Source organism: Pinus tabuliformis, chromosome 3_2 (assembly GCF_031772625.1).
Source record: "Pinus tabuliformis cultivar Carrire ecotype Pingquan chromosome 3_2, CPIR1, whole genome shotgun sequence".
Taxonomy (NCBI): Eukaryota; Viridiplantae; Streptophyta; class Pinopsida; order Pinales; family Pinaceae; genus Pinus; species Pinus tabuliformis.
The window spans coordinates 580,350,046-580,422,134 of NC_142302.1; positions in this window are offsets into that span (position 1 = coordinate 580,350,046).

Here is a 72,089-nt window from a genome sequence, read left to right on the forward strand (position 1 = left end):
AATGGCCGCAAGATGTCATCCATTAGCCTCATAAAGGTTGCAGGAGCATTCGTCAATCCGAAAGGCATGACCAACCATTCGAAGAGGCCCTCCTTGGATTTGAAGGCAGTCTTCCACACATCTGAGGGTTCAATTGGTACCTGGTGATATCCTGACTTCAGATCGATCTTGCTGAAATATTTCGCCCCCTTTAGTTGGTCTAGGAGGTCATCAATCCGCGGGATCGGGTACCTATTACGGACAGTGATCTTGTTCAGCGCCCGATAGTCAATACAGAGTCTCCACGTCCCATCCTTCTTCTGTACCAACACTATCGGGCTCCCACAGGGAGAAGAACTCGGACGGATGTGACCTTTCTGCAGGAGCTCCTGAATCTGCCTCTTGATTTCATTGTTCTCCAGAACGGAGCGCCGATAAATTGGTCCATTGGGTAGCGGCGCACCTGGGGTCAGATCGATGGAGTGCTTGACTTGACAGTGCAGAGGAACCCCTGCCGGGGAGGTGAAGATGTCTTCGTACTCCTCCACAATCTTGTCCATCTGTAGCTGCCGTGCAGAGGGACCCCGTTTGGAGGCCGCGGACACTGTCTTCTTCTTCCCTTGAGGGCGTATCATCAGGAAAACAAATTTCCTGGTTTTGGAAATGATCTTACTGCATTGTTTTGCAGTAATCAAAGAGATGGCGGCAGGTGGTGCTACCTCTGGTATCCTGAACAACTTATTTCCCAATGTAATAATAACAGCACGGGGCCTTGATTCATACACAGCATGTCGCTTCCACAAGTATGGTTGTCCTAGTAATACATCACAAACTTCAAGGGGAGCAATGTCACACAATACCTCATCCGTGAAGGGCTTGATGTTGTATGGAAGGCGACACTGCTGGCTCACGCGGAGATCTCGCCCTTGGTGAAGCCACCCAATGGTGTATGGTTGTGGATGTGCTGTGGTCGGTAAGCCCAACCGCTTCACGACCTCTGCCGAAATGAGGTTCTTTTGACTCCCGCTATCAACAATGAACTGTATCGGGGAGCCCTTTACCCACATCTGGGAGTGGAAGAGACGCTCCTCCTCCTCTGGATCTTCGGGTTCATTTTTCTGGATCTTTGCGGTAGCAACAGTGGCGCTGGGATCCACATCAATGATCTGCTTCCCTTTTTCATACCCCTTATCGGGTTCTGACTCAGAGTCGGAACATGCATCTGATTCTGAAACCTTTAGCTCAGCCACCAGTGACTGCTTGGCCCGACACTCACTTGTGTTGTGAGTGGAGCTCTTATGGAACTCGCACCATTTTCTAGTGTCCTTTCTCGGCTTCGCGGCGTTGCTCTTTGCTTGCAGCTTCGGCTGGTTGTCTTGGGCTGTCCCGCCTTGGCTTTGTCCTTTGTTCTATGGTTTAGGGGCACCTTTCCCTTGCTTTGGATTCGCAGATCCAAAGTCTCGCTTCTTTTGTTTAAACTTCTGCTCGACCTTGACGGCATACCGGTATGCTGCGCCGAGCGAGGGGATGTTTAGGAACTGTATTTCTTCCTGGATGTACTTGTGCAGGCAGCCACGGTATTTGAGTATCAAATGTTGCTCCGAATCCTTGATACCCAACTTTGTGCGAAGGGTATGGAAAAGATTGGTGAACTCCGGCACGTCTTGGTCCCTTCCCTGCCGCAGCGTGGTCCACTTTATGTATTCATCCTCATAGCTTCCGACAGGGTAGTACTGCTCCTTGATGGCATCCCAGAACGAATCCCAGGTGGGTGCGGCTGAAAATAGTGAGCCAGTACTTTCATCCTTCTGCTCGCAGTAGGTTTCCCACCAGTCCTTGACGTGGGGGGCTGCTTTGAGAAGAGCAAAAACAATCTTTTCCCGACTCGAAAATTCATGAACAGAAAAATAACCCTCTAGCAGATTTAACCATTTATCTACGGCATCGGCGTCTATATGACCCTCGAATATGGGGATTTCAAAATTAACTTGTACCTTAAAGGGTGTGGCGTTTCCAGAGGAGCTGATGGAAGCCGATGCGCCGCTTCTGGGTAGCCGCTGAAGGATCTGCGCAAAGCTGTCCATCATCGCGTTCCGTTGTCGCTCGAGCGCTTCTTCGAGCAAGATTTTGATGGGATCTCCTGCCCCCTCGTCTTTCTTCTCGTCCGCCATGGGAGGCCGTCGGGATTTGCGAGGCTGGTCTTGCAAAGGTTCAACCAGTTCAAGCCCTAACTCCTTATATCCCGACCTTGTTGGGGACATGCAAAGAAAAACAGAGAAAAAGCAGACCGCTCTGATACCACTGATCCGGATTTAAACAGGAACACAACAAATTACAGAGATAACCATATACACAAAGATGCAGCGGAAATAATACTTCGTTTCATTAATGGAAAATACTGAAATATGCTTACAAACAGAAATGGAAATGAACTAGCTAGGGCGATGGTAGCTTATCTCTGAGAAGAGATGTGATGGCTACATGCCTCTGAACTGTGTTACAATGAGGCTCGAAGGCCTTTTTATTGTTGAGAAACAATGGAAAAACCCTTAACATTCCAAAACCTAACCCTAGGAGATGAAACGCCAAACTGTGGGCCCCGTTTGGGGGTAAGTTGGTACATCAACTTCCCGGGGTCGTAACTTTGGCATATGATCTCCGTTTGATGCGTACAATAGCTCATTAGAAAGATCTATCCGAGCACTATCATTGTTAGAACGGGCAACACCAGTCCATTCCATGGACTCGTGTTGCCCCCGGATTCCCCAAAAAACGTCGTTTAGGGCCTCAAAATGGCTCCGGAAGTTCAGGACCCGAAAAACTGCTAAAAATAGTAAGTTGTGCTACAATTAAGGAAACTGAAAATGCTGAGAAAGACAATGGTGGGGGTCCAGGTGGATTTGGCAGGTGGCCACCAATATCCACCTGGATCACCTCTTTCCTTAACATCTCTTGCACTGAGCTTGCTTCTTTTTGAGGTATCATGGAGCCACCTTCTCTCCTCAATCTTGTGACAGGATCTAGGTCACCTTTCTTGCTCGTCAATTTCATCTTCAACATGAAGGAATTGCACTAAGCCTTCCTAAACTTGAAGCTGATCATAAATTCCTCTTGAAAGTGATCTCCTTTGACCTTTAGGTTATCTTCTTGTACTACTACCTACCAAGATGAACGCATCTTGACTTCATAGTTGTCAAGTGCCAGATATTGAGCTTCCCTCAATACTTTTTATCCATACAGTTGACTTTGCCTCAACTATCATCATGTATTCCTACAACATTATTCCAGGTAGCAAAATAATATGTTAACCAGATAACCAAATCATAAATGAAATAGACTTACCTCACCATAGTGACCTTCTTGTACCATCAACTTCCTTATTGATAATCTCCACTTGAAACTTCCTTCATGCATCAGAGTCCCCAAGGATCGAACTTGATTACCAAGTTACAACTTTTCTTTCGGAGATTATACTAGATGTTAATCACTATTTATATATTTTAGAGAAAGTCCCACTCTTTTATTCATCTTCAAAGTAGGTCAAATTTTATTCTTTTCAAGCATCATATATTCATATACTTAAGCATATTTTACGACCGACTTTCTTTCCACAGGATTCTGTATGAATCTTATCCAACACGCATTCCTATGCTTTCATCCAATCATATATCTCACAAAGAGCTTGCAATATGACCCATTGCATTTCTTCATCCCTTTACCAGTATTGATTCCACATTACATGGAATGTCTACTAACCTTTGTCATAATTCTTTTCCCAAGAACCTTTCATAATTATGGTTCTTCCAAGATCATGATGATCCACCTAAGCAAGATGACTTCCTATTATATGCAAAATGGTATGTCTATCCATCTATCTAGATGATATCCACAAAGCAACTAAATCATATAAATTCTAGACATGCTACTATCATATGCTTCCTTTTATGATGCTATGCAGAATATACTATTCTAACAGAAAGATTAATCTTCTCAGAGAACCTAACAGTTAGTGAACCTTCTTTAGTAGTAAAGATCCTTCACTTCTTCCTTCTTTGCCTTCTTTTTAGGTTCTCCCACTGCTTCGGCTACATAAGCTTCACTCATTTCCTTTCTCTTATTGTTATTCTTTTTTGGACAGTCCCTCTTAAAGTGTCCAAATTCATTGCATCCTAAACATTGCAATTTGGACATGTCTTTCTTCTTGGACTTGCCAAACTTTCCCTTCTTTAGCTTCTTGACTTGGGCTAGGAATGCTTGAGATTGCTCATTTGATCCAATGTTATCTTTGACCTTGATCCTTGATTCTTTCAATATGCATTGCGCCCACAACTCTTCAAAGGGAGTTGAATCCTTCTTGGAGTAAATGCTTGTTTCAAAGCTGCTCCATTCTGGTGGCAATGTGTTAAGTTTAGGTAAGTTCTATGCTTAGCATAAATTTACTTCAATTTTCCATATTAGCTCAATATCAATTCCATATTAGCAATAACATTTAGCATGATAGTAAAATGCAAATAGAACATAAACATAAATTGCAGAAAAACAAGCCAAGACAAGAGGACACAAGATCTGGCGCCAGCCATGGACAAACCCCAATGTGGGGAAACCCTTGATCAATTCTTCTTATGTTCTTCAATAGTTCAGCACAGAGAGAGAGATGGTACATATACATCATAAGTCAACATCTGGACTTCCCAAAATAAGAGCAAATATCTTCTCTAAGAAGATGACACATGAGGTAGCAGATCTGAACTCAGGTGATTCCATCACCATGCTGTACCTATCACTATGCTGCACCATGCTGCTCCCATCATCATTGTGCATCATCACCATGCTACACCATGCTTCTCCCATCATCATTGTGCATCATCAATGTGTTGCACCATTCTGCACCCATCATCATTTTTCATCATCACTGTGCTACACCATGCTGCACCCATCATCACTATTCATCATCACCGTGCTGCACCATGCTGCACCCATCATCAAGGAAAATTTTAAGGATGGAAAATTTTCTTGAAGTTTAAAACATTGGCGAATCTCACTAATCCCTAATATGCAAATTATAAATGTTTATTGATATATTTGTAAAATTAATCAAATTTATAATTATTTTATATATAGTCTCTCTATAATGTTGGCGATTTTTAAGGTAAAATAATTTTATATTCTAAAATTTGGGCGAATCGTCTTTTATAAAATTGGAAATTGGCGAATCTTTTTTGTGGAAAAATCATGGAAAATTAGCCCACTGGGCGAACATTAGCCCCTAAAATTTTCCATGCCCATCATCACTGTGCATCATCAATGTGCTACACCCATCATCATTGTTCATCATCAATGTGTTGCACCATGCCGCACCCATCATCATTGTTCATGATCACTGTGCTGCACCATGCCGCACCCATCATCACTGCTCATCATCAATGTGTTGCACCAAGCTGCACCCATCATCACTGTGCATCATCAATGTGTTGCACCAAGCTGCACCCATCATCACTGTGCATCATCAATGTGTTGCACCATGCTGCACCCATCATCACTTTTCATCATCAATTTGTTGCACCATACAACCCTCTAATAGTCTGAGATCTCAACAATATTACACACAACAACTCCATACATAATGCTAATGATACGAGTCCTTAAATATCTCACACAGTGACCCAATCAGACTTTACGTAATAGCCCTATTGTATACTTCTGCCTAGCATAACATACCCAAACAAAAATGCTGTTGTTTGGAGCCTCCGTTAGGTGCATATAAAAAACTTATTGATAGCATCCTAGTGCACCCTAAGTGCTGCAGTTAGGAGCCTCCTCTAGTTGTTGTGTGTTTCCTAATATAGCGAGACAGGATCGGTTAGGAGACTCCTCTAGCTGCTGTGTGTTTCCTAATATAGCGTGACAGGATCTCCCTTTACCGCGGATTAGATATCCCTTTGAGGACTGCAATTAAGGCTTTTATGGATCTTCCTTTAGCTGCGTATAGAGGCTCCCTTTGACAGTGAATGGAAGCCTCCATCATGACTGTGTTAAGTGCCTCTTCTTGCTGCATACACACCCCTAATAGGACATCGTATTAGGGCATCATTTACTAGTGGTTAGGGCTTCTCCAGACCAATGTTAAGGCTGGCTTCATGGACTGTAATTTAGGGCAACGTAGTTCTCTTTAGGACAACATTAAGCTTCTTCATGTTTAGGCAACGTAGAGCCTTCTTTCTCATGACAACATCTAGATCTAGGGCTTCTTAGAACATTGTATTCTCTTAGGATCTTCTTCCTTCCACCAAAACCCAAACGAGTGGAGAGGAAGAGATCACATGAGATGAGTGACTAAATGACTTGCAAGACACCTCTTTTTATAGTAATACATTGAGGATAGATGGGGGCAATTTCGTTGCCGTTCGACCTTGAAAAATTGTCCCATAACACAAATAAATTCATATCTCCATGAATACATGTCGGAATCGGATAATCTTTAGATCAATCCTACACCTCTCAATGAGAGGAATCCAAGAAAAATATCAGTTGCCATAAATAAGTAGAACCACATGGAGTTTGTCCCTAGTTGCCAATTTTAACACTCCCTCTCAACTAGGGAGAAATCCATCTTCTAATCCATCTGCCAAACTGTACTGTCTATGCCATCAGTGCCCTACACTGCTCTACTGAACTATGAAGAAGAAGTGATCAAGAATGTATCATACCATCCTCTACTAACCCAAAGTCAGTCCCATATAAATGAGAGTGTCTCATACCACTCTTACTAACCTGAAGTCAGTGCCAAATAAAGAGAGTGTCTCATACCACTCTTACTGATCCGAAATTAGCTCAAAGTAAAGAGAGTGTCTCATACCACTCTTACTGATCCGAAATTAGTTCCAAATAAAGAGAGTGTCTCATACCGCTCTTACTTACCCGAAGTAAGTTTCATTAATCCTAGATCAATATCATCCTAGCATGGGGAGTACGGTAGATACACGATGTGTCCATCGATACTACTATGGTCCCTATCCTCATTTTCCTACTCATTGGCTAGATGAGAGGTACTTCCCATGAGTCCCGGACTGCATGGGTAGGATGTCTCAGCAGGAGAAGGATGAACCACTCATCCTGCCTACATGTCACCATGGGGTATCCCAGGGGAAGGCTGAACCACTCATCTTGTACACAAAAAATCACTAGGGGAAGGCTGAACCACTCACCCTATAATTGTATCTCAGCAGGAGAAAGATGAACCATTCATCCTGCCTACATAGAAAACCACTAGGGGAAGGCTGAACCACTCACCCTATGGTTGCTCATCGCTCCACGATGTACCCCCAAGCCCCTCAGAGCTCCCAGAGCTCAATGTCCATATTATACAGGACCTTCAGGAGAGAGTCTCTCCACGACTCCTAGTTGTTCTCGGAAAGTCAAGAATTTGACCTTTCCCAGGGGCTTCATCTAAATATCGACAACCTGCACCTCAGACCCAATATGAAGGAGCCTCCTTGCTTCTTGTTGTACCATATCCCATATAAAATGGTACCTGATGTCTATATGCATAGAAAACGAGATTCCTCAACAATCGAATCCCCTTTTGGTTGTCACAGAAGATCACGGTGGTATCCAACACGTGTCCAAATAGCTCACTGAAGAGATTCCACAACCAGACAACTTCACACGAGGTCATATTCGTAGCTATGTATCCGGCCTCATCGGTGCTCAAAGCAACCAACTTTTTCTTCTTGCTCGTCCAGGATATTGAAGCAGAATACAAACAGAACCAACACCTAAGTGCCCTTGCGATCCTCCACAATGCCTGCCTAGTCAGCATTCGAATAATCATGCAACTTCATATTTACGACAATGTATCTCAATCCATGAGAGATTGTGCCCCGAAGATATCTCAAAAGATTCTTGGCACCATTCCAGTGAGGCTCAACCATATATGAGCTCAACATGCTAACTGCAAAACATATATCCAGACGGGAGTTCACCAAGAACATCAATGCTAGTATGAGTTTATGAAACTCAGAGGCATTTCCCAAATCAGGGCTGACATCACTACCACATAACTTCTTAAAGTTAGGCTTTATCGAGGTAGTCACGGGCTTGTAGTTCACCATTCCAAATCTGGAATCCAATTCCCTCTTACTTTTGCAAATGAGAGGGTCTGCACCTATTAGAAAGAGGTCGTCCTCATAAGGTGCCAGTATGAGAGGTCTATCATCCACAACCTTCAAGCAATGGTTTGGATCGGCTTCACTCCTAGTGAATCTCAGCTTCATCAGCTAGCTATCAATCCTCTCATATCAAGCCCGGGGTGTTTTCTCTAAAACATAGAGAGATTTCTTCAACCTGTATACATGAGTTTCCTGATCATGAATCTCAAACCCCTTGGGTTGTTCCAAATTTGTGGACTTGCTACATGAGGGGAATGGCCCTCTTGTAAGTTTTCCTTTGGTACATCTTGGACATGTACCTCCATGCTCTTCTTGAATTCAGGCATCCCTGTCACCATCTATCTCACATTAGGTAGGGCCCCATAATGAGCAGACCTCTGATGCTATAGAAGAGAAGTGTCAACTGACATGGTCCCCAATGGACTTCCTGCAAATTGATGCAAATTACCAACCCTGAACTCCAGAGCATCTTTAAAAATTCCTTATCCACACACATACCTTTCCATTGATGAATGCCACCTTTGTCTTCCATTGCCGAAATGGACTCCTGGTTCTTCTTGAGATCAAGTACATAAATAACTTCTTGTAAATGAATCGTGTTACACTCATTCAATTGAGGGGTAACATTCCCTGCACCCTTTCTGAGATAGGTGGCATTGACTCCAAGTATAATCTCCACGATTGTTTCCTTCTCTATCAAATTAGAGAGAGCTTCCTTCTATCTGATGAAGTGCCTTGAAGCACTACTATCAATAAGACAGATTCTCAAAGAGTCTGGAGGAGAAGTAGTGGAGAGGGCCAATATAAGATAATACTCCTATAGCTTATTAGAAACAACATTTGAATCTTCATACCTGGAGATCCTTGCTTTCTTGAAGAGTCGGCCATTTCTCTACTGACCTGCATTCCTTTTTCCTTTGCCATTGTACCTATCATTCCTTTGATCAATGAAGATGCCCCTGGAATGATTTTTATCATCATCAAGAGATGTGTCCCTTCTACTTGGATGCTTCCTCGCATAATGGCCAAGATTATTGCAAGCAAGGCATCTATCTTTCCTTCCATTCTTAGATCTAGACTTCCCCTTGAAGTGACCTATAGGTAGGCCACCAGATGTTTCCGCTGCGCCACTTTTATAATCTTCTTTGCTTCGACTTCACCCTTGGTGAATTTGAAGAGGGACAAGGAACCCATTGAGCCTTTTCATCCTTTCTAACTGTCTTTGTTGATTTCTCTTTCACTCTTGCTTGGGCTTTGTCTTTACCTCAGCTCTGATACCATGTTAAGTTTAGGTAAGTTCTATGCTTAGAGAAAATTTACTTCAATTTTCCATATTAGCTCAATATCAATTCCAAATTAGCAATCACATTTATCATGATAGTAAAATGCAGATAGAACATAAACATAAATTGCAAAAAAACAAGCCAAGACAAGAGGACACAAGATGTGGTGCCAACCAGGGACAAACCCCAATGTGGGGAAACACTTGATCAATTCTTCTTATGTTCTACAATAGTTCAATAGAGAGAGAGAGAGAGAGATAATACATATACATCAAAAGTCAACATTTTGACTTGACAAAATAAGAGCAGAGATATTCTCTAAGAAGATGACACATGAGGTAGCAGATCTGAACTCAGGGGATTCCATCACCATGTTTCACCTATCACTATGTTGCACCATGCTGCCCCCATCATCATTGTGCATCATCAATGTGCCGTACCATGCTGCACCCATCATCACTGTTCATCATCACTGTGCTGCACCATGCTGCACCCATCATCACTGTCCATCATCAATGTGCTACACCATGTTGCACCCATCATCACTGTGCATCATCAATGTGTTGCACCAAGTTGCACCCATCATCATTGTGCATCATCTATGTGTTGCACCATGCTGCACCCATCATCACTATGCATCATCAATGTGCTGCACCATGTTGCACCCATCATCATTGTTCATCATCAATGTACTGCACCATGCTGCACCCATCATCAATGTGTTGCACCAAGCTGCACCCATCATCATTGTGCATCATCAATGTGTTGCACCATGCTGCACCCATCATCACTGTGCATCATCAATGTGCTGCGCCATGCTGCACCCATCATCACTGTCCATCGTCAATGTGCTGCACCATGCTACACCCATCATCACTGTGCACATCAATGTGTTGCACCAAGCTGCACCCATCATCACTGTGCATCATCAATGTGTTGCACCATGCTGCACCCATCATCACTGTGCATTATCAATGTGCTGGGCCATGCTGCACCCATCATCACTGTTCATCATCAATGTGCTGCACCATACTGCACCCATCATCACTGTGCATCATCAATGTGTTGCACCAAGCTGCATCCATCATCACTGTGCATCATCAACGTGTTGCACCATACTACACCCATCATTACTGTGCATCATCAATGTGTTGCACCAAGTTGCACCCATCATCATTGTGCATCATCAATGCGCTACACAATGCTGCACCCATCATCACTGTTCATCATCAATGTGCTGCATCAATGTGTTGCACCATACAACCCTCTAATAGTCTAAGATCTCAGCAATATTACACACAACAACTCCATACATAATGCTAATGATATGGGTCCTTAAATATCTCACACAGTGACCCAATCAGACTTTACGCAACAACCCTATTGGATACTTCTGCCCAGCATAACATACCCAAACAAAAACGCTACTGTTTGGAGCCTCTGTTAGCTGCATATAAAACACTTATTGATAGCGTCCTAGTGCACCCTAAGTGCTATGGTTAGGAGCCTCCTCTAGCTATTGTGTGTTTCCTAATATAGCGTGACATGATCAGTTAGGAGCCTTCTCTAGCTGCTGTGTGTTTCCTAATATAACGTGATAGGATCTCCCTTTACTGTGGATTAGATCTCCCTTTGAGGACTACGGTTAGGGCTTTTATGGATCTTCTTTTAGCTGCGTATAGAGGCCCCCTTTGACAGTGAATGGAAGCCTCCATCATGACTGCGTTATGTGCCTCTTCTTGCTGCATACACACCCCTAATCGGACAACGTATTAGGGCATCATTTAGCAGTGGTTAGGGCTTCTCTAGACCGACGTTAAGGCTGGCTTCATGGACTGTAATTTAGGGCAGCGTAGGTCTCTTTAGGACAACGTTAAGCTTCTTCATGTTTAGGCAGCGTAGAGCCTTCTTTCTCATGACAACATCTAGATCTAGGGCTTCTTAGAACAACATATTCTCTTAGGATCTTCTTCCTTCCACCCCAAACGCATGGAGAGGAAGAGATCACATGAGATGAGTGACTAAATGACTTGCAAGCGACCTCTTTTTATAGTAAGACGTTGAGGATAGATGGGGGCAATTTCGTTGCTAGCCAACCTTAACGAATTGTCCCATAACACAAATAAATTCATATCTCCATGAATACATGTCGGAATCGTATGATCTTTAGATCAATTCTACACCTCTCGATGAGAGGAATCCAAGAAAAATATCAGCTGCCATAAATAAGTAGACCCACATGGAGTTTGGCCCTAGTTTCCAATTTTAACATAATGCATTCAATACACAGATGGTTACTTTTGAATCAGTAATAGGTTCCCCAAGTCCTTGTACGCGATCTCTTAGTTGAGAGACTCTTATGAGAAAGGATGCCACATCCTCATCCTTTGACTTCTTCATTCTATACAAATTTTTCCTCAATCACATCTTTTGTCCTGTTGTACTTATTGAGTACAAATTCACTAGCTTGTCATACATAGCCTCGGAAGTCTTTAAATTTGCAACGAATGGAACAAGAGAATCTTTAATGGATTCCACTATGATCCTTTGTGCCCTTACTTTCCCTTGCATTTTTCTAGTTCTTTTGTCTTATCTTTATCTGGTTCAATATTTTCTCCAGTGACATATCCCATTACTTCTTGTTCTGAGAGTATCAAGTTAATTCTTTTCTTCCATGCTAGATAGTTTGAAGCTCCGACGAGGTTATTTCTCTCCTTTTAGAAAGAACCCATATGACTTGAGGATTCAAACATAGTGTAATAATATAATACTTACTTGATAACCAAGGTTCTTCTTGATGATGTCTCCAATCTTCTTGATTCTTTCAAGACCTTTGGAGATTTCTTGATGATGTCCTTAAAGGATTGTTCCCTAGGATTCCTCCACCAACAAATTCCAAGCTTGATGCCTTGTAAACATACTTCCTTTTTGCGAGATTGATGTAGTCTTGATATTCTTCAATGTAGAAACCCTAGATTAGAAGGTCTTCTACCAATGATCTTTAACTAGATCCATTCAAGAGACAATTTTCCTTGTAGTCTTCTTCTTTCAGGATTTGAGATATTCCTATCTTTTGATTAGCATTTCTTTCTAGTGTCCTACTAGCTGCCTTCCTTTTTCACCTTGGCTATGGTACCATGTTGGAAAATGTAAACTGATAACTATTATATCTTATTTTCCTTAACCTTGATAATGCTTGTGAATCTTTAGTTAGATCTTTCATCAAACAATATCAAGAAAAATAACTGTAACAAAAAGACAACACAAATATAGGCTCTCAGTAAGGGAAAAACCCTCCAAGGGGAAAACCCAGAAACTCTTCTCTTCTTAGAATCTGATTCAGATGAGATACGAAGACCCAATCCCTAGACCAAGTCCTTCTCCTAGTACCAAGTTGGCCCTTTCTCAAGTCCTTCCTTTATTATGCACCAAATTGCTACACCCTGCAACTACGATCTGCCAGCTACAACACTGCTACTCGACCTACAACTTTGATCCAACAACTTCGTCCTTACAGCTTCTTGGAAATCCTAATACAACCTCCTCTTGAGACCTACTTAGAGAAAGACATCTTTCCCAAGGTCAACGAGGTCAAGATAAGGGTTTTCCCTCTTCCAACTACCAGATTCTGCACTTTTTCCTACTGCAACTCAGACCTGCAATTTCAACCTATTTCTACAATCCAAAACCCTAGAATTTCGCACGTGTGAGAGAGATAGAGCCCAAAAACAAGAAATTTCATCCTCCCAGCTTCTTCTAGACCTTCACTCTCCTTTTTTTTCCCTTCCAAGCTATAGATCAAACTCTTTCTTGTAGATCGAACTTGTGAGTGAGCATGTATCCAAATGAGGTCGAACTGCTTCCTTTTATTGCCTTCTCAAGGGGCCGAATTCCCTCCTTTAGGCGGACTTTATGTTCCCATGGCCGACTTGTACTTTGGAGCTTCTAGGACTTTCTAGACTTAAAATATATGTTTTTTACAAGTATATTTTTGTCCAGAAGGGTCTTATAAACATGATGTTGACTCCTTTGAGTCAAGACAATAAATTCGAAGACCTAACAAACCCTAGAAGCATGAAGAACATGATTTTACCTATAAGACCATCAATAATGAGCATGAAACCCATGCTTTAATAATAATAACTTTTCTTTTCTTTTCTTGTTTGTTACATACAATACATATTGAAATGAGTACAACAATTATGAAGACCAAAACTAGTTACATTTCTCAACAGTCTATTCTCATGCCAGTACTTGAACTCAACGTAATGTTTGAGTCGCCATTCTTCTTTGCATCAGATTTTTACTTGCATTCTTTGGAGAATACAACACCCACTTGGTATTGCCTTTCCACCAAACACCCTTCTTAATTGGGTCAACGATTTTGTACATCATTCTTCGCGGCTGAGTGACAAGGTAGGACGAAGTTATGTTGTGCACAATAAAGTTGTTGGTGTAATTAACAAATTTGAGGAACATGTCCACATTATGGCCTTATGCCTTCAAACAAAACAAGAAAGCCTTGCAACAAAACATCCACTTGGACAAAGCCACTATGGTCTTCAATTTAGCTGCAAATAAAAGAGAGACCACCCTTTCCATGGATCGAACCTTTTCCAACGGGCTCAAGTAGGCTTGCAAAAACAAAGAGATCTGAGATGTGAGAGAAAAATGAGATAAATGCAATCATTCTAGATTGATGTAGTTGTGTTGATAGGGAAAAATGTCCCGCCAACAGTTAGGGGGTCTCCTCGGTGTGAAGTCCCAATTAGACCTCACACTGTTTTGGGATAGGAGCTCCATTCGGTATGTGGGCCCAAATGCCACCTTGAATGTTTTTCTCTTGGCTGATAATTGCAGAGATGAGCGTGAGACCAAGTGTGTGATGCCTGAAGGATGAGGATGAAATCAACTCTTAATTGACAAGTTAGTAGAACAATTTATGAGAACCTAATAGAAAAACAATAAGAACATTATGCCTTAAGAGAAACCAGTTAGCTAACATCATCTTAGGAAACACAAGCAATAAGATACTAGAAACCAACTGCAAATTAGTTCATAGTTAAGCTTCTAGCATAACATGGAATAAGGAAAGCAAAGACTCCAAACAAACATATAAGCCATGTCATGAATTAGTTCATTGACATAAAGAGAACATGAAATTACACATGTAGACTTAATTGGAGTATCAGTTAGCTAGTACAACCAACAAAGCAATGCATGGGAATATGTGCCAAAATGAAGTAATTTTCATTGATAATGTTACCAATTCAAATACATGTGCCACAAACCCATCAAAACCCAATAGTGGGATGGGAGAAGTTCCTATCATCCTAAGACCAAACCATAGCCTCACCATAGCTTATCCTACTATCTGCCAAGCGCTGAGTGTTTCTAGCTCCTTAAGCACAAATCAACTATCTAATTCCTAACTTAGCTCAAGTGCTAAAAGTCCATTTGAATGACGTACGGAGACACATTTATACAAGTGAATGGGTAACCTTTCACCTCCCCTCATAACCTTTCGGTTCCCTCATGACCCATTCACTCTTAATGAGTTTACATGACTTTTCATTTATAAGAAAGTAACATTTACAACATTGGAAAAGAAAAACAATTGATTATAATGCTTCCGATCATATGGAAGGTGTTTTCTCAAAATCCACTTGTGTAGCCACAAGATGACTAGTTGTATCTCATCAAATAAGTGCAAGGTTTTCATGGAAACCCTCGTCTACTTAATTCCCTTTAGAGATGACACCATGCTTAATTCCCTTTAGAGATGACACCATGGATGGAGATTGTCATGAAAATATGGACGAACTGTTTATATGCAGGGACTACCTTCTCCTCCCACATAAACTTCTATCCCAAAATCGACTCGTATTCATCCAGTGACACAATGGTGCTTGGAATATAGTTTCGACTTGTGAATTACTATCTACCATTGAGTAATGGGATGTATCTTTAACGTAGGCAAAGATTTCACTGTTCTAGCCAATATCCAATGATTGTCAACACAATATCTAGATGGTGAATTATAATGTCCAAACTCATAACAATACCCTTTTGAATGTCACATGACATTACAGTGGTAGCAGATCTAGATGCTATTACAGGTCGTAGATTGGGATTAATGTTAGGGTTCAAGAGAAATAAATATAACAATCAAGAAACACACATTCAAACCATGTACACCATGATTGTCTGGAAAACCCCAATTGGGGAAAAAACCAACCAACAATAGAACTATTATTGTCCTTGGCTAAAACACAACCAATCCGCCAACAACCTGAGCTTTCACCGCTCAACCATGGCTACCTACAATGGAGAATACACAAGCCTTTTAAGGGCTTCAACTGCATGTAATACCATGAGCTCAATACCATGAGTCATCAATACTAGCTGCCCAAAACCACAACCGTCAACCATAACTGTTGACATAACCTCAACTCCACCATAGGGTCAAGTTTATCTAACAATCCCCCTTTAAACTTGACTTTGGGTTTTCCTTGGCCAAAACTAGCCAAATCTGCCAAGTGAGCCAGCCACCACTCACCTCCAGGCCCTACCCAGTCAATGTTAGGGTATTTGATAATCTCACACGCTGTCCTAGTTCAGCATGCTTCATCATACCACCACATGCATCCCCATATCACCCAAGTGGACATTCAAAATTTACCAGTGATTTACCAGGGTACGCATGCCTTACCAGGTCTTACAATCATATAACCATTTACATGAAAATTTTCACCTTCAACAAAGATTTGGTAGACTCTTCATGCTCTGCTCATGTATCACTTCATGCAGAGATGGGGTTTGGCCTTCCTTCATAGAATACACGGCACCTTCACGTAGCAAAGGATACTCCTCCTCAAATAGTCAACGCAGAGAAGAAGGAAAAAAAATCTGTGTGCTGTCTTGCTCTGTCACGCTCACGCTCTGACCCAACCCTTTAATATTTTTTTTCTCAGGCAGATTCACGGAACGTGCTCCTCCTGTTTCCTCTTCGCCTCAGTGGCATCTTCCTTAACTTTGGCCACCAACTCTTCGATCGAGAGGGAGTTGTATTGCTTGGGATCGATCCCGTATAACTCTTTGTACATTACCAGCCACACAAACCAACAAATGGACCAGCAGTGTAGGGCTCCTCCTCAACCATAAATTAGCAAACGGACCGAACCAGCAATGACATGCAGTGTTGCGGCTCTGGCTTCCTCTTACCAGCACTCAAACCAGCAACGACATGTAGTGTTGCGGCTCTGGCTTCCTCTTACCAGCACGTAGAGAATACACGCGCTCCTCCTCCCAGCACGCAACAACTCACAGCTTAACACGCAACACGAGGTTTTTATGTCCAGCAGTTCCACGCTTACACTCTCCTCCTCCCCAGCATGCTGCAACTCACGGCTTAACACACAACACGTCCTCCTCTTCTCATGCAGAGATGGACAGTATTGGCAGCACTTCACGCAATCGAATGGCAGAATTCACAAAGACGTTTTCCTTTTCGGCTCTGGCAGATTTAGACAAATCAAACAAAGCGTTCTTTCTTTCCAGTTCTCACTGATTTCCGCATTTTCTTTTAATGTCTCTGTGTTATTCCTCTTCTTCTCCATGGTTTCTTTTCACCCCCCGACCCTCTGCTGGCGCTTCCGCCTCCTCTTCATTTTCTTCTTGCTCCTCATCGAACTATGCCTTGGCAAAGCCTTCAGACTTCATTTTCTTCTTGCTCCTCATCGAACCATCACTCAACCAACATTGCTCGTTTGTACAATGAGCTATTTCTTCAACCAGTGCCACTACTTCGTCGATGGGAACATTTTGAACAACTAGCTAGGGCCCTTGCCAACCAGAGCTCTGATACCACTTGTTAGGGTTCAAGAGAAATAAATATAACAATCAAGAAACACACATTCAAACCATGTACACCATGATTGTCTGGAAAACCCCAATTGGGGAAAAAACCAACCAACAATAGATCTATTATTGTCCTTGGCTAAAACACAGCCAAGCCAGCCAACAACCTGAGCTTTCACCGCTCAACCATGGCTACCTACAATGGAGAATACACAAGACTTTTAAGGGCTTCAACTACATGTAATACCATGAGCTCAATACCATGATTCATCAATACTAGGTGCCCAAAACCACAATTGCTAACCATAATTGTTGACATAACCTCAACTCCACCATAGGGTCAAGTTTATCTAACAATTAAGTCACACTGAGAGTTAAAATTACGATTTGTGACTTAAAGGAGAGAGAATCCTCATGCTACAATGCAAGTCGTGGTTCAAAGCTCCAGTGTAATTTGCACTTTCAAGTGGCAGTCACACTGCAAACTAAAAGTTCAATTTGCAATTTGATGAAAGAAAGTGCAAGATTGGTTGCAAATTGAGTTCCTAGAGACATTGGCGGTTGCAAATGCGACCCGCGACTTAAGCAGAACAACCCCTTTGTAGGAGAAAATTTGATCTGTAGTGTCACTATACATTACGTGTGCAATTTGTGACTTGAAAGGGAGAGTGACCAATCGAATTGTTAATCACATTCCTCAATCATAGTGACTCTTGGTAACACTTAGAATGACAATTTGCAATGGGGAAGAGGACTTCTTTATTGAAAAATTGTACATTAAAAAGGAAAGCTTAGGGCTTGGAGAGTGTTATCATAATGGAGTGTGCATTTCAATAATGATTTTGACCAAGGAATTCAGTTGACAAACAAATACGACTTTATCCAATGGGGGATATGAGAATTTACCCTACCAATTCATGTAAATTCCAGTAATGGATGCATGTGATTGTATTAATACAATTTATATAAATTGCAAATCGAAATGCGGAATTGTGGGTTAAATTCAAGGCAGGATTTGCTGCGAAACAAGATAAAGGATGAAGGCTTGAAGTAAAAAAGGTTGGGTCTGAGAATTGAGAAAAGATTTAGGGGCTTCTACAAGGGCATGTTTAGATAGGGCATATGTCAATGTCATGCGCAGAGAGGGATATGATAAATGAATCTCTAATGGTATAAGTATTCAAGCACAGGGGTATATGAAACGACTAAATGTCTAGAGAATAATACAAGCGGTGATGATGGCGTGTGGGGGATCACAGTGAAAAAATATGACTGGGTGAAGTCGCATGCCATGGAGGCAGTCTTAGTCACAGTTTAGGAGTCTAGCGCAGGTCGCGATTTGAGATTCTAGTCTCGTTGCAAACTGCCAATGTGATTTGTCGAAAGGTTGCCTATGTTAGTCGCAGATTCAGTCCCTAGCTCCATTGAGGCCTGATGATGCAAAGTGCGACCTTCAGGATGGAGGTCTCAAGGCTAGTTGCTAATCGCATTTGTAGACTGTAGAGGTTCTACTAGTTTTCCATATATAATGCCAACATTTATCCACTGATTTTGGGATTTGAAATCACGTGGCAACTCATTGCTTTCCCACATTTCAATACTGTCATTCCAAAATTGATGAAGATTTTTCCTATTTCCCTTGAATCCTTCCTGTCATTTTTTTTCTTGAAGGGGTCATAATATGTGATGCTATCTTCCACTTATAGCTTGGCTATAAACATTCATGTTATGATTGTTTTCAATAGTTCCTGCTTTCAACAAGGGCATTTCGCATATTCCACATTCTGAATTTCAACACCCAGAACCTGTAGCTGTGAAAAGATTCCCATTGTGGAAGAGGATTTTGAATTGCAGTTCCAATGCCTCTTCCACTTATGGAATTTTATGTGACATGCTCCAATGAAGCAACTTCAAAAATTTCTCAAAGTTTTCAAACAAGGTGCACCATGGCTTGTGCAAATCATGCAAGTGCCAAAAGATTTATATGGATTTCTATTGTCGTTAATCCCATCTATCACTCTTACAGGATCTAGACCATAGTTTGCTTCTGTATTTTTATACTTCGGGACATTTTCAAGAAGAGTTCTACAATCATCGTGAATAAAAGAATATGGAAATATGCCTCGGAAATCAGGTGACAAACTTTGCCCACCCACTTCTCCTGGCGAACTGCTTCAACAAGTCTTACTTCTCCCACTAAAGGGCAACCAAATGTGATACAAAAAGGCAAGCTATTTCTCAACCTCTTTTCTAGCACCCATGGGTTGAGTTTATTTTGTTTGCGTTCTATATAAATTTGCAACCCTGCTTCGAAATCTGTGTTCTTCAAAATATGCAAGAATAACATAAGAACTCCTTGTTTAATGAGGGCTAGTATATCATTGCCCATGAGGAAATTAGAGAAAACTTTGTTGTCATTTTGTATATTGCCCTTTTCATTTTTTCTCTCCTTGATAATGAAACCTTCTATATCATGAAATGAAGGGAAGGAAACATATGCAATATCTTCAACCTCCTTTAGGGTAAAACTCTCTGTGTTGCTTCCAAGAAAGCCCCATGCCATGGACAATATTCCGTATGAAGCGGGAACGATGCAATTTCCTTTCAAATGAAGTACCAACAGTTAGTTAATGTAGTGAGCTGGAGGGAGAACAAATCACCTTCTTCAAGCTCCAAGCTCCAAAATCCTTACTACTACGTGGTACACAACCTTCAGACTTTCACTAGTTTTCCTTTGCAAGTTCAACGAGTCATTCCATCAAAATGTCAATAAATTTTCTAGGTGAATACTGCACTATCTTATTTGGCTTTGGTGGAACATATGTAATCTCAAATGGTACTTGGGTACACTTTTACTTTTCTTCCCTTTGTGGTTATCTTGGAGTCTTCATACAATTTGATTCTTGGAAATTTTACTTTGCTTCCATTCCAAAGTTAATATGAAAGCATCCTTTTAGAACTGCTTCTAATGGTGATCAACCCTCTAATCTATTTGCAACTTCATCCAAAATCATGGACATACAAAAGGCACACATAAGTACATAAACGGAATACTTTTCACCTAAATAAATAGACATGGAGGAACAATGCTGCGAGGTCCTTTGCAAAATGAATGAATGCAACATGCCATAAATTCTGATGTTGAGGAATAAGAAGGACATACAAGCATAGGTGATATGTCTCATAGACATACAAGCACTTGTAGCCTTGATGATAAGAGTTTTGGCCATTACATTACAATCAACAAGGATATTTGTTAAGAACTTGAAAAGCATAGGGGGACTCAAAATTTAGATATTCAGGCTACAATTTTTGGGTGGTGTTGTAGCGGCTACAACAATTGGTGAACCACTGGTAGAATCCAACATCTTTGCCTTAGTCCTTTCAATAGATATTCTTATTAATGATGCAAGAAAGTATTGAATTAAATACTGTGGGTGCCACTTGGGTTACTTGACCTTTTATGTATATCCCTTCATCCGTCTCCTTAGCTAGGCCATGTTAGTCTTTACACACTAAAACAAGAGCTCACACATATAAGTCTTTGATGATGACGCAAAGAACATGACAAAAGGTTTATTGACTTCATAAATTTAAAGTGAATTTTTGGTCTTTCTCTGCTGCTAGCAGGACTGTTTAGTACCTCGACGAAGTTTCTTGCATCACCTCCCTGCACATGAAGCCTTTCTCTTTCCTTTACCCTTTATTTAATTAATTTTCTTTTGAATGCAATTTAGCATAATTTATCAAGATGCTCATTCTGTGAGGGAGGAAGAGGGATCTCGACTTATTTACGGGAAAGAGAGGTTGTTTCTTGTTTTATAGACACTAAAATCTTTTTTGACATAGGTTTGCCCTCATGCCATACTTCTACATCATATCTTCAACTGACATGTGGAAAATGAAAACACATGATGAAATATCAAGACCACACCAGATAAAAAGTTCATGTTATAGATATAGGTCTCATGAACAACTTAGGGTTCCCCACAAATACTAATTGATATTTTCCTTTCCAAGAAAACAAACTCATGTACAAGGTATCAGGAACAAAGTTTCAATATTAGGGTCTACAAGAGGTTGCTTCTTGGCATGACCATCATGACCATGCACCACCATGGATGGGATTTCAATGTTTAGGCAAACAAATAATGGAGTTGTTCATGACATGATTTATGTGTAGGCTTGCAAAGAACATGCAGAGAACCATGCTTAAATGAAAGGGTAAAAGCTTATGTAGTGCCATACATCATAGAGAACAAATGCAATGCTAGGTAAACAATAAGTGAACGTGATGTAAGGAGAAGATAATGTTAAGTGTAAAATGATTGCATGACGTAATGTAGTAAAAAATTCTACATGCAATAAAAGAAAAGCAACATGAGAATATGATGTAAATGCAACTTAGAGAGCCACACAATGTTATGCAAACAATTCCTAGATGTAGTGCAATGAAGAGTAATGTAGGAAAATGAATACAAGATAAACGCATAAGGTTATGAAGCGAACAAGACTATCTCCAATAAAAGATAAATCGATGCTTGAAAACTAGCAAGAAAATATAACAAAAATCATGTATGCATATTGCTCTAACAAGCAAGCTCTAACTAGTCTAAACCTAAACCCTAATTTAACCCAAAAGGAGATCAGGTCATGTAAATTCAAAATTCCAATGTAGCCACCACAGTTGTTCCCGACCTACAAAAACAAATATGTCAACGATTAAATCCTGTATAAAGTATTGTACAAAAACAAAGACATTTATCTCTAAAATGTGCACAAGAGCAAGAAAGTCGTGCCTGCTAGCAAGAAAGCGTGCCATAAAATGTCGCTTTACCCAAGCCGCAACCCTATCTTGGTAGATAGAATGGAAACCTTGAAGACTCCTAAAAAATGTGCATTCATTTATATCAAGCACATGAGATAAGAGATGTTGCTTATTTGTAGAAGAATTTTCTAGATAGGACTCTTCCATCCAATCAACAATTCTATCATGATACTCAAAATGATCGGTATTGAAACCCTGGACATCTCTCGAAGATATGAACCCACTCATGTTTAACCCTAAATTAAAAAAAAGAGAGATGATAGGCCTCTTGATTGCAAAGGAATTAACCAGGTAAGATTTTCCAACCAATTAGCAATTATATCTTGGTATCTAAAATGACCAACCTGAAAACCCTGAACGTCTTTAAAAAATGGGCATTCATCCGGTGCAATTGTGGTATGACCATATTCTAACAAGGAAACCCTAATATGATCTTGTTCAGGGTTCTTATAAAGGATCTGAGGGTTTGACATAACAATCAATGAAAGCTAAAGTGCCTCGTTGTCCTGGCAAACCTTTGAACCTTCAAACAATGGATCATCAAATTTTAATGGCTTAGTGAAATCAACAACTATAGACAAATAACTGTCATTAAATGTATAAGTAAGATTGTGATTAACGGGATGAAAATTGTTAAAGCTAATTGTTCGATCAAATTGAACATTTAATACATAAGATCCCTTGTTTCTAAACAATGGAGATGAATCAATTGAAGAGATTTCACGGATAATTTGGATCGTAGAATTTCTCCCTTCACATGTTAAGAATAAGAAATCAACAAAAAGGTGGGTTGAGGAATCATTGGTTTCATCTTGCGAAAACAAGAGATTATTACCTTGTACCTAATTATAGGCTAACCTAGCGAAAACGGTGTCTAGGGGATTCAAAATGACTACTGGTATAGAAAATTTGACAAACATGTTAGGATACAAGGCATAGGGAGAGTAGTCTAAAAGATTAGAACTATCATGTGATTTAACCTGAAGAATTTTCTTAATTTAAAATCCATGTTAGCTTGATGAATCAATGCATCAACACACAAGTTATGCTTCACAAAATGATTTGAGCATACACCATTACCCGAGAGAATGTCTTGTGCAAAAATAAGAACCCTTGCCTTCATAACAAGGATGAGAGGAAGGTCATTTTTGCTGATAAGAGAGCTTGTCAGAAAAGCTTACTTAATCCAGGAAACCACATGAACATGAAAACCCTTGAAACCTCTCAAAGATGCATATCCCTTCACACTATTCCTCATATCGAGCACACAAAAGGAATATTTTGGCCTATGAATAATTTTATCTTGATAATCAAAATGATAAGCCTTGAAACCCGATACATCTCTTAGAGATATGTTTTCAAACCCTAAAGTTAGTACAAGAGAGATGAAAGGTTGTTTGCTTGCAAAGAAATTTGCCAAACTAGATTCTTTCATTTGATCATCCACTGTGTATTGATATTGAAAATGCTGATTTTTTTTCAAAAATGAGCTTACATCTAGTGATACAGTGTTGAGAGGAGAATCTTGTGAAGAAACCCTAATTTGACCTAGTTTTGGGATCTTATCAAGATCATGAGAACTTGACATAACCATCAACGAAGGCTAAAATGCCTCACTTTCTTGACAAGTCCCTAAACCTTCAAATGTTGGATGATCATATTTTAAGGGTTCAGTTAGATCAACAATGGTACACATCCAACCATCATTAGCAAGATCATTATTAATAGGATGGTAGCTATTGGGATCATTGGTCTGATCAGAAGTTTCAACATCGCTAAATAGATTATTGAAGACATAAGATTCTTCTTAGATCACAAATAGAAATGAATCAACTGGAGGGATTTAATGCATAACCTGAACAAAAGAATTAACTCCATCGAAACCTATAGATTGCAAATCACAAGAAAGATATGCAATTTTCCGTTATTTCCCTCTTTCGAAGATAAAGCCTTACTACCTTGTGCTTGTTTAAGGTCCAATTTTTCGAAAAGAAGGTCTGACAATTCAGGCATCAAAGAAAAATATGAATCTCTAAGACAAAGCTCCTAGAAGAAGGTGCGTGCAATTCTGGGCATTTTTGCAAGCCCTGATCACAATAACTAGGTCAGCCTATGTGTTGATATCTAGATCTCGAAGAGGGAGGGTGGCGTTGGTCATGGAGCTCTGGCCTTGGATACACACCTAGATCCTTGGGTTGATGGTTAGCAAGTAAGCCTACTGTTACCTAGAGTGGCTGAAAGTTTGAGTCCATCTTGTCCAATCTGGATAGAATACATTGGTCAGGTATCAGTCCATAGCACTGAGTGTGTTGAACTCTTCGTAGTTCATTTCATTTTGAGATCTTCCATGTACTCTATATGTATGTAATTATCAATACCTCTCTAGTTAAGAGGGAGTGTTGAAGAATGTAACTAGTTTTGGTCTTCATAATTGTCCTTGAGTCATGATGTAATATATTTGTCAAAATAAATCTTTATTATTATTAATTTTACTTAATAAAGCATGGGTTTCATGCTTGGGTCAATGGTCATATGTCAAGCCTCTGTTGCAGGCTTTTAGGACTTTTGTTTAAATCAAACTTAATTTTATTATGTAAAAATCCCTTCTTGGGCTCATGGTATCAAAGATAAGAATCTATTTTGTCATGTCAAAAGCCTCCTCCATCAAGTCACCTTGCAAGTCAGCCTCCAGACTGATCCTCTACAAGTCGGCTTCACAAATTACTCATGTTGGCTCATTTACAGTTAGAAACAACTATAAATACCCATGTGCACTCGACTGAACAGAGAGATGAAGTATCAAGTTCAGATAGATAACAAAGACAACAAAGAAGGAGGATTCAGATCATTTGCAAGGTCGAAGATTTGGGTTATTACAGGGCCGAGGTACTAAGCTATTACAGGACCAAATCAAGACACTATTTCAGGATTGAAGCATGACATAACTACAGGACCGAAGCATAGCACCGAAGCATGTCAAGACTATAGGATCTAAGCTCGGCATAATCACAGGAACGAACTGAGGCATCACAGTATTGAAGGACCAAAGGTATCACATCTTTCAGGAATGAAGTACATGACTGAGGAATTAAAGCATGATGTGTCACTTAGGAACAAGGCTAAATTTATGGATGGAAGGAGTCTTTGGTCTAGAGTCTTGGTCATCTCAACTTATTTTGAACCTACCAAAGGAAGATTTCTTGACTGGGTTTTCCCCTTGTTAGGGGTTTTGGCCTTGGCTATGTGCTATCTTTGGTGTCCTATTTTGTGATCCTTTTGTTTGGAATTCATCTTGTAGAAATTTTGATTAATATAGCACTTATTCACAGAGATTATCCTGATTATACACTGTTGCGGAATGCATGCATAATTAAAAACAATGAAACATCAATCGCATGCGCACATTAACACAGTATGTAACCGGGGAAAGCATACAGCTGAAAACCCCCAACTATCTGTATATTATATTGATTGAGAGCATGTAACAATACATAGTACAATACTCCTCACAAGTACTCAGTACTATCTCCACCTGTTACACAAAAACTAGCTCAAATCTGAATCAATCACAGGTTCAAATCTCCTCTACTGCTTGCCTGCCTCCACTGCGCAATCCTGCATGAGAATAGATGAATGGCTGATACAAACTCGTATTTCCATTAGCTAAACCATGCAATCCTCATTGGCAATACTCAATCCATTGATTGTGCAAATCTCATGCACAACTATAGTCACAACTGACAACTGTCTTGCCCTTTCACTCACCTCTAACACCTGTCTCCACTGAACTGTCCATGCACTGAGTTAACTGATGTATTCTTTAGTTGCTTTATGAGTTAATAATTAGTGAATTAATTAATAATTAATTCACACAACTCATCACTAGTGTATTCTGCAGTTAGACTAAATACAACTAGTTCAACTGAACACAACTCCATCAACTCCTCAATCAACTCCACCAAACTCAATCACTTGAGTTCTAACTGAAGTCCACCATGCAATAGCTCAACTGACCCATAGGAAAAGCGTATTTCCTTCTGACAGTTGCATGTGCCACATCCGTAGCTCGAACTGAAGTGCTCCAAGAGGATAAGATAATGTTTATAGTCCAAATATTATTAAGAGCTAATAATATTCTACTATTTCTATTTTTAGCCTAGCAGTCTAAAAATAGACTCCGCCCATATGTCTAAAAATATATGTCCATATATTTTTACCAACATGACCAATCATCCACAAATAACATCCTGCAACTCATAGACCATGATCCATATGTCTAAAAATAGACATAGTCTAAAAATAGACTTTGCGCCAAAAATAGCCTGCGGGCTCACTTAGTGAAGGCGACTCCTTTTCACTAAGCTCCATCATCTTGTTGCATTTTCAACACTCCCTCTCGACAAGATATGGATTATCTGCAACCCCTATCCTACCTCGGTGGTATTCGAATTTGCTCCTGGTGAGTGCCTTCATCAAGATATCAGCATCCTGATCCTCCATTGGAATGTATGAAAGTAACATGATTCTCCGCTGCACACAATCTCTGATATGATGGTACTTGATGTCGATGTGCTTGGATCTATCATGAAATACTGGATTAGCCGAGAGTTTAATGCAACTCTGGTTATCACAATAAATCACTGTAGGCTCCAAGTGTGACCTAAACAACTTGACCAGAATCTTCCTCATCCATATAGCCTTGCATGCAACCAAACTTGTTGCCATATACTCGGCCTCTGCTGAGCTGAGTGCCACGGATCTCTGCTTCCTGCTGTACCAAGAAACTGCTGTCGACCCGATACTAAAGATCCCTCCAGATGTGCTCTTTCTGTCCGTTGGGATCTCTGCCCAATCTGCATCCGTGAAGCCACATAGCTTCACCTCATCCTCCTGTCTATACCACAATCCATATCCCGATGTGCCTCTGAGATAACGAAATACATGCTTGCCTGCTTTCCAGAAGAGCTTGGTTGGCTTAACCATAGCTTGTGAAAGCTGGTTAACAGCATAGCATATATCGGGTCGTGTATTGACCAGATACATAAGCGACCCCACCAACTGTCGATAAACAGTGGCATCCACTACTTCTGCTGAAGTAGCATCGTCCTTCCTCCAACCTCCAGGAAGAGGATTATCAACAGGCTTGCAGCCATGCATGTTGAACTTCTCTAGTATCTCCCGAGCATACTTACCCTGAGAAACAAATAGTCCATCACTACGCTATCAAATTTCCAATCCCAGGAAATAATGAAGGAGGCCCAAGTCCTTCATCTCAAACTCTCTAGCAAGATCATCCTTGCATGAAAGTATCAACATCTCATCTCCTGTCAAAATCAAATCACATAAAGTACAATGATAAGCAACTTACCCTCCACCACAATCTAGTATAGATTAGGATCCGCCTCACTCTTGGAGAATCCAAGTTCGGTGAAATGACTGTCTATCCGTGTGTACCAAGCACGAGGTGCTTGTTTCAACCCATACAGCGCTCTCTTGAGCCTACACACATGCGACTCGCTGCTGAGGATCTTGAAACCTTCGAGCTGCTCTATGTACACCTCCTCCTCAATGACTTCATTGAGGAACGCAGTCTTCACATCCATCTGATGAATGTGCCACCCCATCTGCACTGAGAGAGCAAGAATCATCTGTATGGAAGAATACCTTGTGACAGGTGCAAAGGTCTCCTCATAATCGATCCCCTCTATCTGTGAAGCCTCAGGCAACAAATCTTTCCTTATACTTCTCCACACTCCCGTCAGCTGCCTGCTTGACTTTGTAGATCCATCTCGAACCCACCACTGATTTCCCTTCCGGTCTTGGGACAATCTCCCATGCACTGTTTCTGACAATCGAATCATACTCTTCCACCATGGCATTTACCCATGCGGGATCCTCCACAGCTTCCTCGAAAGAGGATGGCTCAGTCACGACACATTTGCTCCCAAGAGCCATGTATCCAGTGTACCGATCAAGTGACTGTCTCTATTTGCGTTGAGCTGTAGGTGGTCCTACAACCTTCTCTGCATCTTGAGCCAGTCGCTCAGCTTCTGTAATGCGCTTTCACCCTCTGATGGTTGGTGCTGCATGAGTGGTCTCTTCCACTCCATGAACTTCGTCCTTTGGCTGACCCACGTCCTAAAGCTCATCCTTAGGAACTAATAGCTCCTCATCTGCATGCAAGTGTGGCTCCCTCTCAAGCAAACACTTCATGGCTTTCTCCTCCTGAAATTTTATATCCCGTCGCACAACAGTCTTGCGACTGTCTGGAAAATACACACGATAGTTGTGGGGCGTATCAGTGTACCCCACAAATATCCCAACCTCTGTGGTCAGCTCCAGCTTCTTCCTGGCATCCTTCGTCACATGCATGTAAACGTTAGAACCAAAAATCCTCAAATGAGAAAGATCAGGCCTCTTACCAGAATAAGCCTCCTCGGGTGTACTCATGCCAAGTATCCTGTGAGGACAACGGTTCTGCACATATACTGCAGTATTGCATGCCTCCGCCCACAAGTGAAGGGGTAGGCCCTGATCATGCAACATTGCCCGTGCAGCACCCATGATCGTTCTGTTCTTCCGCTCAGCAACCCCGTTCTGCTGTGGGTTATGGGGAGCTATGAGCTCTCTTTGAATCCCTTCTGCACTGCAGAAGTCCTTGAACTCGCCAGAGATGAATTCACCACCATTGTCGCTCCTAAGAGCCTTCACCTTATTCCCCAATTCCTTCTCGACCAGTGCTTTGAACTCACAGAAATTTGAGTATGTCTCGCTCTTCTTCTGCATGAAGAAGATCCAGCACTTTCGAGAGAAATCATCAACAAAGATCACATAGTACCTGTGCTTTGTTGTCGAAGCTACTAAGAAAGGTCCACACACGTCTGTGTGAATTCTCTCAAGGATCGTCGTGGCGTGACTATCCTTCTTATGAAAGGTGGCTTTCACAAATTTTCCCAAAGTACACCCCTTGCACTGATCTGACTGTGCAAGAGTGCCTTTAGGAAGCCCAGTAGAAATCTGCTGCAGTATCTTCAAGGCTCCATGGCGAAGGTGGCCCAATCTCCTGTGCCATGGCTCGCCATCATCTCGGCTCACCAATCCTTCTGCCTTGCATGCCATTGCTGCGCAGCCATCTACATGCAATTGATAAAGGTTCCTGACTCGAACCCCTATCTTCCGGGTTTCTCCAGTTGTCTTACTGCGCAGGAAAGCCTTTCCCTCGCTGAAAACAACATCATATCCCTTTTCTTCTAACATTGCCACAGAGATAAGATTCTTCTTCAATCCTGGAACATGCATCACTTCCTTCAATACGAAGGGTTTACCAGACTCCCTCTCAAAGGAAATGGTACCGATACCGGTCGCACTGTATCTACCATCATCGCCCATCTCGATGTGCACTCCAAGATCTTTCTCATCCAGATCAGAAAACAAATCTCGATCTCCTGTCATGTGAAAAGACACACCACTGTCCAAGAACCATACCGATCCCATCACACTTGATACCAAGCATGCGATCAACGAAAAATCAAGCTCAAACTGCGAGGCTAAGGCCTCTCCCGCTGCAGATCCAGCAGCTTGCTTATTTTTCTTCTTCTGCAGACAATTTGTGGCATAATGTCCGTGCTGGTGACAGTGAAAGCACTTCACCTTGGACATGTCCTGCTTCTTGCCTTTCGCACTAGAATGAGAAGCTTTCTTGTTCTTCCCCTTCTTTTCTTTGGCAGCCAAAGTGCAATTTTCTTCATCAGTTGCCTTTGATGAAGATCCGTCCCTGGTATTCCGCCTGATCTCCTCTTGCACAATATCAAACCAAAGTCTCTCCCATCCTGGCAGTTTCTCCCGACCATTGACAGAGTCCTGATAGGAATGCCAACTCTTCGGAAGACCAAGAAGAGCCAAGCTCACCAAGTCCTCATCATCGACAGTCACCCCCACACTTCCCAGCTCATCCCGACATTGGGTGAACTTCGTGAGATACTTGGGTATACTGTTGCCTTTCTCACACTTAATGTTTCTGAGTTTATCCTTGAGCGTCAACTTCCTCTGGTCACTCTTGCTTTGGAATAATTCTGTCAATGCTTTCCACATCAAGTATGGAGAAGCCTTTCCTTGCAGGTTGGACACAATGTGATCCTTCACGCCCTCCAACAAAATCCTTCGACACTTTGCTGTCTTCTTTTGCCAAGCATCAACGTGAGCAGCATCAGTAGGCTTTGGGACATCAGCATTGATGAACTCCTTCAACCCATTGTCATCTAACACTGCCTCCATCCTGTCTTTCCATGTAATATAATTCGAGCTGCTCTCAAGGGCATACTCCAATCGCAATCCGTTGAAAGACATTTCAACTTCGACACCAAGAACACACTACTGCAAATTCGAATTCCACCAGCTCAAAACTCAACCGCTTCTGATCTAAAATTCGTGAGAACAAAGTATTTCTCGTACAGAGATTGACTGTATGGGCATTCACCAGATATCTCACCTTCCAAAAGAAGGATGAATCCAGAGGCTACCTGGCCCAATTACAGACTCTTCCTGAAGAAATAAAATGTAATCACTTTCTGAATAATAGATCTGATGATCAACTCTGCTATGATACCATGTAGAAATTTTGAATAATATAGCACTTAGTCACAGAGATTATCCTGATTATACACTGTTGCAGAATTCATGCATAATACATAACCTCCTCTACGTTGATCATCAATTTTGCAGAATTAAAAACAATGAAACATCAATCGCATGCGCACATTAACACAATATGTAACTGGGGAAAGAATACAGCTGAAAACCCCCAACTATTTGTATATTATATTGATTGGGAGCATGTAACAATACATAGTACAATACTCCTCACAAGTACTCAGTACTATCTCCACTTGTTACACACAAACTAGCTCAGATCTAAATCAATCACAGGTTCAAATCTCCTTTGCTGCTTACCTGCCTCCACTGCGCAATCCTGCATGAGAATAGATGAATGGCTGATCCAAACTCGTATTTCCCTTGGCTGAACCATGCAATCCTCATTGGCAATACTCAATCCATTGATTGTGAAAATCTCATGCACAACTATAGTCACAACTGATAGCTGTCTTGCCCTTTCACTCACCTCTAACACCTGTCTCCACTGAACTGTCCATGCACTGAGTTAACTGATGTATTCTTTAGTTTCTTTATGAGTTAATAATTAGCGAATTAATTAATAATTAATTCACACAACTCATCACTAGTGTATTCTGCAGTTAGACTAAATACAACTAGTTCAACTGAACACAACTCCATCAACTCCTCAATCAACTCGACCAAACTCAATCACTTGAGTTCTAACTGAAGTCCACCATGCAATAGCTCAACTGACCCATAGGAAAAGCGTATTTCCTTCTGAAAGTTGCATGTGCCACATCCGTAGCTCGAACTGAAGTGCGCCAAGAGGATAAGATAATGTTTATAGTCCAAATATCATTAAGAGCTAATAATATTCGACTGTTTCTATTTTTAGCCTGGCAGTCTAAAAATAGACTCCGCCCATATGTCTAAAAATATAAGTCCATCAATTTTTACCAACATGACCAATCATCCACAAATAGCATCTTGCAACTCATAGACCATGATCCATATGTCTAAAAATAGACATAGTCTAAAAATAGACTTTGCGCCAAAAATAGCCTGCGGGCTCACTTAGTGAAGGCAACTCCTTTTCACTAAGCTCCATCATCTTGTTGCATTTTCAACACATCTTGATGATAAGGACCTAGTTTAATGAAGAAGAGCTAAAATAAACTTACATGAACTTGCCATTGTAAGAGAAATCAATTTAAAAGAAGGAGCGCCAATTCCCATAAGAAATTATTCTATAATCAAATAAGACTCCAGATCTAAATTTTGTACACTTACATCTTCTTGAAAAGTAAACAAATCAACATGTGTATGAAAATCCATCATGAGGTATATTAGCGAAGTCATTGTCAACATGATGATGATTACCAAAGCCACTGGTTTGATTAAGCATGCTCGGTTGATCACTCAAATCAGGTGATTCTTCATTGACCGTGAGTGGAGACTCATTAACCGAAATGTTTTCATGAATAACTTGAGTGGGGGAAATTATCATCTCGACCTATTGGTATTTGGGACCCATAAGATATATGAAATGCATTTCCATTCTTCCCTTCCTCTAGATGTAAGACATTACTACCCTGTACTTGATCACTTCTTGGCCCAACCTAATGAGAATGAAGATCATTTGAAGCGACTGTTGGTGTTGTAGATTCAAGGGGATCATGATACAAGGATTTCTGGGTCACAAATGAAGGAGAATGCAAAGAATTGCTTGAAGAAACATAACTTTCAACCAAATCTAATTCAAGATTTCGATTTTGCATCAACAGATCAATCTTCATATTATGCTTCGTGGAATTGATTGCACAATCAATATTATCTGATATAGGGCCTCGATCATTGCAAACATGTGAAGGGGGGAGCATCTTATGAGGAGATTCATTAATAGATTTTGAAAGATGTTCAGCGAGAATAAGTTGGATCTCATCAATAAGAAGAGGTGTTTTATCAACTTGATTTTCAGATTATCCTATTTTAGTGGGATTTATGGGAGCTTCGAAAGCAAGACAACTTGGTTCATTTTCCCGAAAATTCTCTTCATTACTTAAATTTTTAATGAAAAAAATTCAATAGGTAATGAAGGTGAACGAGGATGAGGAATTTCATAGGAGGTAATTTCCTCCTTAGAGGCTTGAGACCTTTCCCGACTCACGAAAGTTGACATGAAAAAATTAGGGATACGATCTGGTTGATTTGTAACTTGCAGATAACTAGAATTACCGCCAGAATCAACAATCATTTTAGATTCAAATTGTTGCAAAGAAAGGACAACTATTCGCCAAAATTTTTCATCCAAATAAATCCAATCCATGTCTTTCTCAAGAAATTGATAACAAATATGGACAAACCTATCACCAAAATATTTCAATGATTCATGTGGTTTCCAAGCTCATTGATCCTTTTAAACAAACTTTGACAATCATACCTGTCAAAAGCATAATGAAGTTTCTTGACGAACTGCTTGAAAGAATGGATAGATGTAGCTGGTAAGGTTTTGCACCATTCCTTGAAGCAACCTCCAAGATCAAGGGTGAAAAGTCCGCAAGAAACATCTTCACAATGTACCTCATTAGAATCACAAAACTGAAGAAATTGATGTGTACTCGCACAAGTATTTCACCGTCAACATTAAACTTATACTGTGACAAGTGATGAACTATTTTCGCGGGGATTGAAAGATTTATACTTTCAGAAAAGAAAACCAAGATAAAGATTTGGGACAGAGCCATTTAAAGATATGAATAGGGCCTCCATGTGCTCAGCTTGTCATTTGTCCCTCCTTCTAGTGCCAAATATGTTGATGGGGAAAAATGTCCCACCAACAATTAAGGGGTCTCCTCGATGTTAAGTCCCAATTAGACCTCACACCGTTTGGGATAGGAGCCCCATCCTGTATGTGGGCTCAACTGCCATCATGAATGCTTTTCTCTTGACTGTAAAATGTAGAGATGAATGTGATACCAAGTGTGTGATGCCTGAAGAATGAGGATGAAATCAACTCTCAATTAATAGGTTAGTAGAACAATGTATAAGAACCTAATACAAAAACAATAGGAAAAATATACTTTATGAGAAACCTGTTAGCTAACATCATCTTAAGATGTACAAGCAAGAAGATACTAGAAACCAACTACAAATTAGTTCACTGTTAGTTTCTAGCATAACTCAAAATAAGGAAAGCAAAGAATCTAAAAAAACATATAAGCCAAGTCACGAATTAGTTCATCAACATAAATCCAACATGAAAGTAACACGCAGACTTAATTGGAGTATCAATTAGCTAGTACAACCAACAAAGGAATGCATGGGAATCTGTGACAAAATGAAGTAATTATCATTGATAATGCTGCCAACTCAAATACATATGACACACGCCCGTAAAAATGCTGTTGTAGCGGCTACAACCACCCTCCAAAATTTTGCCTTAGCTTCGTTTTGGAGCCTCCCTTCCAACCTTCACAACAACTTGTCTTGCTTCATCAGGTTCACAAGCTTCAATGTTTTGCTTGCACAAAGGCAGCCTGTCGATCACAGCTTGATGCATTCCCCTCATAGGTTGTTCACCCAGACTTGGTCTAGCTGCAAGCTAAGCAGCTTCCCCAAGAAAATTGCGCATTTCTGGAGGGAAACTAGCCTTCCCTCCAGAAATTGCGCAATCCTGTCTGGCAGCCTGCTGGGCTCCAAGATTGCGCAATTTTTCCAATCAACACTCCCAGCAGGAATTGCGCAATTTTCCCCAGCAGGGCTGCTTAGCCCAGAATTTGTGCAAATCTGGGCAGTAGTCAGCTGCTCTGCCCAGAAATTGTGCAAATCTCTTGGGCAACTAGCCTAGCTCCCAGCCAGAAATGCGCATTTTCTCCCAGCAGTTGAGCTGTCTCTCTCATGTGCAACTGAGTTGACCGGTTCCCTCTGGAACCGAGAAAAACTGACTTGCATGCATGGGCTTCTTATCCCAAGGCAGCATGCAAAGGCATCCCTTGTTTCAGGGATCTATGTTTAGCAGTTGGAGGTTACATGCAAGGATCATTTTAGAAACCTCCCACTAAGTATCGCTTTCCCTAGATTTGTGGCATGCACGTCACAACATCGATGTTATCAAAACTCATCAACCGGACACTATAGAGCTCATTCCTCACATCAACCTTGCATCTCTGACATCCCACATCACATCTAGGAGCAACCAACACATTCATCTCAGTTGTTTTGGGGTAAGCCCGCTTCCCATGCATGGTGTTGCATTTCTGTTGCCTTTTGTGTTTTTTCCTGTATGAGTATTGTTTTCTTGATTTCTTTGAACACTTGCTATTGTTTACTTATATATTAGCTTGTCCTAGCATTGTTTTAGTTTTTGTCAACATCTCATTGCTGTCGCATGCATGAAATTGGTTTTCGCAAACAGTCGCTGATTCGGCGACTCGCCTCACACACATGCATGTTGTTCCATTTTTTGAATCTGTCATTCACCATTTTCATGCATGATCATTCACTTATGCTTACACTCAGTATCAGCATTCATTCGCACTCACAATCACTTTTAGTTGCCCATCGGCGAGTCTGGCCAACCTCGGCCCAAAATCTACCTCACCAAGACAACATTGCGCAATCCTGAGAGGGAAGGATTTGCCTTCCTCCCCAGAAATGCACATTTATGCCCAACAACTATTCCCCAGGCTTGCTTTGCGCAATCATGAGGGACAATGACTGCTGGCCAAGAAAATTGTGCAATGCAGTCACTAAGCCTGCAACCATTGCCAGCAGAGATTGTGCATTGCGCAATCCCAACAGTCAGTAGCTAGACTGGACAGTGCATTGCCTAGTTCCACAGTCAGTCAGTCTCCCAGTAGCCCAGACTATGCCTTATGTAGTTAGTCTCCTGACCTCCCGGCCGAAATTGTGCAACCTTCATGATCAGTCACACAGGTATGTTGCAAGTCAGTTCTCAAGTTCATTTTGGTTTTCGACTGAAAAATTTCTTGCCATGAGTGTTGTCATGTCTCCAGGTATTGCAGGTGTTCATGTGCCTCTTAGCAGTGTAGGTACAATGGTTTCCAATAGAGCAGAGTCGAAGACACCATTCAGAGCACACCTGGAGATGTAGCCGATCAAATGTCTATGAGCTTGCCTACTCATGAAGATATTAAGTTGTTCGTAGACAAGAACATCAAGATGTCATAGTAAGCAGCATCATGAATAGCACCTGAAGGCAGCATACCAAATGAAACGAATGCAATGAATGCAAGAGGAAGGTTTTTGACAACATAGAGGCAGAACAAAGTTGCGAGCTCAAGGAGATCCACTGATGATGAAAGAAACTTTGGAGACTTAGGCTATGAGGTGACGACGCGACATGAAGATCGCGTGAATACAAAGAATGGAACAAAGAAGGAATTGCATGTGCTGAAGCAACAACTCAAGGAAGGACATAAAGCTGCACAGAGAAATTATTGAATTGCATCAGGAATAGGAACAATAGTGGACGCAACATGCACTCACGGATGAAACTGTGCCCGTGCAAGTTAAAGATCCATACCAGCAGTTGACACGGAGCAGACATGGTGAGTAGTGTTGTTGATTGCATGCAAGGGATTCAACAGCATGCATGTCATTGTGCGTACACATGCAAACCAACCCATTCAACACACTCACCAAGGTGAAGACAAGAAGAAAGTCCAACTGGAGTTGAACATGTACTTCGGCAAGTTGATGCACATGACCACCAACACACACTTGAAGATCAACATGGACACTATGCATTAGTGTGTTGCCGGTTCAGCTGCACCCAAGAAGACCATGCACATGTTAGCAGACAAGTTGGATGAAGGGGCCGAGTCAATGCATCGGTTGCAACGGAGGCAAGAGTTCACTTCAACAAGATGTCACCATGAGGTGCATGCACACCATCACGGACGACCAACCTTGGCATCAAATCACCAGCTTCACCATCACAAGCATGTCAAAGAGTTGGTCTCATCACAACGGACCGAGTGTCAGTGATGTCTTGTATGGCTTGCTCAAGCCATGTTGTCTCACATGAGTACATGTGCATTGTAATGTTGAGTCATGTCAAGTGTAAGTCAAGTGTCAATAGTTGGATGTAACAGTCATATAGTAGGTGAAGAGTCATGAGGGTAGTTGAATTGTTACAAAGGGGAATGTCAAGGGTCACCCCACCCTTTGCTATAAATAGTCCCTCATAACTCATTGTAGAGGATTTTGGTCAGCCAAGCTTCTGATAAGACTATCTTGGAAAGATCTTGGACAGTACTGTAGCGCGCCTTGGCTTCTCCACTACACGAAACTAGTTCATCTCTTTGGAGGAGAAGGCGGATGTGGCTGTAATGTTCCACTGTTGGGGCTAGCAGGTTTACATGGATGTATTGTATGATTGGAACTTACACTTCTTTATATAATAAGATCCAACATGTTTTGACACATGTATTGTATCTGTTGTAATATTGATCTTTAACACTTGTAATGCATGTTGCTTTAACCTATGTTCTACATCTGAACTGTTTTATTTGTTGTAATGCATAATCTATTAATGGAAATGTGCTGTATATGTTGTTAATGCTGTCCTGTCCATGTCGACTGCTTTGCCGGACATCAAACATACCTTTCATATGAAGCTCACTGTAAGAACCGTTGAACTCGTTCGGAATAATCCGTGAGTGATGTATGTGTTATCTTACCTTGTATGTTGTGACTGCTACATCCATGTGGATTGCTCCGCTGGAAGCTGTGTATGTCTTGTGCGTTGTGTGTTCCTAACTGAGTTGGGACTGATCCCTTTCAACTTGGAACTCACCTTTACCCTCATCTCAACCCACCTGTGTTAGAACCTCTCATACACCTTCCTTGACTCACTGCAGTGGTCACACCCTTGCTACAGAAAGAGTTATCTTACTTGTATACGTGTGACATCGCGGTCAAGGCATTACCATATGACCCACTGTTGGGACTCCTACACCAAATGGTCTGAGGTTTGATTGGGGCTTCTTACCGAGGAGATCCCCTTACATGTTGGCGGGTCCATCATCGTCAACATTTTGGTACTAGAAGGAGGGCCAGATGACAAGCTAAGTCCTCACATATGTTATGAATCTCTACACATCTATCATGGTTAACTACTAAGTTGCTCTTTTGGAATGTATGTCTTATGAAAACGATTTCATCATCCCAAAAAGGCTCTCGGATAACTTGTCTCATAAAACATTTAATGGTGGAGGCTACGTAGCCTTGGTTAGGCACATAGTTGGCATCGTAGGCTCATGCTAAAGACATGGAATTATTTGAAGAATACATGAGCTGCGAATTGTTCATCTACACGCTTCGAGGGCACCCAATGCACTGGTGTGCCACGTTGACTGAAAAATCTATTCGTTCTCTTGCTCATCTGGTTGCAGAGATAGACCGTGCTTTCAATCACTATGACCGTAAAGCACTCAATAAAGATATTCTGAAATTACGAAAAGCACTCGATGAATCCGTTGAACAGTTTCACACACACTTTTGTAATCTTGCATACCGATTCCCAGAAGATGATATTGATTGGGAATTTCTTGATGGAAGATTTGAGTATCTTATGCACATATCCGAACTCCGCTTAGCACACTTCGTGATGGAGCTGCGCAATCACAGGCATACACAGTTGCTGTCACAAGTGACTATCCGCCTTCACCTCATCAAACAACTCCACCACCGCGGAGTGATGTGGGAGATCATGCACACACCTTGGTTGAACTGTCACATCCTCCCACCCCACCTGCTCTTGAGATTTGCGCAGATTTGGCTTGCAAGCCTGTTGGTTGTCACGTGGACTCGTTCCCTCGACCTCCGTCCTCACGTTCTGTTGATCCTTCAGATTGTACTGTCTTGTGTTCTCCCATTCCAAACTCCTCACCTGTTGTGAACGAGGATCAAGCTATTGACGGAGTTGGTGTTATGCAGCCAAACTGCACCATCATTCATGATGAGTGTGTGCGGGAATCTATAAAAGATCCCGCGGTGAAGGATGACTCCCTTCCAACTGTGCCTCATCCGCTTCATCCTAACATCCCTTGTGATTCTGCCACTGCTGATTTCTCCTATGAAAAATCATTTTCAGATGCTTCTACTTCCGATCATTCACAGGGCACCTTAGATGTCAGTCTGTCATTACAGTGCGGAGAGGACACGTCTTCCTCAAAAAATCTGTTCAATTTGTCATCTATCTTTCTTGAACACACAAAGGGTGAAAATCTTTGCTTCTCATCTATCCCTCTGCCCGATTCATCAAATCATGAGGATGCTGACGAACATCTTGAATTTTCTAATCTTGGTTGTCGTGATCTATTCACTTCCTCATCCAATCACAATGTTGATTTAACCACTGTTAATCTATCCAAGACACTGGTCTATGATGATCTATCTGTCCATGAGGTCAAAACCCCCCAGACTGTCGAGGCATTTTAGCCCGAGCTGATGGTTATGTCAGGCCCTCGCTATCCTGACATAACCTCAGGCTGAGTTCAGGATGAATGAGCTGTAATTTGGGTTTGTTTTCCCTCGGTATTGTCAATATTTGACACCTTAGGATAATTTGCATGGTGGTTGAATTAGTTTTGCACCAAAATACAATTTTGAACCCACATTCATCCTTATAATAGCATAGAATCATTGGCAGTTTGTTGACCGACGGAGGAGGGTGACAACCAGCATGTGACTGCCGCGGTCTACCTGCAGGTTGCCACCTCTGCAGTCATTATCCAACGGTCTCGGCTTACGGTGCGATGATGTCAATGCATGTGGCTGACTCCCGACGGTTACGGTTTCGGTGCTGTGATCCTAGCAGTTTCAACGGTGAACTATTCACATGCCAGGTTACGGTTTACTCCCGCGATGGTTAATTACTAACCCGACACCTGCTACCCATTACGGCTACCTCTAATCCGCTCACATGTTGTGCTACGGTTAGCACCCTGCATGGTTTAGGCCAACGATCAGGGGACTGTTTTAACATATTTGTAATGTTTTGTTTATAAACAAGGTTGAGAGGGTTATTTGACCTAGGTTTATGCATTGCAATGTTTATAAAAAGGGTTTAGACTTAGGTTTTAGGTATTATGTGTTGTAATGGTTTTAGAACTTAGGTTTAGGTGTTTTAATGCATGGATTTAGGTGTAGGACTTAGGTTAATGTATTAGGTTCTAGGACTTAGGGTAATGGGTTTTAGACTTAGGTTTTTGACATATTAATGCATGGTGTAGTTTGCATTAGGTTTATTTTTAAAAATAACCCATTCACAACTAAATGTCACAAATTGACATTCGCAACAAACGTCACATGGCGAAAAACCCGTCGACAACCAAATCCTGCAAGGCGGACGACAAGCACATATCGACGACCAAATCCTGGTGGAACTGATGACAACCACATGTCGACAACTAGGTTCCAAACCATATCACCATGAAAACCATATACATTACCGGACAACCTGAACCATAAACATCACTGTCGAAGTTGACAACACCGGACACTGAATGCTGACGACGAAACTGACCTGTGTAACTGATCTGACGAGATCCTCCTGGATCAATCCTCTCCACTTGAAAGCTTTTGGACCACAAAAGTTTGACTAGACAGATAGTAAATGAGGGTAGAGCTCCCTCACTCTCCACCTTGTTCGGAAGATGTACCAATACATTCGATCAACCACCTGAAAGTGATGACCTTGATGATGCTGACCATGGCACATTTTGAATCGGTGACCTGTTCCATCCATCTGCAGTATGAACAACTTGCGAAGATGGTTAAGCAACCTATTATGAACATGGAACTTGACGTCTTTCCTCAAAATACCATGAATTAGTGATTCATACACATCTTTGAAAATAGTCTCTACAGGATATTGTTCAATACTATTGACATGTATTAACAATCTATATTGCGGAATGATAGAGACAATCAAAGAAATTTTTGACATCAAACCAACTACTTGATTTGATATACTTTCCTGCTTCCTGATTACTAAGTGAACTTGTTGCAATAAACCCATCAAACTGTAAGGTGACAATTGCTGCAACTTAGTTTGATTTTGAAAGTATTGAAGTGGTTGTTGATTTGTTTGAATCACTATTTCCTTATTTATTAAATGATGTTTCCATTGATTAGCACTTTCCCCTGATGCATAAGTTTTCCTTAGATGTATTGGATACTTTGACACTGCTTTAGAAAAGGCTTTGATATGAAAACAAAAGGGCTTCCTCTCCACTTGAAAAGAGGCTTCCAAATTGTTTGAAACATGAAATGGTGACACAATAGAAGAGAAATTTAACACTGACTTTCCCAATACTGACCTGCATCCCTATAACTTTTAACTTCCAAACTTGGACTGAATTGATTCATTCTAACATTAGGAAGAGGAGCTTTAGGCATCAACTGTAATTCATGTTGTATTCCATGCTTATCAGTAAGATGTTTGGTTTCTTTAATTAGAACTGGAAAAGTTTCTACCTCTTTGACCAAACTATCTTTAAGCTGAGACTCATAACTTGAACAAACATCCTGTCGATTCTTATGTTGTTCCTTTACACACATGATTACAAATTTCTTATTGGAACTTATTAATCGCTTCATCTAATTAGAAACAATTAAATTCAAGTGATTTTTACTTTGATGTGCCCTGACAATAAATTCAACCCCATCTTTCTTAAGGTGATATTTATGCTCTCTCCTGTAAAACATTGCATCACGATCATAAAGATAAGGACTTTCTAAGACAACTCCACATATGTGTACTGGAACCACATCTAATTCCACTTCATCAATGTAATTAGTTGTAATGGAAAATCTTAATCGACACTATTTTGTGACTTTTATCTGAGTTGATTTAATTAGCCATCCTAAGGGGTAAGGTCTTTGATGATTCTGTGTCTCCAAACCCAAATTCTTAACTAAATATTCATGTTTTAAATTCGCCCGTGATCCACTGTCGAACATTGTATCTATCTTTGTGAGCTTAGAAGTTATCCTTATGTTAAACAATTCAACTCTTTTATCCTCATTTGAAGGATTTATGTTTGATGAAGATGCAATAGTATTCAAACTTGAACCAGTGTCAGAAGTTTTACCTATCAAAACTATGGCAGTTATCCTCCTTTCATCACCTGAATCTGAACCTAGATCTTGCTGGACTGCTGCAGTTGCCTTCTTTTCATCCTTCTCCTTAAGGAGCTTTTTGGGCTTAAGTTCTAGATGAATTTTCCAACACTTAGATTCATCATGACCAATTCTCTGGCCATGAGAACAAGTAGGTCTTTCCTTTTGAGATGTCGCTGATTTCTTTCTCTTCGAATTGTTCTTCCCCTTACTGTCATTGGAATCTTTGATTTCCAACTCTTTGGATGATTGCGGTGAAAACTTGAATGCTTTTCCACCTAATTCAATATGTATGGCTTGAACACACACTTCATCAAAATCATCAGGATTAAACATCAATAATGTATGTTGCAAATATGAATGTAAACTGCTGATGTATTTTAATAAAGTTTCACGTGTATCCAATGAAATACCAAGCGCTAATGCTTTCTTTCTGAACTCCTGAGTAAACTCCTGAACACTCTGCCCTTTACCTTGCCTCAAGCGCTTCCAATCAATAATAACTTGCTGACTGTATCCTAAAGGATATAATTGTTTCCTAAGAGCTTTTAAAAACTTAGACCATGAAGAGATGGCTTTTCCTTTTCGCTTTACATCTATTTGAGTTTTACTTTCCCACCAGATTAAAGCTGTTCCCCCCATTCTAAGTGTAGCTAACTGAATTTTTGTTTTATCGTCAGAAATGTTCTGAATACGATAATACACTTCTAACTGCTTAATCCAGTTATCTAGCTTTTCAGTATTCATTTCACCATCATAAATTGGTAACTCAAATTTTACATCAAGTTTCAAAAGAGATGTTTTCTCAGGTTTCTTTTTTGTTTCAAATTCTGTACTAGAATAAGAAGAAGAAGATGATGATCGAGGTGAAGGTGGTTTATCAGCCTTTCCTTTACCTTTTTCCTTCTTCGATGTCTTTGAAGAAGAAGCTGCATCTCTCACCTTCTTGTCTTTGTAGAGTTCTCCCAACATCTGCTGCATAGTCAAGAATGCTTGCTGAAACTATTCATCGCTCATCTTAGCTTCTAGATTTTCACCTGCATCAGATCCTGTCATGGTCGACTTATGAATGAATCTTCATTTTCCAATCTTTGGATTAATCTGCTCGAGGATTCCTTCTCCACGTTGCGAATTAGACCTGGTTAACATTCAATGGCATATTCTACAAATGAAACCTACTATGATACCAAATTATATGATCTGAAAAGATCATATGTTAAAACTGAAATAGAGTTGATTATGCCAACAATGAATTGAATGTTAACTTAAAGTGCTGAAATCGTGAGAATTACTTGAGAAGAATGACTTTACGACAGTTGATAAAACATAAGTAAGATGCAAAATAGAAGTGAAAAAAAAAAAATACACAGCAATACCAGACAACAAGATTGAGTACGGAGTTCGTCCCTAATGGACTACGTCTCCGGGTTTGCTTTCAAGATGAGCGACCGCTTTATTAGGATTGAAACCGAAGAGTTTGATTACACAGAAAATTGACCGAACTGAATGTGCACGCAGGTACTTCTGGTCACTATCATAAGAAATCTCTTTGAACCAACTTTCCAACGCCTATCATGGTTCCCAATTCCGACTCCTGATGCCCCTGTTACACTGAAAACAAAAACAACCTCTAACCTCTAGAATCTGCACACAAAACTTCAAAACCACTCCATTTATCTTCAATGAGCAAAACATCCTTTTAAAACCCTCCAAGTACACTCTAACCTCCTCAGGCTGAGTTCGGGATGAATGAGCTGCAATTTGGGTTTGTTTTCCCTTGGTCTTGTCAATATTTGACACCTTAGGATAATTTGCATGGTGGTTGAATTAGTTTTGCACCAAAATACAATTCGGAACCCACATTCGACCTTATAATAGCATAAAACTGTTGGCGGTTTGCTGACCAGGCGGAGGAGGGTGATAGCCAGCATGTGACTACTGCGGTCTAACCGCAGGCTGCCACCTCCATGTCATTATCTAGCGGTCTCGGCTTATGGTGTGGTGATGTCAATGCATGTGACTAACTCCCGACAGTTATGGTTTCGGTGCGGTGATCCTGGCGGTTCGGACGCTGAACTGTTCACATGCCAGGTTATGGTTTACTCCCGCGATGGTTAATGGCTAACACGACACTTGCTACCCGTTGTAGCTACCTCTAATCCGCTCACATGCTGTGCTACAGTTAGCACCCTGCGTGGTTTAGGCCAGCGGTTAGGGGACTGTTTTAACATATTTGTAATGTTTTGTTTATAAAAAAGGCTGAGAGGGTTATTAGACCTAGGTTTATGCATTTCAATGTTTATAAAAAGGGTTTAGACTTAGGTTTTAGGTATTTAATGTATTGTAATGGTTTTAGAACTTAGGTTTAGGTGTTTTAATGCATGGATTTAGGTGTAGGACTTAGGTTAATGTATTAGGTTCTAGGACTTAGGGTAATGGGTTTTAGACTTCGGTTTTTGACATATTAATGCATGGTGTAGTTTGCATTAGGTTTGTATTAGGTTTATTTTTAAAGATAACCCATTTACAACTAAATGTCACAGAGCGACATTAGCAACAAACGTCACATGATGACAAACCCGTCGACAATCAAATCCTGCAAGGTGGATGACAAGCACATATCGACGACCAAATCCTGGTGGAACTGACTACAACCACATGTCGACAACCAGGTTCCAAACCATATCACCATGAAAAGCATATACATTACTGGACAACTTCAACCATAAACATCAATGTCGAGGCTGACGGCATCGGACACTGAATGCTGACAAAGAAACTGAACCTGTGTAACTGATCTAACGAGATCCTCCTGGATCACCTAACTAGTGTCACCTACTCTAGATAGTTATTTTTGGGTTAACCTTTGTCAGATCAGTCAAGTAGAGTAAGGTGAGGGGGAAAACCTTAACAAGCATGTCAAAGGTATAATAAAATACTTCTCTACAGGAACAACCTTTTCTGCTTTCAATAAGTCGGGATCCCTCTTCCGCCTCTGAAATCAATAAGTGCTATACACAGTTACAAAGATGAAAATGAAAAAAATTAAAAAGTGAAAAAAATTTGAAAAAAATGAAAATGAATAAGGTGAAAGAAGAGAAAGGCTTCTAGCACAGAGAGATGATGCAAGTAACTCCACCGGGGTACTGACCAAGTTCGCTGGCAGTGGAGCCATGCTTGTGTTCCTATGTGACTCCACCGGGGTACTATCCAGGCCTGCTAGCAGCGGAGCAACACCAAAGATGAAACCAAGACTCTGACGACTATAATGCTTGTGCATCAATATACCCCTCAGCCCTAATCGAAACAACTGTGTTGACTTGGCTTGGAATGTGTGTCAATCAACCAAGAGTTTGGCAGATGCTACATATTAAAATCAAGCTAGTGTGAAACCAAGAGGAGCTGAGAATTGAGCAATACTTCCGGAGGTGTTAGACTCGCTTTTCATGAACAAGGTCCATTCAGAGAGTTGGAGTTCTACCAGTGTGTCGCCAAGTGTTGTAGCAGCTACAACCACCGTCCAAAATTTTGCCTTAGCTTTGTTTTGGAGCCTCGCTTCCAACCTTCACAACAGTTTGCCTTGCTTCATCAGGTTCACAAGCTTCAATGTTTTGCTTCCACAAAGGCAGCCTGTCGATCAAAACTTGATGCATTCCCTTCATGGGTTTTTCACACGGACTTGGTTCAGTTGCAGGCTGAGCAACTTCCCCCAAGAAATTTGCATATTTCTGGAGGGCAACCAGCCTTCCCTCCAGAAATTGCGCAAGCCTGTCTGGCAACTTGCTGGGCTCCAATATTGCACAATTCTTCCAGTGAACACTTCTAGCAGGAATTGTGCAATTTTCCCCAGTAGGGTTGCTCAACCCAAAAATTGCACAAATCACCTAGGCAGCCAGCCCAACTCCTAGCTAGAAATGCGCATTTTCTCCTAGCAATCGAGCAGTCTCTCGCATGTGCAGTTGAGTTGACCAGTTCACTCTGGGACCGAGAAAAATTGACTTGCATGCATGGGCTTCTTATCCCAAGGCAGCATGCAAAGGCATCCCTTGTTTCAGGGATCTATGTTTAGTAGTTGGAGGTTACATGAAAGGATCATTTCAGAAACCTCCCACCAAGTGTCGCTTTCCCTAGATTTGTGGCATGCATGTCACAACATTGATGTTATCAAAACTCATCAATCGGATGCTACAAAGCTCATTCCTCACATCAACCTTGCAGCTCTGACATCCCACATCACATCTAGGAGTAGCCGACACATTCAACTCAACTGTTTTGGGGTAAGGCCGCTTCCCATGCCTGGTGTTGCATTTCTATCGCTTTTTGTGTTTTCACCTGTATGAGTAATGTTTGCTTGATTTCTTTGAATGCTTGCTGTCGTTTACATGTATATTATCTTATACTAGCATCATTTCAATTTTCGTCAACATTTCACTGCTGTCACATGCATGAAATTGGTTTTCTTGAACAGTTGCCGATTTGGCGACTCACCTCACCCACATGCATGTTGTTCAATTTTATGAATCCGTCATTCACCATTTGCATGCATGATCATTCACTTATGCTTACACTCAGTATCAACATGCATTCACACTCACAGTCACTTTCAGTTTCCCGTCGGCAAGTCTGGCCAACCTTGGCTGGGACTTTGCCTCACCAAGACAACATTGCACAATCTTGAGAGGGAAGGCTTTTCCTTCCTCCCCAGAAATGCACATTTATGCCCAGCAGTTGTTCCCCAGGCCTGCTTTGCGCAATCCTGAGGGACAGTGACTGTTGGCCAAGAAAATTGCATAATGCAGTCACTGAGCCTACAGCCATTGCCATCTGTGATTACGCATTGTGTAATCCCACCAGTCAGTAGCCAGACTGGACTGTGCATTGCACTGTTCTAGCAGTTAGTCTGTCTCCCAGCACCCCATATTGTGCCTTGTGCAGTCCGTCTCCCAACCTCCCAGCCGAAATTGCGCAACCTTCATGATCAGTCACACAGGTATGTTGCAAGTCAGTTCTAAAGTTCATTTTGGTTTTCGACTGACCTGACAAATTTCTTGCCATGTCTCCAGCTATTGCAGATGTTCATCTAGCTCTCAGCAATGCAGGTACAATGGTTTCCAAGAGAGCAGAGTGGAAGACACCATTCAGAGCACACCTGAAGATGCAGTCGATCAAATGTCTATGAGCTTGCCTACTCATGAAGATATCAAGTTGTTCATAGACAAGAACATCAAGATGTCACAGTGAGCATCATTATGAATAGCAGCTGAAGGCAACATACCGAATGAAAAGAATGCAATTAATGCAAGAGGAAGGTTGTTGACAACACAGAGGTGGAACAAAGTTGTGAGCTCAGGCAGATCCACTGAGGATGAAAGCAACTTTGGAGACTTAGGCTATGAGGTGAAGCGTGACATGAAGATCACGTGAAGACAGAGAATGGAACAAAGAAGGAGTTGCATGTGCTGAAGCAGCAACTCAAGGAATAACATGAAGCTACAACTCAAGGAAGAACATGAAGCTGCACATACAAATGAATGAGTTGTAGTAGGAACATGAACAACAGTGGGTGCATCATGCACTCACAGATGAAATTGCGATCGTACAAGTTAAAGATCCATCCCAGTAGCTGACATGGAGCAGACATGGTGAGTAGTGTTGTTGATCACATGCAAGGGATTCAACAGCATGCATGTCATTGTGCGCATGCATGCAATCCAACCCAATCAACACACTCACCAAGGCCAAGAAAAGAAGCAAGTCCAAATGGAGTTGAACATGTACTTCAACAAGTTGATGCGCATGGCCACCAACACACACTTAAAGATCAGCACAGACACTATGCATCCGTGTGTTGCCAGTTCAGCTGCACCCAAGAAGACCATGCACATGTTAGTAGACGAGTTGGATGAAGGGGCCGAACCAATGCATCGGTTGCAATGGAGGCAAGAGTTCGCTTCAGCATGATGTCACTATGAGGTGCATGCACACCATCACGGACGACCAACCTTGGCATGAGCTCACCACCTTCACCATCACAAGCATGTCAAAGATTTGGTCTGATCACAGCAGACTGAGTGTCAGTGATGTCTTGCATGGCTTCCTTAAGCCATGTTGTCTCACATGAGTACATGTGCATTATAATGTTGAGTCATGTCAAGTGTAAGTCAAGTGTCAATAGTTGGATGTAACAATCATAAAGTAGGTGAAGAGTCATGAGGGTAGTTGAACTGTCACAAAGGGGAATGTTAAGGGTCACCCCACCCTTTGCTATAAATAGTCACTCATAACTCATTGTAGAGGCTTTTGGTCAACCAAGCTTCTGATAAGACTATCTTGGAAAGAGCTTGGACAATATTGTAACACGCCTTGGCTTCTCCACTACACGGAGCTAGTTCATCTCTTTGGAGGAGCAGGCAGATGTGGCTGTAACATTCCACTGTTGGGGCTAGCAGGTTTACATGGATGTATTGTATGATTGGAACTTACACTTCTTTATATAATAAGAGCCAACACGTTTTCACACATGTATTGTATCTGTTATAACACTGATCTTTAACACTTGTAATGCATGTTGCTTTAACCTGTGCTTTACATTTGAACTGTTTCATTTGTTGTAATGCATAATCTATTAATGGAAATGTGTTGTATATGTTGTTAATGTTGCCCCTTCCATGTCGACTGCTTTGTTGGACATCAGACAAACCTTTCATATGAAGCTCACTATAACAACCGTTGCACTTGTTCGGACTGATCTATGAGTGTTGTACGTGTTATCTTACCTTGTATGTTGTGACTATCGCATCTGCGTGGACTGCTCCACCGAAGTTGTGTGTGTCCTGTGTGTTGTGTGTTCCTAGCCGAGTTGGGACTAATCCCTTTCAACCTAGAACTCACCTTCACCCTTATCTCAACTCACCTGTGTTAGAACCTTTCATACACTTTCCTTGACTCACTGCAACAGTCACACCCTTGCTTCTGACAGAGTTATCTTACTTAACTCTGTACGACATCGCGGTCAAGGCATTACCATACAACCCACTGCTGGGACTCCTACACCAAACCGTCTGAGGTCTGATTGGGACTTCTTACGGGGAGATCCCCTTACATGTTGGCAGGTTCAACACCGTAAACAAAACCCAATAATGGGATTTGAGTAGTTCATATCATCCCAAGACCAAACCCTAGCCTCACCACAACTTATCCTACTATCTGCTAAGAGTTGAGTGCTTCTAGATCCTTAAGTACAAGTCAACTATCTAATTATTAGCCTAGCTCAAGTGCTAAAAGTCCATTTGAATGAGGTATGAGGGTACATTTATCGAAGTGAGTGGGTGACCTTTAACCTCCCCTCATAACCCTTCGGTTCCCCAATGACCTTTCAGTGCCCTCATGACCTATTCATTCTTCATGAATTTATATGACTTTTCATTTATATTAAAGTAACATTTACAACATTGGAAAATAAGTACAGTTGATTATAATGCTACAACTCGTATGGAAGGTGTTGCATTTTGGAAGAGATCCTTAAGTATCTTTTCTCCTTTAAGTAGGATACCAAACATATTTGGTCCAGGCTGAATTGTACATATACAAATTCAATTCTACGTTCTAAGACAACACAAATTTTGGCATACTTTTGTTACCATGCAATACTCTGGACATATAAGCTCTCCAAAAGATTTTAGGCAACCTTTTTTTCTTTTTTTTTTCTTCTTCTTCTAGAATTTAAGTCATATTTGGTCCATCAACACTTTTGTTGGTGCCTCTATGGATGTCATGGTGTCTCCCAAGGGTTTTTCCAACTACGCAACTCTAATGCTATAAAGGTTTCAACACCAGCAATCTAACTTTATTTTCTCCAAGTCCACTTGTGTATCCATAAGATGACTAGTTGTATCTCATCAAATAAGTGCAAGGTTGTCAGGGAAACCCTTGTCTCCCTAATTCCATTTAGATCTCACACCACAAATGGAGGTTGGCATGAAAATATGGCTGAACTATATATATGTAGGTTGGGGACTACCTTCTCCTCCCACATAAACTCCTGTCCCAAAATCAGCTCGTATTGATCCAGTGACACAATGGTGCTTGGAATATAGTTTCGACCTGCAGATTACTATCTACCGTTGAGTAATGGGATGTATCTCTAACCTGAGCAAAGATTTCACTGTTCCAGCCAATATCAAATGATTGTCAACACATTATCTTAATGGTGAATTATAATGTCCGAACTTAGTTCAATATCCTTTTGAATGCCACATGCCATTACATTAGTCACAGATCCATATTATAATGTAATCACAAGTCTAGGTGCTAACGCAGGTTGGAGATTGGGATTACAGTCCCACTGAGAGTTAAAATTGCAATCTGCGACTTAAGGGAGAGAGAATCCTCATGCTACAGTGCAAGTCATAGTTCAGAGCTCCAATGTAAGTCACACTTTCAAGTGCAGTCACATTGCAAACTAAAAGGGTGATTTGCGATTTGATAAAGAAGGTGCAAGATTGGTCGAAAATTGAGTTCATAGAGACACCGGAGGTTGCAAATGCGACCTGCGACTTAAGTAGAACAACTCCCCTTTGTAGTCGCAAATTTGATCTGCATTGTCACTATACATTGCGTGTGTGATTTTCCACTGTTGGAGTTAATGCTCACATTCCATATTTGAGGAGTTGGTTTGTGATGGTTGAGAAATTCCCTCAACCACTCTCTCTAAATTAAGAATAAGTTGGATCTGAAAAACTCTATTTAATAGAGTGATCTAAATGTAATATGTGTGTGGGTGTGTTTGCACATACACCATTTGTGCATAATATATAATTGTATTTCTGTGATTGTGTGAATTTAACTGTTTTTATCATGGTATCAGAGCACAGGATCAGAGGCCTGTGTATTGTGAGTACATTTGAGGGTAGAAGATCTGAACCTGTGTTGTGATAGCTGTTGCAACCTGCGTATGGACGAAATATCATGTGGAGCGTGTTAACACCATAGCAGATTGCGCATTGGGAAATCGATGGCATAAGTACCATAGCACAATATCAAGATAGAACGTAGAAGCATCTGAACAATCAATGGAAATCGAGTTGAATTGTGGAGAGATCGATTAGCGCTGAAGAAATTTTAGACTGTGTCTATTCTGAGTTAATGAAACAGTAATCTCAGAAATCGATTTTTGTTATAGCAAGACGTGGTCTGTGATTTAATTTGAAGCTAATTTAGATCCGCTTGTAATTTGCACTTGTCGGTGATAATTCAGGGCTGGTTCATTTTGGATGGACGCCTCCTTTGGATTTGTGATCGCTTCTGTTTCTAAGGGTCCGTGACTTGGGACTTTGAATTAGACAGTCTTGTGACAAGACCACAATTCAGTGCAATCCAGATGTGAACTGTTTTTTGTTACAATTAATTATTCTAAAGGGGAATCTGCGAAATCAAGTGGGCGCAAGCATTCTACCAAATTGTGAGCAGAGCTTCCAGGAGAATATGGTTGCCCAGGGCATCACGTTGTCTCTTCTGATTAAAGAATAAATCTAATCGACATTAACTGGGTTATTGGCGTTCAAATCTGTAGGGATTTCGGCTAAAAATGGCGCCATTTTGGAGCGATTCGACTTCCAGAACCTCCATTTCTCCGTTGAGGTCCTGCGGGAGCGGCAGCATTTCGGTGGTGGTTTCAGATGATGAATCAGACGAACCTTCCAGAATGAGATTCAGGGTTACGAAGAAGATCAAGAGGAGGAAAGACAGGAGGCCGAATTTCTACTTCCGGATGCTCAGAAACATCTCCAAGTGGTGGTTTATATTTCTGCCTCTATGGATTTTTCATATCATTGTGGCTATTTCTATGGTGTTCTACATTGCAGCTATAATATTCACCCTTTTGAAATAACTAGCAGTTCAACTATGTGTCTGATGCAAGTACTTAGAGATCAAGTAGCAGTATGGCTCAATATGGATGGTTGTCCAGATAGTATGGCAGTTGCGGATCTAGGGAAGGATCCCTCATTAGTGGTAGACATGGAAGTGGTTTCCTAATGAGGTTATGCGACAGATTGGGATGCTGTCCAGTAATTGACTTCGGGAGGTCCTTGATTAGGGAGTTGAGGAAGGGAACTCGGGAATCCAACTTGCCAACTACACCTTTCCGAGGGTTACGAGGCAACTTGATGGAGCATCTACTGTTAAGTTTGATTATTTTGTTATTTTTATGTAATGTAATCATTAAGGGGGGATGTTGGAGTTAATGCTCACATTCCATATTTGAGGAGTTGGTTTGTGATGGTTGAGAAATTCCCTCAACCACTCTCTCTAAATTAAGAATAAGTTGGATCTGAAAAACTCTATTTAATAGTGATCTAAATGTAATATGTGTGTGGGTGTGTTTGCACATACACCATTTGTGCATAATATATAATTGTATTTCTGTGATTGTGTGAATTTAACTGTTTTTATCATCCACTTGAAAGGGAGAGTGACTAATCGAATTTCTAGTCACATTCCTCAATCAGAATGATTCTAGGTAACTCTTAAAATGGCGATTTGCGATGGGGAAGGGGGTTTCTTTATTAGCAAATCGTAAGTTCAAAAGGAAAGCTTAGGGCTTGGAGAGCGTTATCATAATGGAGTTGGCATTTCACCAATGATTTTGACCAAGGACTTCAGCTGACAAACAAATACGACTTTATCCAAACGGAGTTATGTGAATTTACCCAACAAATTTGTGTAAATTCCAGTAAAGGATGCATGCAATTGTATTAATATAATTTATACAAATTGGAAATCGAAATGAAACACTGAGGGTTAAATTCAAGGAAGGAGTTGTTGCAAAAGGAGATGAAGGACGAATGATTGAAGAAAAAGACCTTGGGCCTGACAATTGAGAAAAGATTTAGGCACTTCTGCAAGGGCACATTTCAGATAGGGCATATGTCAATGTTGTGCACAGAGAGGGATAGGATAAATGCGTCCTTAATGGTATAAGTACTCAAGCAAAAGGGTAGATGGAATGGTTATATGCCTGGTGGATAATACAAGAGGTAATGATGGTGTGTGGGGGGGTCGCAATGAAAATGTGACTGGGTGAAGTCGAATGCGATAGAGGCAGTCTTAGTCGTAGTTTAGGAGTATAACAAAGGTCACAATTTGAGATTCTAGTCTCATTGCAAACTGCAAATGCGATTTGTGGGAGGTTTCCTATGTTTGTCACATATTTAGTCCCTAGCTCCATTGGGGCCTGATGATGCGATTGCAACCTGTAGGATGGAGTTCTCAAGACTAGTTGCTAACCGCATTTGTAGACTGTAGAGGTTCTATGATTTTTCCATATGTAATTCCATCATTTATCTACTAATTTTGGGATTGGAAATCACGTGGCAGCTCATTGCTTTCCCACATTTCAATACTGCCATTCCAAAACCAGCGAAGCATTTTCCTATTTACATTTGCCCTTGAATCCTTCCTGTCGTTTTGGTTCTTGAAGGGGTCATAATATCTGACACTATTCCCATTCACAGTACCTTTTATATGACCCATTTTCTTCCATCTACCATGTTCCACACTTAAATCAATATCTAGCCTAGAAATGTTCATGTTATGATGTTTTTAACAGTTCCTACTTTTAGCAGGGAATTTTTCATATTCCACATTATGAATCTCAACACCCCTAACCTGTAGGTGCAAAAAGATTCCCATCGTGGAAGAGGATCATAATCCTACTTTCTACTGGAATTTTATGCCACGATGATCATATCCTACTTTCTACTGGAATTTTATGCCACGATGATCATAATCCTACTTTCTACTGGAATTTTATTTGACATGCTCCATGACAGAATCATAATCCGACTGCTCTAAAATGCAAGTCCGTGCAATGGCAACATAAGATTTTTCTTGGGATTTGCATTGTTCAATGAAGTAACTATAAAATTTCCTTAGAGTTTTCAACGCAAGGTGCACCATGGCTTGAGCAAGTGCCAAAAGGTCGATATGGATTTCTATTGTCATTAATCCCATCTATCATCCTTATAGGATCTAGCACATAGTTCGCTTTCGTATACTTCAGGACATTCTCAAGAAGAGTTCTAAAATCATCTTGAATAAAACAATATGGCAATATGCCTTGGAAATCAGGTGACAATAGTTGCCTTCCCACTTTTTCTGGCGAACTGCTTCAACAAGTCTGTCTTCTCCCGCTGAAAGGCAACCAAATGTGATACAAAAAAGTGAGCTATTTCTCAACCTCTTTTGCCATCAAACTGTTAAAACTTATTCTTCTCTATTCTCTAGTCTCAATATCTAGCCTAAAAGCTAACCAAATGACTGAAGATTCATATATAGAGACCCTAGAAGAGATAGATTCTAGTATTAAAATGATTTATGGTTACCTTTGGATTCCTCTCTTCAACTCAGAAGAATTAGGAAGTGCTAAAAAAATACTTACACGTGACATGATGCATGCCTTCTCTTTTTCCACGTTCCTATCGAGTCATACACATATCTATTCAAATATATTGAATACATGACGGTATAGTGTGAGTGACTATTGTGTCCACACGTACAGAGCCTTGTTGTTGTGGTGAACCCAAGAATGACCAGGCTGCCAACTATGTGCTTTGATTCATCTTATATTTGTTGGCCTTTATGCTTGATATGCTAAAGCAATTGAAATATTCTAAAACATAGACTAGCCAAACTCTATGGTCACTGATAAGATCTATTGGCGAGTTCCATTTTTTTTGAACATTCAAAATAACTCTGTTTTATATAAGGTCGTTACGAACATGAAATATCCTTTATGTAATACATATCATCATTGCATGATTTGATATTCATTTGAATCCTTCTCCGTCTGCGTCTTATTGTGATTGGTAATATTAATTTATCACTTTTTATTAGGTATTGAAGTTTCACAAATTAGGAGGCTAAGAAATATTCATATGGGTCGAATGTTAATGATACACATCTCTAATTGTATGGTAAGCTAAAATGTGGTGTGAACAATTCAATAGTATTTGAAACAACTAAATATCCTAAAACCGAATCTCAACCCTTCCAGGGTTGAAAGCTGCAGATATCTTATACAAGATTTTGGATTCCAGGGCACCCATACTCAGGGAAGAACATAAAATAAGAAAGTAGATTATGAAAAAATGAATTCTTAGGGAACGGAAGATAAGTGAGTTACATGGCCGTCCTGAAACACTAGAAGAAGATTGGGAGCCAAGTTTCCCTCTCCCAACCATCATGTCTCGACTCTCAACAAAGAATAATAGAGTGAGTTTTGGAAGAATTGTCTATTGAAATGGAGAGCAGACCATATTTAATTTTTATTTGTGAAAACATTCAATTTAGTTTTTAGCTTGTATATTGAAAGAGCAATTTAATTTGTTTCTCACAATAGAGTTATGATGGGGTTGTAGATTTATATTACTTAAACATTGAACATTTGATTAGGTTTCACATTATATGAGTAAATTATTGAATATCTCAAATATGATAGGGTGAAATCTATAATAATAAAATTTAATATTTATATTTATAAAATAAAATAAAATAAGGTAATCATATAATGCATTTTTAATTTTATGTAAAAATATTATTAATTAATGATGTTTATATGATTGGAAAAGTTTTGGATGTAACTTAATTGGCAATGGTTGCATTATGAAATATTATATAAATTAAATGTTGAAGTGATTGCTATGAATACACAAAAAAAAATAGCTTAATTAATTAATTTAATTGAAAGGAAAAAAAAAGGATAGCTATTTTGGAGGTAAATCACAACTTTTTTTTTGTCCACACTACTAATAATATTCTACATTATTCTATGGAGGTTAAATCCCTACCATCCACCTAATAATTCTTGATAGTAAACTAAAATTATGAAATCCCTATTGAAAAAAAAATATATTTATTAACATAATTATTAATAGTTTTGAGTTTATTTAATGATGTATTTTCAAATAATTAATTGAACTAATTAGATTTACAAAGTAGAAGCTTTATCTATTATATTATTATATGATTTTCTGTGTAGCCATCAAAGTCATATCAAAACTTTAAATAACAACCATGATTACACCATTAATTAAAATTTGAAAAATGAAAATAACCTTTTTCTTTTAATATTTTCTTTTAAATTAATTTTTGAGTTATCATATCTAATTAAAGGGTTTTGGGAGATAGTAATACTATACAATTACTCTCATTTTTGCTATACAATCCTCTGGTATGCTGTAGAAACCATAACTTTCTTTCACGATGGCTTCTCTGAAGGGGAAGCCTCCCCCTCCCCTCAATGAGGGTACAACCTTCTAGGCTCTCATGGTCGCTCTCTCTTTGAAACCCAAGAGAAAGGATGTGCAATCGAAGTTCGTGAAGAATTCTGAAACCATACCCTTGGTTTCTCTTCCCTCGGGGGTTGGTAGAACAAGTATGGATTTTTCTGATCGTGCCCTTGCGGGAAAGTTCACAGGGATGTAACCCTCTCCTCGATTAATGGATGTGTGGATAGATAAGACCATGATAAGTCAATGGTGAAGGGTAATATCAATCTGTACTCTTTTTTTTTTTTGTAAAGTTAGGCATTCTTCATTCCGGAAAACAACAAAATTACATCATACTAGAGTTTGGGTGGCAGGTCTGCCCGAAGGAAACCAGACCGCCACCTTTTGGCCTTAAAGCCTGACCAAAATTTAAAAATGTTTAGTTCCTTCTTCCTATCGTAACCATTGTTCTGCTTATTAAAATCGAGGCTAACTACAGTAACATAAAATGGTGCCCAGCAACAGTTCAGATTCATCACAAAATAAACTAGAGAAGACACACACCACTAATCTTCATCCAACAAATTAACCGGGGCAGGCTTAGAGTCGTTAGCACCCGGCTTCAGGATCTTCTGCTCAATGGCCCATTTGAGTTCCAGCATCATTTGCTCCATGTCCTTTAGCAGCAGATGGTTTCTGGAGACCTGGACTTGGATCGCCGCAAGCTCTTTCAGGAGAATGTTCTTTATGGAGGCCGATTCTTCCGTCAGATGGCGTTTGAGGAGTTCTTCAGCCTGTTTGCGCTCTTCATCCTCCTCTTCGCAAACAGCCTGGTTAACCTCCATAGCCCTGCCGACCACATGCTTCATGATCCAATAGAATTGTAATGTTTTATTGAATAACGTGTTCCTGCCTCTGGAGGTGCCAGGGTCCGTGATTATTTTCCAGTCCTCACGGGGGATCTCTTGGTTCGCGCTGATTTCCCTCAGCTCGCGCTCCCTTTCATGGATTAGAGAGCGGACCTCAGGAGAAATTCCAGTCATGTAACCATCGATCAGGTGAAGGAGTTTGTCGAAGTCGGGCTTCCTGCCCCTTTTGTTCGATTGACTATTGGTGCCAACATCCCTCTTCTTATCAGCACTGGTCTTTCTTGGAGCCATCTTACCTCTGGCCTGGGGCTTGGGAATTGAGGAAGCTTTCCGACCTGTCACAGCAGAAAACCAAAGGTCAGTGCGAGGGAAATGGGTCACAATCAGGGTATGCTCCATTGTAACGGCAAACTCAGCATGAATGGACGCCCGGGTCCTTGGAGCAATTCGATTATGGACACGGCGGCTGAAGACCCACCACCATTTCTCAGGATCCCAGAGAACCCCCCACCCGGCGAAGCGGCAAAATTTGACGGCCTTGGCTGGCGGAAGGGAGAAGCAGATGAGGGGCCAACCACGAAAGAAGGCCAGGGAGTAGAAAAGACCAGGGGTGCGAGGACCCTCCAGAAGCGTGATGAAGCCCGGCGAAGCCCCCCACACAGCCTGACTCTCAGAGTAGGACGTGAAACTATCATTAATCAAAACATTCCCATCACGGGGGTGGGAAAGGAGAAACCAAAGAGAACCCGAAGGGCCCTTATCGTCACAACAGCAGGGATTCTGCACGCAAGGCCAGAGCATATCCGCCAGACCAAGAGAACAGAGAAACAAGCATGCATGTCTGAAGGACGAGGACTGTAGGAAACATACCACCTTTTCTTGCTGAAGCCGAGGAGGAGGGCTGGTCGCAGAGGTGAGCAGGCATCTTTCCGTTCTTTTTCATCATTCTTACCAAGCTGAATGAGCCTGCCATCTGTTTCCTCGGGCTTATTAACTCGTTGCCGTGTCGATCGGGCCGCCACTTGGCTGGTTGAAATTCCGGCCTCCGCTTGGCCGTTTAATTTTCCGTCACGCATTCCGGCTTCCCCATCTCGGGAAGTGGCGTGACTTGACCTTTCCACTTTATGCTTCATTATTCCAACCTCCGTCTGGCTGCTCTTGCCGTAGCCTTCCTGTACTCCTGGTGCCACCTGTCGTCCTTCCTCTGTCCATTATCCCGAATTTCGGAGCTGGCTCTAGATCATTCCTTAATGCGGTCCCAGCTCGCACGTCCCCTCCGTTCCTATGGCCATTCTTGCCATGCCCCGTCACCTGCCCGACTTGTTCCTGCCTTTCTCCTCTGCCGATTCCCATGGATGGGCTGTCTGATCCCTGCAGTTGAAGATTATCTCCACCTCCGCTACGTGCCGCCTGATCCTGGTCGTTCATCTCTTTCATGCCATTACCACCTTTATCAACTTTTAGCAGTTGCTAAAGTTGAGCTTTCTCCTCCTGGTTCAGATGAGGTAGACCTTCGTTGTCGATTTCTTTTCCTTGGTTCTGGCATCCCCAATTCGCAAGCCAATCTGCCGGCTTATTACCTGCACACTTGGTGTGAGTCGCGAGGAGGTAGTCTATTTTGGGAAGGAGCTTCCCAATTTCACCAACTAGCCAAGCAGTTCTCCAGCTTTTGCTAATCCTTTCTGCTGGTTGTTGCTGCTGGAGCTTCCTAACCATGTCAATTACCAGCTTCGAGTCCCCCTCAATTTGGAGACGTTTGAAGTTGACCCGAAGAGCTATTTCCAGGCCCCGCTTCAGGGCGTGCAACTCGGCTTCATTATTCGAAGCTTCCCCGCAGTCCATCGCAAAAGTTCTTAGAGTGTTGCCCCCGGTGTCTCTAAAGACTCCTCCAATACCGGCCTCTCCTGGGTTGTGCTTTGCAGCGCCATCGAAGTTTAATTTTATGAATCCTTGTGGGGGGTGTCTATATTGGATGCTTTCGGCCACTGTTTTGGTCAGTTCTTTTCGAGAACCCCCTCCAGTTACCATACTCTGTCTAACCTCGAGTCTATTCAGAATTGTTTCTTCCGTAGTCGAAACTTGCCAATCTTCATCCTTCCAGCTTTCCGATAGGATTGTTTCCTGAGTGTTTCTAATGATTTGCTCCCAGATTGCTGCGGGGGTACGGGTTTCTGATTTGAAGATGGCCCCATTCCGAGCTTTCCAGATATTCCAGAGGAGGAACCCGACAGAAAGGAGCCAGGCACGATTGACCACCGGATTCAGGTAAGGCTTTTTTGGCCAGTTGACAATGGTGCTTATGATGTTTTGCTGGTTTCTGTGTTGGCGCTCAAACAATTTGTGGTGACTTTCCCACAGAGAGGAGCTGACGGAGCAGCAGTTCATCAAATGTTCCATGGTTTCCTCTTGGGAGAAGCAGAGGGCGCAGCGGGATGGGCCTTGGCTTCCCTTCCTCAGAATCTGGTCCCAGGTGAGCGCTCTACCATGTAGAATGGTCCAAATGAAAAAAGAGATTTTAGGCCACTGCTTGATTTCCCAAAGATTTTTCCATTGATTTGTTTCTAGTTGATGATTTTGGTTGCTTTTAAGGTAGTAGGCTTATTCTATTGTGAAATTTCCTTGAATTCGTTTGCCCCATCTGAGGATATCAGAACCTGTTTTCCTTGCTATTTTCCGAGAAGCCATCTCTGTATAGTAGTCTTGCCATTTGTCTGTCTCTGGCGCTCCTTTTTTAAATTTCCAATTGCGCCAGTATCTAGCCTCGTCAGGCTTCCAGAAGTTGCTGATAGTTGAAGCCCCGGCCTGGGACGAGAAGGCAAGGATGACATGGAGGTTGTATTTTTGTATGAGGCGGTCGCGTTGCTTCCAGGATTCCTCCCAGAATCTGGCCTTGTCCCCTGCACGAATTTCCCAGAAACTATGCTCCCTTATCAGGTCCTTGCTGCCTCTCACGAGGTTCCAGATTGCAGAGCCTCTGGTCTCTGTCGTGCTTCTCAGTCTTTCTTCGGTTTCCCCTGCCGCATCGTACTTTCTTTCCCATAGCACCTTCCATAGGTCCCTGAAGCCACCTCCACCAGAGCTTCGCACCCATAACTTGGTTGAGGACGAAGGGGTCATGGAGCCCTAGACTGCCATCTTTGGGGAGCTGGCAAAGCCACTCCCATGAGATAAGGGCCCACTTTCTTGTTTTGCTGGTCCCCTGCCAGAGGAAGTTTTTGAACAGGGAAACCAGCTTTTGGCTTGCAGTCTTTGGAATAGCTTGGCACGAGAGCTAGTAATTAGGGATGGCCTGCAGAACAGCTTTCAATAAGGTTATCTGACTTGGGGAATTCAACGAGCGATGGGTCCAGTTCTCCATTTTATTTCGGATTTTTTTAATTAAAAGATTCCAGTTGGCCGACCGGAATTGATGCTCATGAAGCATTATACCCAGGTATTTGGATGGGAAGGATCCCTTGTTGAAGCCTAGAGTACGAGCCATGAATCTTTGGGCTGCCAAAGAGGTGTTGAAGAAAAACACTTCCGATTTATCCTTATTGATCTCCATTCCAGAGGCTTTGCTGAATTGAGATAAGGATTTGATAATTCTTTGGGCCTCCTTTAGAGTGGCTTGACCGTAAAGCATCACGTCATCTACAAATTGCTGGTGGGAGACCGGAATGTCTTCTCCGCAGATTCAGAGGCCTTTTATCTATTCCTTGGAAACCTGAGCCTTAACCAATCTGCCTAGGCCTTCTGCGGCTAGGATGAAGAGGAAGGGAGATAGGGGGTCTCCCTGTCTTAGCCCACGGGAGGGAGTGAAAGCTTTAGAGGGGGAGCCGTTTAGGAGAATTGACATGACAGGAGAGCTAACCATAGACAGGATCCATTTTATCCATCTTTGATCAAATCCATAGGCTTTTAGGATACCTGCCAGGTAGTTCCAGCTGAGACGATCAAACGCCTTGGCCAGGTCAAGTTTGATAAGCATGCCTGGGGCACGGGAGCTTTTCAGGGAGTGAATCACTTCCTGGGCAACTATGATGCCATCTGTGATCTGCCGTCCTTTGACAAAGCCAGTTTGCTCTGGGGCAATGAGATCCGGTAGGATCGGCTTGAGCCTGTTGACCATGATAGTTGCAAGGATTTTGTAGACAACGTTACATAGGGAAATGGGCCTAAAACCCTGCAGTTCATCTGAGCAGCCAGTCTTTGGTATCAACGCCAGGAAGGTGGCGTTCAAGCCTTGGTGCATGCGCTTGGAGCACCTGGATTCCTCCATAAGATCAAGCAGATCATTCCCCATGAAGCTCCAAGTCACTTGATAAAATTCGATGGTGAAGCCATTGGGCCCCGGGGCCTTATTTTTAGACATTTTGTTTATTTTTTCCTCAAGTTCATCCTTGGTGATTACCCTGAGAAGGGCCAGGTTTTGATCTCTGGAGACTTTCTTAGGAATATGGTGGCTGATTTTGTCTATGTCCTCAGATCTGTTGACATTTGGTTCGGAGAGAATACCTTTGAAGTGCTCCACCAAGAGATGTTCTATTTCATCCTGCTGAGTCACTCTGTTTCCCTCCTTGTCTTTCAAGGAGAAGATTCTGTTGTGTTGGCGATGGTTCAGCATGGCTTTGTGGAAGAATTTGGAGTTTTTGTCTCCTTCTTTGAGCCATTGGATTCGGGATTTCTGCTTCCACAGGATTTCCTCCTGTTTTCGCCTTTCCTCTAATTGAGTGATTACTCTACCTTCCTCCTCTGCCAGATCCTGACTTCGACCTTCCAAGATGATTTGCTGCTGGATTCTTTCCATTCTGGATTGGAGTTTTCCCTGCTCCTGTTGGATATTGCCAAATTCTTCCTTGTTCCACTTTTTGATTTTGCTTTTAATTTCTTTGAGCCTTAGCTGAAATGAGTGCATTTTGCTGCGGCCCTCCTTTCCACTTTTGTTGTCCTGCCACCAGCCTCTTACTTTGTCTAGGAAGTCAGGGGCTCTGAGCCAAAAGGACTCGAACCGGAAGGGTCTCTTTTTGTTCTGATTATTTAAGGCTATTTCCAACTTTATTGGCTAGTGGTCCGACCCTGTTGAGGGTAGGATAGAGGCTTCATAGAAGATATCCAGCCCGATTATGTGCTCTGAGATGAGGAATCTGTCCAGTCTTGAAGCAATCTGTTTGGACCCGCCTCTTCTGTTATTCCATGTGAATTTCCCGTTTATGGTTGGGATGTCGACCACTCTTAATTCTGTCTGCACTTCTCTGAATCTTTCCATTTCCGGGTCTTCCCTGCTTATTCCACCTTTTTTCTCTTCTCGAGAGGCGATTAAGTTGAAGTCTCCTGCCAGGATCCATCTCTGCTCCTGGTGAAAACTTCGAAGCTTAGTCAGCTGATTGAGGAACAGGTCTCTGTCAACACGGGTGTGGGGACCATATACGGCCGAGATTACCACCCATTCGCTTTGTCCTATTAGTCTGAATCTCCTAGAGAGGATTCGTGGCATTCCTATCCACCAGTCGGTGAGGACTTCAGCTGGGTTCCAGAGAATTGCTATCCCTCCCGCACTTCCTTTGGGATCTATAGTGACATGTTCGTATCTTGGTTTTATTTTATTGATAATTTCATCCAATTTCTGACCTGGGATTTTGGTTTCTTGGAGAAGCATAATCTGAGGTTTGTCTTTTTTGATTCGTGCTGCCAGATGTCTCTGTTTTCCTTTGCTATTTAAGCCTCTGATATTCCACGATGTCAAAATCATTGGTTAACTTGGGAAAGGGTTTGAAACACCGCTGATAGCGGGACTACTTTTCCAGTATTGACTAACGTTTCTCCCATGAGTTGGATGGAGTCCTTAATGTTTCTTCTTCCTCTTTTTTTCCCCCCTTTATTTTGTCCATTCTGATCTGGTCTGCTTTCCTTTTGAGTCTCTTGGTTTTCTTCTGTTGAGGCTTTGCCTTTTTCTAGTTTGGTTTTATATTGTTGGAAGGTTTCAGTATACAACTTCTTTTGTTCTTCGGGAATAAACCTCTCATCCAGGTTCTTCCATTCATGCAGCAAGTTTTCCAACACTTCCTCTTCCTGGCTTAGGTCCTCCCTACTGGACTCCTGGTCTGTCTCCATCCGATCAGTTTGTTCATCTATTTCCTTATCTTGATCTGGTGTCTCACTCGGGGCTTTTCTTTTAGCTAGGTTTCTTTCGCAGTTCTCACTATAGTCTGAGCCTTTATCCTCCTGATTTTCCATGAGTTGATCTTCCTCATCTTCCTCTACCTGCAGTATAGAAAAACTGTTTGGTTTCACTGTGTCGGGTTGTTTCCCTTTCTTATCTTTCTGGGGGGGTTCCTTGTTGGCTTTCCTTTTGTTTCTCACCTCTTGGAATTCCTCTTGGTCCGGCTCTCTCTTTTTTCTTTGGGGCCCTCTGTTTTCTTCTTCCTCCCTGGTTAACGGACATTCCTTTGCTAGGTGGCCGTGGATATGGCACCGGCAACACCTAAACGGGATGTGTTCATAGTCTATGTTCTACTGCCAAATTTCTTCATGATATTCAAGCTCAATGGTGTCAGGGATGGGGTTTGCTAGGTTCATGTAGACACAGATCCTGGCATACGAGGTGTATCTGCCTTTCTTTGTAGTTTCTGCTATTTTCACGAAGCTTCCTATTGAGTTTCCTATTCCTTCTAGGATATCCGGGTCCCAGAAGTCTATGGGAAGCCCAAATAAGCAGACCTAGACCGGAGCAGCCAGAAAGGTTTCTTTGTCAGGGTTGTAGCAATCTTCCCAGTAGCGCATGAACATACTGGCATTATAATAAAAATACGGGCCATTTTCAAATACCTTTTCTCTATCTTTCAGGTTAAAGAAGATTATCGTAAAGAAACCTTTCGCTCCCAGCTTGAGCTCGATGTGGCCTTGGGGCTACCATTTTTGCTGTATCCACTTGGTGAGGTCTCTTTCCGATGGCCAGACTCCGACAAACTTGTAGATAAGGGCATGGTCCCTCATTTAACTTCGGTACTTTTCCAGCTTGTTCGCTGGGATCACATATCTGGGTTTCTCTGTTGTACATGGCAGGCACTTTCCTCTGCGGCCTATTTGCCATGTAGCTCCTAACACCGGGCCCGTGTTCTTCCGTTCCTCTGTCTCCTGGCTACTCTGTCCGACTCCTACCGCTGTGTCTCGGTAGGAGGGGATCTCTCCCCTCCTGACATCTTCTGTCATCCCTTTGTTTCTTTGCCGCTGTCAGTTGCTGCTGGACTGGTCTGTGTCGGTTTTCCACACTTCCTTCCCGATTTTCTTAGGTTTTCACTGCCTTGCCGCCATTAGGGTTTGAGTTACAGAGCTCAACACTACATATCAATCTGTACTCTTGCATCAATGGTTTTTTTGATTTTTTTGTTTGAACCAAAGGAAGATAAAGATGTGATTTTCAGAAACAAACCATATTTTTCAGCTCTCGGGGGTTGTATTTGAATGAGTGGTCATTAAATTTTAATCCAAATGAAGATGTATCGAATGTAGTCCCGATTTGGGTTAATCTCCCTCAACTTTCGCGTTGTTCTTAGAGCGATTATTGTTTAAAAGTAATTGGAAATGACGTTGGAAAATAGCACGACATGACTAAACCCAAAAGGATCTCAAATTGCATGTGCCACAATCTATGTGGAGGTTGATTTGGAGAAGGGTTTTCCCTTAGATATTAATCTCACCTTTGGGGGATGAACCCATTGTCAGAGTTTGGAATACGAGCATATCCCTTTTAAGTGTCATTTCTTCCATGAATATAGTCACTTTGTCAAGGATTGTAAGAAAGCCCCCGTTAGCAAAGGGTTAGATCCACCTATAGAACAAGAGGAACAACACCAAACTCAGAGGCATGGAAGGAATAGAGGTAGATCTATAATGGAAAAAACCAAAATACCCAAAATAAAAATGGGGAGTCATCTTTGGCACCCATATGGAGTTTTGCAGAACTAGGCTGAGAATGAACAAGAGGAGCCAAACCCTAGTTATAATAAGGTGGTCTCTCATGAGGAAGCATTAAAAGTGGAGCACAAAGACGAGGAGATAAATGAAACATAGGAGGTCCCAAATCTCATGAATAACTCAGATCTGCATCAGTTGGAACCAACCCCTATAGAAACTCAAAATGCACTAATAAGCAATCACAAGATCTCTCCTCTCATGTCTAGGAATGTTGAAGGAGGTCCCTCATCTACAAGGGTTATCACTCGAAATATGGCGCAAACCCTAATTTAGGTAGATGGGGGTAGCAACCATGAAACAAATAGTAGCAAGAAGAAGCAAGGCCGACCTCTCGAGAAGATGATTCAAGAAAAGGAGGTAGAACAAGAAATTAGGCAATGAACTGATAATCACTGATATTATAAAGCCAGAAATTTTGAAAGGAGTGGAATCAACAAAAGGAGGAGGTATCCATTCCAATCCACCCAATAAATGTTGAAAATATTATCTTAAAACATAAGGGGTTTGGGAAGCCCCATAAAATCCCTGTTAGTTAAAGACATGATGAAACATGAGAAGCCTTAGATTTTTTTTTCTTCAGGAAACCAAGCATGAGGAACATGAAGCTATCAATGTATCCAATTCCTTTTGGAGAGAGTACTGGAATAACATAAGGCCCTAGAGGAGCATAAGGAGGATTAGGTATGTTTTGGTCTGTTATTTATTTTAAGGTAATTGATAGCATGGAATCTCAATTTTGGATATCATCTCTATTGGAAAGAAGGGATACATGCGAGTGAATCCCCATTATCAATGTATATACACCTATTCTCTATGGAGAAAAATCGACATTTTAGGACTCCCTATTCTCTAAGGAGAAATTCTAGCATAATAATTATATAATGGGAGGGGATTTTAATACAGTTTTGAGATTCAAAGAAAAGAGAGGAGGATGCCCTGTTCGAAACCCTTTGGAGAACACATGGAAGAATTGATAAACAACTGTGATCTTGTGGACATTCTCCCCAAATATAGAAAAGACACTTGGTTAAATCAAAGTAGTAGGAACAATAATATAACAACTCGATTAGATCATTTATTAATCCACAGTAATTGGCTTCTAAAATTTTTGGATTGCTCTTCTTCAATCAAGGTGCACGGAGAATCTGATCATCGCCCAATCACATTGAAGCTAGATCAGGTGGAGGATTTATGTCCAATTCAGTTTAGATTTAATTTTGCATGACTGAACGAAGAAGGTGTTGTTGAGTTAATTAGACAAGCATGTAAAATCAAGTGTCAGGATCACCTGCCCGGGAATCAAAATTAAAATCTGAAAAATAAGCATTGAGGAAATGGATAAAGGAAACCTATCAACCCCCCAAGACATAAACAAATGAAATTGGTGGAGCAATTAGAAACCCATCAAGGTATGGTTTAAAATTTTCATGTGGAAACTTGGCACCTTAAAAAAGGAAAATAACTAATAAGGAAAATATATGTAGCAAGCAGGCAAGAAGAAAAATTATGGCAATTAAAATCTCGAAGCTTGTGGCTTCAAGCAGGAGATAAAAACACCTCCTTATTTCACAAACATGCCAAAGCTCGTGAACTACGAAATTTCGTTAAGGAGATCTCTCTTGAAGGAAGGCCAAGGTTAACCACATTCCAGGATATCAAGTAGGAAGCTTATCACAATTTCCATACCTTGTATAAAGAGGATAGAGTGATAGACATGACCCAAAATCAGAAATTTCTCCATTGTATCCCCTATGTTATTTCAGACTTTGCCAATTTGTCTCTCGTAAAGGAGATAAATGATGCTAAATTTTTGGAGGCAATATGGGGTTTCGACCCAGATAAAGCTTCAGGTCCAAATGGCTTCTCCATAAGATTTTATCGAGCCCTTTGGATTATGACAAAAAAGGATATATATAGATTCTAAATAGTACGCGAATAAAAGAGGCTATTGGTGGAAACATCAATTCATCCTTTATTTCTCTTATCCCCAAAGAATCAAATCAAGTGAACTTCAATCGATTTTGGCCAATATCTCTTTGCAATTCGGATTATAAAATCCTAACAAAGATCATTGCAACGAGGCTGCATTTTTTTGCTGGAATTCATATCATAGAATCAGGGCATCTTTATGCAACATAAGAAAATCCTAGATAATATTATCGTTGTCCAGGAACCAATTCATTCTAGTAAGGAGGCCAACGAGTCGGGTATGGTGATCAAATTGGATATGGACAATGCCTTTGACTAGGCACGACATTCTTTTCTTTTCCTAATTTTAGAAAAAATGGGATTTTGTAAGGAATTTATTATGTAGATCAAAGCATGTATTAGCTCCCCTTGGATAAAGCCTTCGGTTAATGGCTGGCTCACCCCTTTTTTTGTTGCTTCTAGGGGGATTAGGCAGGGTTACCCTTTTTCCCCTGTTCTTTACATTATTATGGTTGAAAGTTGGGATTCCTATTGGGATTGATTATTGCCCAGAATATCAAAGGGGTTAGCCACTCTCAGTTTGTAGATGACACCCTTCTTCTGAAGGGATCCTCTAAAATAATAGTTCTCCAATTCAAAAAGATTTTGGATGCCTACCTTGATTTATCTGGAGGAATAGTAAATAAAAGGAAAATTCAAATATATGGTTAGAATTGCATTGAATCGACTCTGAATGAACTGTTAAGAATATTATAGTTTCCTATTGCAATGTAATGAAGATCATTAAGATATTTAGGAATTTCAATTTCACTAGGGGTATCCAGTGTAGATGAGTGGGAGGCAGTATTGGAAAACATTAGGAAAATAATCTAATCTTGGGGCACACAATGGTTAAATGTGGTAGGAAAGGTAATATTAATTAAATCAACATTGTCATATCCTCCAGTTTATATAAGCGTAGGTTTGATCCTAAAGGAACAATCCATCAAATTGGCGGGTTCTTGAGAAATTTTCTATGGCAAGGTGGGAAAAACAATGAAAATAGATTTCATCTAGTGAATTAGAGCACTTTGTGTTTGCCAAAAATATTAGTGGATTAGCGATAAAAGATCATAAGCTCATGAATTTGGCCCTAGGAAAAACAATATTATGGTGCCTTCTCTCAGATTCTCAAGAATGGTGGAACCATGCCTTCTTTCGCAAATATTTCCACAAGAGTAGGCTCATTAGACCCGAAAGAGAAACTTGGCGAGAATAGGGATAACAAATTTGGAAATTATGTAAAGTAGTAGACCCTATCATCATTTACCACTTTGGAAGGCAAATAGGAAATGAAGCACGCATCAGTCTCTGGAGCAATCAAATTCTGCCAGAATTTCTAATGATTGAGAATGAAGGCACTAAGGAATTGGAAACTTGGATGAAATCAAATGGATACACAAATGTCGCTGATATATCATAGTGGGATCCAAATGGTCATTGGGATGGTTGGTACTACCCTAACACCGCCTCTTACTTTCTAACCCACTGGTTGATGTTGGTCAAAGCATTAAAGGGCTTTAATCCAATAGTCACATCAAGGTTGGATCAACGAATATGGCTAGGAAACAAGAAGAATGTTCATTTGGTTAGAGAGGGATACAAAATGTTGATTAAAAAATGTCCACATCCTCCTCTAGAAAATCTTTGGGGTTGAATTTGGAATAAGGATGGTCTGCCAAAATTAATCTTTTCTATTAGGAATTGGTACATGGGAAAGTATTGACTGAAGAAAATTAGAAAACAAAAGGAATATACAAGTTCCATCATGGTGCGTTCTTTGTGAGAAGGCAGAAGAAGACATCCCTCATGTCTTTCAACAATGCTCCTTTACTTTGGAGTTCTAGAAAATTGCCTTGCACAATTTCAGTGGTATATCAAGCATCCCAGAGAGTTGGCAAGAAATGTTTGATCAATGGAAACTAAAAGTTCCTTAGCTGAGAAATTCAACTTTTGTAGACATGAGATGTTGGATGGATTTACCAAAGTATTTGTATTGGGTGGCTTGGATAACTTGCAACCAAGCCATCTTTAACAACGTTCGACCAAATATGAATATCTCAACCTCCAAAGAAATTTGGTTGATATTTAAGCCAATCACAACCAGGGGCTATGACTCGAGAGAACTGGATGAACTATTTCCAAGTAAGAAAGAATGACTGAACTTTGGTTATAATCCAAATAAGGCTGGCAATTTCAATATTAAGAAATCTGGTAAGAAATATTATATACTCCGAATAGATCCTAAGGACTTCCAAGCAATGGAGGATAACCAAGGGAATATTTTCCTTTTTTTTAATGGATCATCGAAAGGCAACCCCGAGGAGGCAAGAGCGGGAGGGGTCATTTTTTCCCTGAAAAATAAATAGTGACACAATATGCTTCGAGATTGGTGAGTACAACTAATAACCAGGTGGAATTCTTAGCTCTTTGGCAGGTCTCTAATTGGTAATATTAAAACAAAATCAACATTTATTGATGTTTGGAGATTCATTGCTAGTTATTCAATAAGTGTGTAAGATTAAAAAGAACCCAATGCACTCTCAATCCTCCATTTTGCATATATTAAGTTTGAAACTAGAAAAGTTTGAGGTTGTTGAATTCTTTCATGTCAATAGGCATCACAATTCATTGGCAGATTCATTAGCTAATAAAGTTGTCTCTCTAGAACAAGGAATGATGGTTCAAGATGACGGAAGTTCAGTTTTCAAAACTTTACCATGAAGTTGCCAAAATCAAATCAATTTTTTAGGGTAATGGAAGTCCTAATTTGCATTAAAGGAAGAATAAATAGGTTAATTTCCTAGTTTCCTGTTATCATAATCCAACATAGTTTGTCGACTATGTTTTTTCTCTCCCTTCTGGTTCAACATCTCCTCCTACTTGTTGAAATTTGGGGTCATGTGTACACCTGGATCGGCCACGAGAATTCAGTCACAACAAAAGATAGGTGGATGTTGGTTTATCTTGTTAATAAATTCAGAGGGACATTGCAAGTCATTATTTCTATAATCAAGTTGCTACAAACACGCTTGAGGACCTTGGCCTTAATGGGGTGGGATGAAAGTTGTAGAGGAATTATTCCTATGATTGATTGCATGAGTTAGAGAATGCGTGAGGAGGATTGTCGCAATAAAGATGGTGAACGAAGTGATGATTTGGAAAATGAAGGCTTGCAGGATTATAAAGAGAGCTCGTGTATCTTTGTTTCACTAGGAACAAAGTCTGGCTTTTCCATAGTTATGCTAAGAGGATGGACTACGGTATGGATATCCAAATGGAACATTTATCAAGAGCTGAAAAGGACGAAGTCGATATAAAAATGGATTACTTGATGGCATCGAGAGAGTACATAATGACTTTGCTAACCAAGTAAGGGGAAATGGGGAATGTTGAAACTCATGCTCAAATTGTGCTCTTAAATAAAAAAATCAGTTTGTTGCAGACTAAGATGGACAAATTGCAAGTAGCATATGATACTCTAAACTTCAAGCTCGAGAGGTTGGTTCCTTCTTCGGATGTAGTGAAAAGCGAGACAAATAGGGAAACGTTTGCAGATCTTCTTGTGCAATTGGATGTGGCATATGAACTATAGGAAACAACATCTGTGGAGGCGTTGGTGGAGTTGGTTTATACTTCTAGTCAGTCCAGGATGGAAAATGAGGCCACTGAAGACAATTCGGTTCTAGGGGAGAATAATGAAGGGTAGCTTCCTTTTTAAGTTTTAACAAATGTTCTACAAATATGTACTTAACTTAGGAATTTTTTGGAGACTTTATAAGAAAAACCATACTAGAATAGCAATTGGTAGACAAATTGCTATAAGCTCAAAATTTCTTTGGTCCTTTTTGAACAATGTGGAAGAAGATTTTGTAACAGATGTAAAAGGTTTTTGCCTTCAAACTAGATTGAATCAATAGAAAAATCCTTACTCGTTTTGTTAAAAAAACACTGTGATTATTGGTAGTAATAATAATTTTATATTTTAATTATTAATTTAAAATAGTAATAATAACCTAAATTAATTATAATATATTTTTGTCATTATCATCCGTGGAAAGCTAATCTTGTTATAAATATCTTATTTTTTTTGGATTTAAATAAGTTCCACATTGCATAATACTATAAAGAAAAACCATAGTTTTGAAGAACATGTTTATCACGCTTTTTTTATGTGTTAATTTGTTGAGTGATAATGATCTATGTTAGTAAAACTATAATATGTATGTAATATTGCAATATGTCTTGTAAATGTTTTTAATGGGAAATTCTCGGAGAAAATGTTTAAGTTTAAGTAGAGGGTTAGGATTATGGTATGTATATTTTGATTTTTTGATTTAGGAATTATGTAGAAATTACTATGATTTGTATATGACAAGAGAAAAATGATATAAAAAAGGAATACATTAATTTTCTTTAGAAATGCAATATACAAAGAAATAAATTTTGAATAGATGTTTAGAATCATAATATCATGCATTTAATTGTATAATATTTTTGAAATTAAATTGAAAAGAAAAAATGACATAACTACTTTCGAAATAAATCTCATCCCTTTATCTCAAGTAATACTAACACTAGAATGACCATATAAATTAAATAGTGATAAGAATCAATTTATAATAAACATCAAAATACTTACTTCATCATACATCTCAAGTTGCTAAAATTAGAAAAACCTTAAGAACTAACAAAATTATAAATTTACCTAAAATTATTATTATTATTAATAAAAAGAGAATATATAAGTTAAACATATATATGCATTTAAAAAAACATGTAACACGATTCTTAACCTCGGAGATTTACCCCCTATTTATCGTGGGGATTCTTAATATGCAAATAGGCTTTGCTACAAGATCATGGATCAACACCATGGCTTATAATTACCATATGTCCAAAAAATCATAACTCATTTCATATGACATTTTTTAATTAATGAATTTAATTAAAAGGGCAAAAAAATGCATAACTACTTTAGAAATAAATCTCAGTCTTTGATTTGTTTATACAATTCAGAATATTCTAGAATACCTTATGGAGGTTAAATCCTACCATATAACTAATAACTACGCTGTAAGGCATTCCATTTGAAATGAACTTCCCTATGGCTTAGCTGTCTTCAATGTGTGCCATTAGATCAAGTG